This window comes from Gossypium hirsutum, chromosome D04 (genome assembly GCF_007990345.1).
Source record: "Gossypium hirsutum isolate 1008001.06 chromosome D04, Gossypium_hirsutum_v2.1, whole genome shotgun sequence".
NCBI lineage: Eukaryota > Viridiplantae > Streptophyta > Magnoliopsida > Malvales > Malvaceae > Gossypium > Gossypium hirsutum.
In genome coordinates, this window is record NC_053440.1 from 46,956,398 (window position 1) to 47,022,659 (window position 66,262).

Sequence of the window (66,262 nt, forward strand, 5' to 3'; positions counted from 1 at the left end):
AAATTTATTCTATATCTATATTTCTCAATATATTTATTCAAGATATTTCTTTTATTTCATTATTTCAATAATAATATTGCATGCAAAATCATTGTCGACCATTTTTATTATTCAGTTCCACATTTTTTCGAATTGACATAACTTATCGAGATCTCTTATTTTTATTATTTTAAAATTCAGTTTCAGGCACTTGAATATCTTCTGAAGTTTTACTTATTAGTTATGTCTTGGGTCTCTTTTGAAGCACCCGCCTAGACTATATGACCATCTAGAAGAATTTTTATTTTTGGAACCGATCAATCTATTATTTATTCTAACTGATTGTTCTACTGGGACTTTGATTCAAATTAAAATATTAGATGGTATATAACACTTGGTTATTCTTATTAAGTTTGTAAATACATCTAACAGTTAATATGAGTAAACTTTTGATTTACTTTAACATGTGTTTCAGTGGTACTAAATTGTAACAAATTAATAATTTTATTATCATTCATTTTAATTTGCTTCAAGGAATATGTCAAAATCTTCAAATGCCCAAAAATATATTAATAGCAAACTTTGAGAGTAGATCTTATTTTCAGGTGTACAATAGAAACATGACCAATGACTTTTTATACATAAGTTTTCTCTCTTGCAAGTTCTCATCAGTAATATTTTACCATGTAATTTTAATTGAAAACTTATTCTGAATATTGTAGAGTCATACTCACCATAATAAGCTTTAGATAGAATTATCATATTCTATTGCTCATAAGTAGATCTTTCACAGTCAAATATTTTATTTTCAACCCTTTAATGGGGATGATGATAAAAGAAGATCACAAAGATTATAAAATAAATATAAATTAATGACTCAATTATCTCTTTTTCATCCTTTCAAAATATACTTTCTATCTATAATGATAGAATTTATGTAGCTAATAATATTTCATATCACATTGATAAAATAAGTTATCTTTATCCTTTGAAGAGTTATCTTGAGAACTCTCATTGTTCTCTTATTTATTACTATATTCCCACTATTAGAATTTTAAGTACATCAAAACTTTATCCTGATTATGATGAACATCTACTTAATAAGATATTCATGACATTATACTATATATAAACTCATTTTATATAATCTCATTGAGATACAGGGAAAGACGTGTTCATACCCGACTGCAAGTCCAAATTACAAACGGCCCAATGTATTAAACTATAAGAGCCCAATGGAGAAAACAGAGCCGTTCTAGGAATCATACAGAGACACGCGATTATACGGAACTCGATTGATATAAGAGCGTTGAAATTTGATTCGATTTTAATTTGGTGGAAGAGCAGAAGGAACAAAGATGCTTCAAATCCGACTAACCAAGACCCCGTCCTCGGACGCCGCCGGTCCCGTGAAGCCATTGCCTGTGGAAACGGTGACGGTGGCTTGCCCCGATCACCTTGTTATCGCTGACCTTCCCGTTGCCAAGAGCATTGGCGCCGCTATCTCGTCCTCGCTCGTCAAGACCGTTGGTCGTAAGTCACGCCGCCAGCTTGGCGAGCGAGTTCACTTCTGCGTCCGCTGCGATTTCCCTATAGCCATCTACGGCCGCTTGGTACTATTTTCTTATTACCATTCTTAATTTCATTTAGCTTTAAATTACAATTGATTAGTGAACATGTTGAGTAAGTATTAAATAGAATAGATAAGTTATGCTATTCCTGATATTTGAATTTAAGATAATATTTGTAAGTTGAAGAAAAATTCAAAGTGGGATTTACTCTTAAATTGAATTATTTCGTTGTAAAATAATGGTTCCTCGCTAGGTATTCAATGTTAGGTTCGCTCTAAAGTTGAAATGTTGAAAAAATTTAGTAACTAGGTTTTGATGGATGGGTAAGGGTTCCATTTGTTCTACATTTATAGTTAGGAATTCCTTTGTGTATTGGACTTTGTTTTCTGTATCTGAAAATGTATATGTTTTCTTCTGGTTGCAGAGTCCTTGTGAGCATGCCTTCTGCCTCGATTGTGCAAGGAGTGATTCGATTTGCTATCTGTAAGTGATCGAATCTTAATTCCTTATAGCAAAATGGTGTCTAAAGAACGTAGATTTTTGTAGCTAGTTTATCCGTGTGGACTTTTGAATGGTTCACGAGTATTATCTACCAAGATCAAATAATTTATGCAGTTTTGACTAATAAAAAGTATTAGGATTGGCAATTCTCATGTCTTTTCCCTTATTTACCATGACCCTCTTGTGTTTGTTCTTGTGGTTGAATTCTGGTGTTTATAGAATCATAAGGATTTTGGCTGAATGGTGAATAGTGTCTTCATTCAGTTCAAACTCAAGTAACTTGACACTGACAAAATTATTGTTTCTTTGTTTCAGCACAGTTGTGATGAACGTATACAGAAGATTCAGACAATCAAGATAATGGAGGGATCTTCATCTGTGCAGCTCCTCACTGTCTTAAATCTTTCTTGAAGAAGACTGAATTTGAATCTCATATCCATGAGAACCATGCTGCCCTTATACAGCCTAATGCAGAGAAGGAAGATGATAAAGACTCGGAGGTTCAGAGTGCTAAACAACCTACAGGTTCTGATGCTGCTGTTCGAGGTCTTCCAAGGTCTGTCATTTCTCCTGGTTCAAACCCCCTGCTCCATGATACTGAAGACAAAGCTCGTTGGCAGCAGCCCAGAGAACAACTGCCTTCAAGGCCTATAATGCAGCCAAAGGGACCACTAGTATTTGGTCAAGTTCCGAATTATCCATTGGAGCCCCAATCAGATGATAACCAATTCCAACAAGGCTTTGACAGGCCTGGTCCTCACAACCACTTCCAACAAGGCTTTGACCTGCAGGGCACCCCGCAACCAGATTCTAGTCAGTTTTCAGACAAGCTGCAGGGACTTTTATCTGAGAATCAGTATTCTGAATACCCACCTATGCATTCCATGCAACCACCTAATTTTGCTATGCCAATGAATTCAAACCGAACTTTAACTCCATATGGTGTTCCTCCTTTTCCAACCGATGGATGTCAACCATTTTATGGTGCTCCTTATGAAATGGCTAGGCAAAGTAAAGCGTCAGATGTTGGTTCCGAGCAGGGGTCATTGTTGAGTTTCCCACCAGGTCCAGTTGGGGGTGTGAATTACCCAACGGCTTATCCGCCTTGGAATGGAGGGCAACCTGGTGTCCACTTTTAAGTCACTCCATGCAAGTTCGTCCACCACCTCCACCACTCTCACATGATATGTCACAACTTAAACCTCGCAAGTTCAACTCTGGTGATATGAGTCTTGAAGGACAAGGGCAGCAAGAACCTGAATGGCAAGGCAGGTAGCCAGGGGTAGAGATTGCTCCTCCCTTTTGTGGTCAACATGTGATATTTTCTCCATTTTCAGTGTTTGATGAAGTTTTGTTATGTTCTTTCCATTTCTTAATTTATTAAGAGCATCTTGCTTTCTTTTATAGGATTTCGATTAGTTTGCAAATTCAGAATTTGCGCTCAAGTTCTTCAATGGAAACATTCTATATAGTTTGTAAGTGTTAATAAAAGTTACGTTTCTCTACCACCATTTATTTGTTTCAGATCGGATTACTCCTCAAGTTTTGAGTGCCATTTGAATATCAGGACGAGCTAACTTGCATACTATACATTAATTAGTGTATGGTTAACGAGAAAAGGACAATCTTTTGCTCATAGCTTCAACATTAACATGAAGTTTTGAAGTTCAAGGGTTTTAGTTGTTTTTTTGGTAGGAGATAGTTACATCGGGGGTAAAGTTCTTCCTGCATAAATCAACCAGTGATTTACTAACCAAGTTAAACTTCTGAGTTTGTTTTGGAATTACATTTTACTAACATAAAAACCTTGTACAAATGTTGCTCAACTATTCATTTCAATAAAGATGATTTTCATTGAGCTGTGGCTTCAATAACATCTCTCTCCTCAATAGCCTAACTCACATGCCGGGAAACAATAATACAGATAGGGAAAGCATCAGCTTAAGACAAGGAAACTCCATTTTTTTTTTCCACATCTCCACTGCTCAAAACACCAAACTTTGTGCCTGTGTTTGTCACACTCAAATCCGAAAACCGAAAAAAGAAAAGAAACCAGAAGAAGAAACAAAAGATAAATCAACTTAACTTCTGCTTCTCCAAAATCCATTTCCGGAATCTGTTCACAAACTTAGAATCAAATTTCACATACAACTGCTGCATTTTCCTGTATCCGAGTATAGTATACGAATCGATATAGTCTTCGTATCTCTCGTAAAGTGCAGGAACTGTGAGAACAACAACAAGGCCTGCCACAAAGGAATAAACAAACAGTTGTATTACTCGAAAATAGTCTGAGAAAGGTCGATCCCATAAATGATGGTAATAAGAAGTTGGAATTAGGACTTACTGGTGTAACCCAAAGTAAGGAAATCAGTAAGGCCACCAACAAGTGAAATCAGCAACAAGTATCCAGCAACTTTGAAGAACAGCCTTGCATCTTTACCTAACGCTATATCTTTAGAAGCTGAGAGAATATCATTTACATGGGCTCGAATGAAAGCTCCCATTTCATTTACTGTTTCTTCTGATAGATACAATTCTGGAAGAGGTGGTGCAGGTCTATTTTAAGACAAGAAATTAAAGTAGAATTCAGTTTGCTAGTTCCTAATAGTCACAAACAGGGAAAATTCATATGTCATCTTATTGTGATGCTAGTGGTTATATATCAACATTATGCATCTTTCTCGGCTCATAAAGCCATAATGTGATGCCATATGCAAACAACTATATATGTCTAATATTAGACATTCCAAGGTGAAAGTAACATAGAGCCCCTTGTACTAAGAGTCGGATTGTATTTTGCCCCCTCTACTTAAAAAATGAGCAAATTAGTCTATGTATTTTAGATCAAAGAGCAAACTAATCTTTCTGTTAAAAATTCCATTCAATTCTGTATGTCAGCATGGGGTACACATGGCATGCCACATGTCACTGGTTATTCTGTGAGCCATGATAGTTTTTAACACTACAAATGGTTGGAATTTTTAACACGAAGACCAATTTGCTCTTTAATCTAATGTTTAGGGACTAATTTGCTATTTTTTTTAGTAGAGAGTGCAAAATGCAATCTGATTCCTAGTGCATGAATCTTCATAATACTTTTACCAACATTCCAAGCAGAAACTGATAATATGTTAAAAATTCTGAGTTAATGTAGCACATCTGCACGGATTACCTGTTAAGAATTGCAGCAGATTTGGCCCAAAGAAATAGAATGCCAATAAGGAGGAGGAGAACATTAGAGACAAGTGATAGCAGAGTGTAACCGGATTTCTCAAACACCACCCAAGCAGCTAGTGTCACTAACAGGATCCCCATTGTCAAGTTCCCTTGCCTCCACAACATCACATCTGCAACTGTTCAAACCAATACACAAATCATCATCTACCTCAAACTCTTAAACCAACTGATTAATACAGTCGATCAACGATTGCTAAATCCTCAGGCAAATAGGGATCAAAGAAGATCCATTCTAAAACCAATGGAAATTCTATTGGGGGGGGGTTCAATCAAGTCTAAAATTTGATCAAAATGAATTCAAATGAAAACCCAGTACTAAAAAAGTCAGATACTTTACCTAAACCTCCACCAAGGATCTCATGAACAGTTCTCTGTCTGTTGAACAGTCGATTAGATGAACCCATTCACAAGAAAAATAAAATAAAATAGACCCTTCAATAGAATGAAATATCAGATCTTTAAAACCCAATTTTTTTATGGCACCAAGACTTGAGAGGATAAAAGAAAAAAAGAAGATCAAAGTAAGAGGTTTCTTAACCTTTTAGCAGTGTGCTTTGTATTACATAAGGATGACTGTAGAAAGGCAAGGTTGGTGGCCACAGATTCCAGCCTAAAAGCGACATCCTACTCATGCCTTTTCCAACTTTTCTTCTCCTTTGTTTTTTTCTTTCAAATTCCAAATATTATTTATTAAATAAATTCCCTTCACTTACTGCTTATTTCATGTTCCTTGTTTTCTACGGTGCTCTTAACTTTTGTCCTAATATAACATAGTAAATGAACTAACAATATCTCGGTTTCGGGTTTGGATAGAAGGCCTTAGTTTTGGCAGTCAGCAACGTCATTATCGTAGCATTACGTTTAACGATCAGACAGACAATGGTAAAAAAGGACAGCATTTTGGGGGGGGGGGGGGAACCAAGTTATGGCTTTTGTCTCAACCCCAAACACCCTACGTTCATAATTCACTAGATTAAATTAATTCTTTTATTATTAAATGGATTAACTTTATCTTTGTATCATTAAAAAATTAAATAAAATAAAATTTCAATCGAATTAATATTTATGGTTTAAAAAATATCATTTTTTGCTTAATAAAGTTATATTTTGAAGTTTTTTTTAATAATTTTGTAGATGAAATATTTTGTTTTGAATTGTAAATAAAAAAAACAATTTTCAATTTTAAAATAATAAATGTTAACTCTTTATTTGATTTTCCTTTTTAATAGTACCGAAATTAAGTTGATCTAGAAAGATTAATTTAATTCAATCCCTATAATAGAGGGACTTCACACGTAATTTCACCCTTAAAAAACAGTTAAGTGAGATATTTTCTATCAGAACCATTTTGAAAATTTTTATATTTTCTGCCTCTTAGTGTTATATAACGTTTTGGCAAGGCACGGCTAGAATTGAATATGTTAAGGAATGTTAAATTCTGACTTGAAAATGTGTAAGGAATGTATATACATTACACAGCAAACAACCTCGAGCCGAATATGTTTGCTCAAACCATCTAAAACGTGGCATGAACCATTGTCACTTGCCCAATATGTCAGAAAATTTGCTGCTTTTGTAGTTTTTTCCGGGCTATCTTTGTTTTCAGATTTAGGGTTGCTAGCCTCAGTCATGGCTACGGCAGGGGAAGAATCCATCAGACTGGCAGCGATTGCAGCCTTCAAGTCCTCATCTTCCATATCCAAAAGCATTTGCATATCTGTTTCATCCAACTGATTTGGATGCTGTTGAGTATTGTTTCTTTCTGGAGGAGCCTGTATTATGTTGGATGATTTAGTTATCCTTTCAGCATCCTCAGGGGACAGCCACTGCCCATAACCGTTAAAAGCTTCAGTGGAAGAAATGTGGAACTCTTTCGGGAAGTTTCCCCTCACCAGGAAAACGCTCCAGCCAGCTCCTTTTAATGAGTCCAGATAGGCTGAGAGATAAAACTTAGGGAAGTGCTCTGGGGCTGTATAAAGACTGTTGAAATTATACCATTCTCCATTCACTTTCCTGATACAAAACCAATGGTCATGCAGATGACAAATGAAGGCATTTTCCAGCTCAGGGTCAATTTGGGCTGGCTCAGCAAGTGGGCAGTTGAGGGGATTATTTTGGTAATCCCATACTTCTAAAGCCTTTTGCAAAACCTATGAACAAGAATTTTCAGAATAGTTATCATCAGGACAAAGCTACAAAACGTCACAAGCAAGTCATCTCAAAAATAGATCACACATGACACATTCACATTCACTTGTTTGAGCAGCCAACAGAAAAAAAAGGACTCCTTTCAAAACTAAATGCCGGAAGAAGAAGAAAATAGGAAAGTGCATAACTCAATTCTATGTGTCAAATCATGGACACCCTACAAGTAAGAATATTGACTTGATAAACGTGTTTGGGGATGCATGAATGGATACTGAAATGTCATTGTTTTACGAAGGAAGGTCTATCTTTTTCTTCTTATTATCGTGCCAAGTTGCTTCTAATACCCTAAACTCAGCAGTGGCCCATGTCAACTTCTTATTATCGTGCCAAGTTGCTTCTAATACCCTAAACTCAGCAGTGGCCCATGTCAACTTCTTATTATCGTTTTTAAATTTAGGGTACATTTGTTTGCCAGTATTTCATTTCCTGGAAATTGTTTTCTTAATTTTCCAGTGTTTGTTTGTTGGAAAATATTTTCCATTTGGAAAATAAATTTCAAAACATAGGTAAAATGGTTTACATTTTGGGAAATTGTCTTACTGTTTCAATTTCTGTAAGACATTTTCCTAAAACTCTCACGCAGATCTCCTTTTTCCTTCCTTCATTCTTTCTCAGCCAAATTTCTTTCTTTCTTAGAAAATTTTCTGTTCCTCTTCGGCTAAAAGCGTCAGAGATTCTACCGCAAAAGCAAGACTGGTAATCTTCCTTTTTGTTGAATTTTATTTTTTATTTTTCATTTATTTTTCCTGTTCCTTTTTATTGAAACGAAAAACCAGTAAAGTATTGTTTGGAAATTTGCAATCCAATCGTTTCATTTCTCGCTTCCTTCGCCCCTCCAAGCACACTTCTTCCCCTATCATTGTTAACTCATCGTTTAATAATCTCTCCCATTTTGATTTTTTAGACCCCCGAAATTAGAGCTTTTTCCAATTTATTGCTTTGCATGTGTTAATCAGTTTATAAAATCTTGATGTATAGTTGTGGTGAAGAAAGTTTTAGGGTTCTATTTCTCACTTTATCTAGATAGAATTAGCTGCAATTTTATTCAAGATTGGTCACCGATAGTTTTTGAATGGTATAATTTGTTCAAAAATATGGTATTTTTTTAATGCGTAGTATTTTTCAAATTCCCGTTGTTGAAGGTTTTTCTGTCTTTATTATTTTCTCTTTCTCAACATCCTTACATGAGATATAGTTTTGTTGTACATACTTCTATGAACTTTTTCCCTTTGAATGGTTTTTGCACCTGAGCAAAGAGTAGTTTCTCTCTAAATATTTTTGCCTACGATTAGATGATGTTATGTTGCTTGAACTTTGGGAGGGGTATTAATGTGCAATTGCATAGGATATTTTAGGTTATGGAATTCCATATTAAGAACCAAGATATTTGGTGTTCTTTTGGTTTTAGTATTATAATTAAAATAGAAAATATCTGAACCAAGCCATGTAGCATATCTTTTCAAAAAAATTCAGTTCTTAGAGAATGAAATTATACTGGTTGAGGGATTAAGTTAACTAGGACTTTATTTTTCATTTTTGTGGATTCTACACGCTTCAAAATAAATGATAATGCATTCCATTTGCTACTTGTGAGTGTCTAAAAATTATCTTTATGGTTACATTATGCAGAGATTTTCATAGTTGAAGGAGACTCAACTGGTGGCAGTGCCAAGCAAGGCCGCGATAGGCGCTTTCAAGTAATACTTTTCCATTGGAAATGGGTAGAACAGATTCAATTGTCAAGCAATTTCTTGAAACATGCCAGAAATTTTTTTGGATGTTTCTGGTATCTAGGCTTCAATTATTTAAGTATTTCTTTTATAGCGTTGATGGAAAATATTTTTGCTTGCAGAAACTAGGATGTTAAAAAGTACTAACTTTTAAAAGTCGCACCTTCTGTACATATAAAGATAAGGTGTAGTGGAGTGGGAGAACTTTGCATATGAAACCTGTCATACATATCGACAATTGGCTAGTCTCATAATGCTTATAGATGCAGATTCTAACCAATTGATGCCACAATAGTTTTTGGCTGCCACAATCCCATATATCAAATGTTGTTGCTGCTTCATTTCTTTCTTTGGATTTTCTCATATTTTTGAGGTTGAAAGAACTTGTGGGTTTAGAAACAAATGATGTAATGTATTCGGAGATTCTCTAAAAGTCATATCAATTTTTAATTTAAGTTGGCCTGTCCTTCCATTAATTTAAGCATAGCAACTATCCAAATGAAAACAAAGATCAAACACCGATTTTTACATGGAATTTAATATTGGTTTTCTTCCAAGATTGAGGATTAAGTAAAGGGCATGACCTAATCCACTATTCTTTAGGCCAACCATTAAAAAAAAACAAGAAACAATTAGAAAGAGGATATAAAGACAGATATGAAAATCTAGAAAAATTAATAATTCAAACAGCACCTAAGGAAATACTTTCAAACAAAAGATAGCCTAAAATTCTTTGTTGACACCTTAATAATCAATTTTAATGAATATATGTATGTATGCACTTTAGTCATGGTAGCTTTATTCATATATGTGATATTTGTGTGGCATTATTTTGTGTAGATAGATCATAATCAAGATCAAAATGCAATTGTCGGAGTCGTGGCTTCAGTTTTAGCTTTTGGGACTCTTTAGATTAAAAAATTAAAAACTAGGAAGGAAATTACTTCTCACCCTTGTGTGAATCGAGATTATGAAAGAGAAAATTATATTAATAGTATTTTATATAGTGGTGATCAACATTGTATTAATGTGATAAGGATGAGACCAATTGCCTTTTTTAATTTGTGTGATATTCTTAGTAGGAATAATTTGTTACAATCAACTAAATGTGTGAATATTAGAGAGCAAGTAGTTATATTTTTACATATAATTGGTCATAATGTAAGGTTTCGAGTGATTGGATCTAGATATTATAGATCAACTGAGACAGTTCACCTTACTTTAGGGTTGTATTGAGAGCTATTTTGAAATTGTATAAACTAGTTATTAGATCACCTGATGAGTCGACTCCTAGTGGAATAAAAAACAATCAAAGGTTTTATCCTTATTTTAAAGATTGTATTGGAGCATTAGATGGAACTCATGTTCGTGCATCCGTTCCACTTAGCATTCAAGGAAGATTTCGTAGCCGTAAATGGGAGACGACACAAAATGTATTGGCTGCCATTACATTTGATTTGAAATTTTTCTATGTTCTAGCTGGTTGGGAAGGTAGTGCACATGATTCTCGTATTTTAAGTGATGCACTTTCACGCCCAAACGAATTAAGAATTCCGGAAGATAATAATTATCATTAAATACCAAATAGTTCTAGTAAGCTCATAATTTATTAGCATTAATTATGTTTTGTAAAATTGTAGGTAAATATTATCTTGTTGATGCTGGATATGGCATCTGAAATGGATATATTACCCCATATCGTGGTGTCCGATATCATTTAAAACAGTTTAGTGCTCAGGGGCCTGAAAATGCAAAGGAACTCTTTAATCTTCGACATTCATCATTGCGAATCACTATTGTGTAACACCCCTTACTCGTATTCCGGCTCGGAACATAGCAACCCCCTTTTCAAATTTCAAAGATATGGTGGATCACGCACATAGCACCACCAATGAATCGGGGAATCAGCACATAGCAACCCCTTTATATACAACATACTCCGGCTTATTCCGAGTGTTCAACCCATAAACCATATATTGCAACCCTTTACCACCTTTCCCGATTTAACAACATTTTTAGGATATGGCCAAACATTTATTTTAATTCCAAATAAATCTCAACATATATCAAATAATGTCAAAATAATACATTAAGTCACGTGTTTACTTACCTCGGTGCAAAATATCGTAATTTTGCACTTTACTCCACTATCTTTTCTTTTCCTCGTTTCATATACTCTTCACGTCTTTCTTGATCTATAATAGCAAATTTAACTCGTTTAAAGTCCACATTTATTAAAATAATCCACCACTCAACTTTTTGAAAAATTACAATTTTGCCCCCAAACTTTTGCATAATTACATTTTTGTCCCCAAGCTCGGAAATTAAACTTCATCACTTATTCTTAAGTTTTATAACATGCTGAACATTTTTCCCTTCTATGGCAACATCAAATTCCCACTCTAACACATACTTTTGAATATTAATTATTTTTACCGATTATGTCTATTTACCCGTTTTCGCTTAAAATTGCTTAGCAAAAGTTGTTTAACATAATCTCTAGCTTCATATTCCACCATAAAACAGCAAAATAAACACATTTCACCTATGGGTATTTTTCCAAATATGAACCCTAACACGAATTAATGGTAGAATAAGCTAAACCAAGTTACCGGGATTCCAAAAACGTAAAGAACATTAAAACGGGGCTTGGAATCACTTACTATGGAGCTTGAAAGCTTAAAAACCCTAAATATGGCTTCCCCCTTGCTGATTTCGTTCACCATGAAGAAGATGAGCATATTTTGCCATCTTTTTCCCATTTAATTCTATTTAATAACCAAATGACTAAAATGCCCCCATTTAAAAAAATCTATTTCACCCATTTCTTATGTCTATTTTTGTCCATCAACTAACTAATGGTCTAATTACCACATAAAGACCTCCAATTTAAAATTTCATAACAATTAGACACTTCTAAGATGTAGAACTCGACTTTTGCACTATTTACAATTTAGACCTTTTGACTAAATTGAGTGCCCAAACGTCGAAATTTTCGAACGAAATTTTTACGAAAATTTTCCGTGAAATTGTAGACCATAAAAATATAATAATAACCATATTTTCCCTCGTCGGATTTGTGGTCCCAAAACCACTATTCCGACTAGGCCCAAATCGGGCTGTTACATATTGAATGTGCTTTTGGGATTTTGAAGAAACGGTTTCGTGTATTAGATGTTGAACCATTTTGGAATTTTCAAACTCAAGTAGATATAGTTTTGGTTTGTTGTATCATTCATAATCATATAATGGGACTTGATCCTAATGATTTACTTAATTAAGGATTATACGAGGAGTCTGAGTCTGATTTGATAATATCAACTCTTACGAAGCGAGAAGAAAGAGAAGAAGCAAGAGAATGGTCTGCTAAGAGAGACAAAATTGCACAAACTACGTGGACTGATTATATGGCTAGAAATATTAAGTAGGTTTAGGGCTTAGGGTTATTGTTTCTATGTTATGTATGTTTTAGTATTAAAATTATTTTTTTTGTTTATGTTGGTTGGATAAGGATATTGAAATTTTAGTTTGTTGAATTTTGAAATTATTATGTCTTGAATTTGTTAGATATTGATTATGTTTTAAGCTTGTTATATATTGAATTTATTATGTTTTAAGCTTGTTGGATATTGAAATGATTGACAATGACAATTGTTAGTGTAGAATGGGTAAGGGTAACAAAGAAGGGACCTACAAGCAATTCAGGTGGACAAAATCGATGGAATATGTTTTTCTTGAAATTCTAGCAGAGGAGGCCCATAAAGGAAATAAACCTTCTAATACTTTCAAAACAGTTTCTACTAATCGAGTTGTTGAAGCTATTTCTAAAAGATTCCAAGTCCAATACGATGTGAAGCATGTGGAAAATCATTTGAGAACTGTAAAAAACCAGTGACGGATTATATACAAAATTCGAGGTGAAAGTGGTTTTGGATGGGATGAACATGAAAATGATCACATGTGATAGAACAACATATGATGCAGTAGTGATGGTAATATATGTATATATATGTTAAGTATATTTCAATTGTTTTTTGCTTGTTATTCTAATTGTTTATACTATCCAACAGGCACACAAGAAGTATGAACCATTTCTGAATAAAAGCATTGATCATTATGATGAAATGGCTTTGGTTGTTGGCAAAGATATGGCAACAGGGAGTTTTGCTAGAACATTTGCTGATATAGATTTGGATGATGGTAACCAAGATTCAGTGCCTATAGACTGCGACAATGAAGAGACTGAAGAGGTAAGAACAAAAGTATCTTCATTTGGAACATCCAAACGTAAAAGAAAAAATGTTCAAGAAAGTGTCGTTGATGAACAAATTAAATTTGTCGGTGAACAACTTGGCAAAATTGCTAATGCTTTGGAACAATTTACTGCGGATAAGACACCACATCTTTACGAAGAAATGATGTCGATGGAGGAAGAAGGATTTGATGATGACTTCCTGTGTTCTGTGTTTGATTATCTAGTGAGTCACGAATCCAAAGCCAAAGCTTTTTTAGTTAAAAGTAAGAAGAATAAAAAATTTGGCTTCAAAAATTTTCTCAAGGTTGAAGATATAGATACTTTAAATGTGGTGTAATATTAGTTATGCACTTGCACAATGTTGTTGTTATTGTGTGGTGTACTACTATTTATGTATTTGGATAATATTATTATTTGACTTTATTTGACTTTGGATGTTTTCAATTTATGACAGTTAATATTCTAGCTTAATAATTGAGTATTATTATATATTTAATTTGATTTATTTATTTATCTATCCATAAATCATTGCAATATATGTAAAAACAATTTAAAATATAAATTTAATAATATATATGTAAATTTATTAATATATGTAAAAACAACTTTTCCGAAAAATATTTTCAAGAAATCTACTAAACAACAGAAAATATTTTATTCGAATTCATCTAAACACCAAAAAAGTAAATTATTTCCAGAAAAGTAAATCATTTTCCAGAAATCATTTTCCAGAAAACATTTTACTGGCAAACAAACGGAGCCTTAACCTTCCTAATGATATCCTCCAGATATCTATGAATTGCTCCTCAAACCTCACACTTGATATATTCACATAGTAGGCAACATGTTTAAACTTAAGGTCTATGGAGGTGAAATTTTTTTACCATATCTATTGTATTCTTTTTCTTTGTCTATAGGATGTATATAATACATTATATGTAAAAACCAACCGTAGATTCCAATAACCTACTAAGATTGAAGAATACCATAAACAGAATTTACCAATTTTATCATAATTTTTTTTTATGGTGAATGTCTTATCCTACACAACTTCCTGATAAGCACCCAAATCACCACCAGATAACAACAGAATAGTAATAGGCCAGAAGTAATGTACATGTCTAGATTCTCTCTCTTTTCTTTTTTTTTTTTGGTTCAAATATATTTTGAGATTCTCATGTGTTTCACTACGATAAAAAAAAGATGCTTCTCTTTTTTCATTTTTAATTTCCTGGATGAGCATATTAAAGCATGAGATATTGAATATCCTGCCTCAGTTGACAAGCATACTTCTTTGGGAATGTACAAGTTTTTTCCATGTCAACAACAAGAACACTAAAAGAAAGTGTTTCACAGTACTAATCCGGCTTATATTGGAAAGCCAGATAAGTGAGGCTAACATTTTGACTAGAAGTAGTACCAATTGCATCCACATAATGAATGCAATCTGTAATCCAGGAATAAAAGATGCATATACATTTAAAATATGCATGTAGATTTCAAGCGTTCACACCACATGAATTGTACTCACCACATACGTGCATCTAAGGGCAAGTTGGCCAAGATGATATAATCGAAAACCACTGGATAAAACATAAAAATGCAATGGATTCAGTTCGCATGAAATGAAGATATAAATGGATTCCATGTTAAACACATAGTTGGATAGTGCCATATAAATTGCATACTGTTCCCAACTTTTTGGGATGCTTCATGCTTGTTTATCTAACAGGACACAAATAGAAACTTAATATGAAATTATCTACTTCAAAACATAAAGAAAATAAACAGGAAGTTCGAATTTTAACCTATGGAAACAATCATAATATTGAAGTCAATAGAAGTAAAACCCAATACCAAAAGCAAACTGACTGAAACATTCAAATCATCCATGTATTCATCTAACAAATTCTGTCGCTGAATAGCTAATCCTAGTTACTGAAACTTCAGAAGAACTAAACGTTCAACGCTTATGATATTATATGACCAAAAAAAAATAAAACTCTTTTTTCTTTTAATCTTAGATACAAAAAATGACCCGAAATTCCCAACTCTTTTCTTATTCGATCTTTCCACATTATGAGCAACTAATTGTTCTAATATTTTCAACAAGGAAACCATTATTTTTCATACTTAATTATAGATTTTTACCATTATCTACACCAATTTGGGCAACGGAAAAGGATAAAGAGAAAGAAGAACCTGGATACTGAAATCGCCGCCGGGGAGACATTGTGGGAATCCTCAGAGAGGAAATCGCCACGGGAGGCGGCGGAGTGCCTTGGAACATCATTTGGCGCTCCTTGGTGTCAAGATAGGAAGCCAGCGCCGCTAAATCGAACTCGGAGAAGAAAGGTCCTTGCAACACCGTGTTGACGCAGTGGACAGCGCAAAGCTTGGATTCTGTACCTCATGGTACAACAGCCCTCCATTGCCCACAAACCAGTCAATTAGATTCTCAAAGTAGTAAACATAGACCCTTAACTCGTTGGTAACTTTAATTGTCAAACCCTAAAGCCCTTTTGACTTCAATTTTATTTGGCTCGGCAGTCGGCTCGACGTCCGTTATGCGGGGTAACTCAGCACGTGCAAAGGATGCTGACACATATAACTTGCTAAAGATGACGATGATGATGTTTTCGGTTTCGCCTTTATTCATTGTTTAGCGTAATGAAGAAGATGAAAAAGAGAGAGGCATACTATCTCATGAGCATATGCTCTGCTCTCAAGTAACCAAGTATATTTCTTATTAGTTGTTGGTGTAGAAAGTAATCCCACACATTTCCCATGCATTACAGCTCACTTTTTTCTGCAGAGCATTTGACGGTCTATATCAATTGTTAAGCTCAATCAGCTTACTCCCACATCCAAAAGGACGTAAACAACTATAATGGTTAAGTGCAACGAATGGAGAAGATGTGGGAGAGACGGTTGGAGTCGAAATAGAAGAAACAAGCCGCAACTTTGCAATTCCGTGTCTCTTTCAAAATTTGTTCACTCTGTAGTTTGACAGAAACAAAATAATGTCAACTCTTGTTAATTATTAATATTTTCTAAAATGGATCAACTAATCACCCTGCATTTTACCTACTCTAACAAACACAATTGACATTCCCAACCATGGCGTCCCTTATTTCATTTTAAATTTTAATCCCTAAACTGAAGAAGTCATAATTGCTAAAAAGTGAACCCATGAACTCTTCCATGGTTTAGGCATCAAAATTGAATTCAATCAACTGGGTTGATAAGTAGACTCCAACTCATGATCCCCGCATTTTTAAAACTAAATTATTACTCATATCATTATCTTATATTTTATTTACATACATTCTATGCAGTATTAAAATTCTTCTTATTTTATAAATATATCCTCCTGGATCTTTAGCTAAAAGTTCTATTTATTAAGTGATCCAACATCTTTCCCTATTTTTTATCAAGATTTTTAGAATGTGGGCTTTTGGTTTAATTTGTTTAGTTTAACAGAATAAATAATTAAAATATAAAAAGAATTTATTTAAACGGCATTTTAATCCGGTCTAGTCAGTTCAATCAATTTGCAAGTCAACCGATTCAACATTTTATTTCAGGTCGGTGCCCTGAACAATTCTTGATCCAATCGATTTGACCAGACAATTTAGTTTGATTATGGAAACAATAATTATTATGTTCAATTGCAATATCTTTTATTAATTCAATAATAAATATTAGATTATGACACACCTTAATATGTATAGAAATTTTACTAACAAATATATTTGTTAAAAGTTAAAATAAAAATGGAATGATGTTTTAGTTGAAAGGGTAAAATTAAATATTTAAAATTAATTATCATGAATTTAAATTTTTATTAATTTCATATAAAAGTATTTCATAGTATAATTATTTTATTTATTAATAAAATTTTAATAATTTTTAATTGGATTAATGTTAGTAAAGAATTTATCAACAATTTTTGTGAGAGAGCTATTTAAAAAAAATAATGTTTAAAATGATTGATTTTATTAATAAAAAAGGAATCTAATCTTAAAGGGGTGTCCGGACTCCGGGGCGAGCCCAAGAAAAAGGGTCATCGAATCAATCGAGCCCATGGGTTGCGACACGTGCGAATAACAAGACCAAGTCACCTTTTTCCTTCAACGGCCTAACCGAAAATTGTTGGCTCTTTATATCTGCCCTCTTTGTCACATAAGAAGTATCGACAATGAGCACATGAAAGAAAAAAAATAATAAGTAAAGGTTAAAATTAAAATGAATTAGTAATTAGTAAAACAAGGCATTTTGATTGACGATCTCCACGAAGCTCTCTCTCTCTCTCTCTTTTTTCTTCTCTTTAAAAATTTAATACTCGCATTCTCTTCTTCACCCTTTTCAAACTTATTTCTTTCGCCTCTTCTTTCTTTTTTCGGATCTTCTCTCTCTCTCCAAAGATCTTCGATTCTTTCCGTCTCCTTTTCGTTCGCTCTCTGGTAATTTCATCTTCTCTTTTTGTAATTTAATTTGTTCTATGCTGATTCATCTATCGTTACTGTTACTTGTCTCGCTTTCTTTCTTTTAATTCTGTTTTTGAATGATTATCTGCTTGGTTGCTGAGAAAATGGAGGGAAAGAACGAAATGAGGTTTCAAGTTTGTGTTCTTTTCAGTTTGAAATGTGCTTATTCAGCTCAGATATGTGTTTAGTGTAAACTAAGTATTCAGAAGGATTGGTTAGGAGTTTCTTTTTTTTTTGGTAAAAATCAGAGATCAAAATGTTACTTCGTGTAATCGTTGGAAAGCTAAATTAGGAGCTTCTTTATTATTATTATTTTATGCTTTTTGCTACTTTTTCCTCGTTTATCTTACTTAGCAGTACTGTTTAAATTATTTCAAGAAAATTGACTTTTTTTATTTTTCTAATTATTAGACTGAAAATTGGACATTTGACTGTTTGGATTTTTTTTTATAGAGTTTGGAGAAATCGAAGTTTGGAGTGTGATGGCTTCGATAGCGTGTTCTTCAGCTGCATTTACTGGAACTTCAGCTTCGGATCTTCTTCGAAGCTCCAGTAACGGCGTGAGCGGCATCCCTCTTAAAACCCTAGGGAAGGCACCATTTTCCGTGAAAAAAAGGGATGCAACTGTAGCTGCAAAGCTGAAGAAAGGGAAGAAGCATGATTATCCATGGCCTGCAGATCCGGATCCAAACGTGAAAGGCGGAGTCCTAACTCATCTCTCCCATTTCAAGCCTTTGAAAGAAAAGCAAAAGCCTGTTACTTTGGATTTTGAGAAGCCCCTTGTTGAAATCGAGAAGAAGATGATTGACGTAATTCCTTACTTTCAGTGATTGCTGATTTTGTTGATAATAACATGCCAGTATTGCTGTAACTTTTGTTCTTGTTTCATATGCAGGTGAGGAGAATGGCAAATGAAACTGGTTTGGATTTCAGTGATCAGATTATATTGTTGGAGAATAAGTATCAACAGGTATAAGTATTAAGTTTGTGACATTGTGGGAATGCTTTGGTTGTTTCCATGCAGTAATAAAATTTCTAGTTATATGTTTGTATAACTGTCTGAACCAATACCTTTTCAGCCTGTTAATGAGAGTGAAGTTGAGTATGCGTGTGTTAAATTGAATTATGCGAAAACTGAATATTAGGCCAGGAAGTGCTACTCTGCATATTGGGCAATAAAAGTTTTCTGTTGCCTTTGCTACGGCATTCATTACTGGTTATGTAAAATTTTATTATTGTTCTTGATTTTGGCTTTGGATTCATTCACTTATTGCAAAGGATGATCAATCATGGAACAATTATATACTTGCTTGAAATTCTATACTGTTAAACTCCAAAATCTATGATTCTTCTTTACGTAAGCCTGATACCTTACGTAATAAAGGCGGAGCTTAATTCAATGTTTTGAAAAAGGCTCATCCACTGTTTCGTGTTGATGCCCTGTCAAAGATATTGATGTTTCGTCATGTTTGTGGTTTCCAGTTAACTCTTCTCATCCTTTCTGTTATTTATTTCAGGCTCTAAAGGACTTATACAGACATCTGACCCCTATACAACGTGTACACATTGCCCGACACCCCAACAGACCTACATTCCTTGATCATATATTTAGCATTACCGATAAGGTTTGTTGGTTACATGCCCTTTAGCTTTAAATTCTGCAAATTTCCATCAAAATTATCTTTAATGTCCAGTGTGCAGAAGGTGAAGAATTGTTTTAATAAATGTCTTGTATATTCTCCTATGTCCAGTTTGTGGAACTTCATGGAGATCGATCAGGGTATGATGATCCAGCTATTGTTACTGGTATAGGAACCATCGATGATAGGCGATACATGTTTATCGGTCAGCAAAAGGGTAGAAACACTAAAGAGAATATTCACCGCAACTTTGGAATGCCAACGCCCCATGGGTAAGTTGAATGAAACTTTCATGTTGGATTTTACGTTTGAAAGAGGGAATCTTTGTCACTCATAACTGATATTTAAGAAATGCTTACAGTTACAGGAAGGCTTTACGCATGATGTATTATGCAGATCATCATGGTTTTCCTATAGTTACTTTTATCGACACTCCTGGGGCTTATGCTGACCTTAAATCTGAGGAGCTGGGTCAAGTATGAGGACTATTGTTTTCTAAAGTGAACCGAATTGACTTTTAATGTTAGCTCAACTGGTTTTTATGCGTTACGTTCATGTAGGGTGAAGCTATTGCCCACAATTTGAGGACCATGTTTGGTCTGAAGGTCCCAATTGTTTCTATTGTTATTGGGGAAGGTGGCTCTGGTGGTGCCTTGGCCATCGGCTGTGCTAATAAATTGTTAATGCTGGAAAATGCAGTCTTTTATGTTGCCAGGTATTTGAGTTTTCCAATATTGTTTTTATTGAATGTCAATTAAATCTATACAATCTGCCCTTCCATACCCACACAATATATGAAATTGCAATTTGTTAGAACTTTTTATTTCCTCATTGTACCTGGGTAAGGTTGTATTTTATTCCTTGTATATGTTGATCATTTTTAAATACCATTTCTACATGTGCTGGTATTTCTTTTTTTTCTCTAATTTAATTTTTTTAATGGTATAGTCCAGAAGCTTGTGCTGCAATTTTGTGGAAGACTGCAAAAGCTTCGCCTAAGGTTTGAAAGCAGTTTAGGTTTATCTTTTATTACTGATTTTCCTTTTATAAAAAGAGTATTTAAGGTTTTCACCTATATGCAGGCAGCTGAGAAGCTAAGGATTACTGCCCCAGAGTTGTGCAGGCTGCAAATTTGTGATGGAATCATTCCTGTAATTAACATTGTTGCTATCATGCCTTCAATTAATTAGTTTTCTTCTTTTCCTTTTCTTTTTTGGTTTCTCCATTCCTAGTTCTAGATAAAATATATGATAATGAAACCATATATTATCTCTGTTACAGAGTTGATTACTGAAACCATTTTATTACCATCCTTAGCATATTATCTCTGATGTTTGATGAAAATGCTGTATTTGGTTTTCAAAGTATTTGCCTTTCAACAGCTTTAATGGTTGAATATTGCTCCAGATTTGTCGTTTCCTTTTGGAAGTTCATGTTAATCTCTATGGCATCTGACAATTGTTTACTTTTGACAGGAGCCACTGGGTGGTGCCCATGCAGATCCAGCTTGGACTTCACAACAAATAAAAGCCGCAATTAATGAAACAATGGATGTGAGTTCCACTAACAGTTGTTCTTCATCGAGAATCATGTTATAATATATTAATAAAATTCATTCTGCAGGAGCTCACGGCAATGGACACAGAAAAGCTACTAAAACATCGCATGCATAAATTCAGAAAACTGGGTGGCTTCGAAGAAAATGCCCAGGTAGATCCCAAGAAAAAGGTCAATATGAAAAAGGAGGACCAAATTGTTTGTACAACCCCTAATGAGGAGTTGGAAGGTGAGGTTGAAAAGCTGAAACAGCAAATCTTGAAAGCCAAGGAATCATCCAGCAAGCCTCCTGAGATGGCTCTGAAGGACATGATAGAAAAATTGAAAAAGGAGGTTGATCATGAATACTCTGAGGCCATCAAAGCCACAGGCTTGAAGGACAGGCTTGATATGCTGAGAGAAGAAGTTTCAAAAGTAAATTCAAGGGACCAACTCATGAATCCTGCTATAAGGGATAAGATTGAGAAGCTTAAAGATGAATTCAACCAGAAGCTATCGGCAGCTCCAAATCACCCAACCCTACAATATAAGCTTGACATGCTGAAGGAGTTTTCTAAAGCCAAGAGTCTCTCAGATGCTGCTACACTGAAGCAAGAAGTTAATAAGAAATTCAATGAAATCATGAGTCGGCCTGAGATAAATGAGAAGCTTGAAGCATTGAAGGCTGAGGTTCAAAATTCAGGTTCATCCAGCTTTGCTGATTTAGATCAAGGGCTTAAGGACAAAGTTCTGAATACGAGGAAAGAAGTAGAACTGGAAATGATTAGCGCTCTCAAGTCCATTGGTTTGGTTGTTGAGGGTGTAAAATCTAATGAAAAAGTCCTAAGTGAGAAAGATTCACCCTCAGTCTTCAAAAATAAGGTGGATCATTTGAATGAAGAAATTAACAAGAAAATTGAAAACGTTGTCAGTTCATCGGAATTGAAAAATATGATTGAGTTGTTGAAGCTGGAGATAGCAAGGGCAGGAAACAAACCTGATACTGAGTCAAAAAGTAAGATTGAGGCTATACAAAAGCAGATAAAGCAAAGACTTTCTGAAGCTATCATCTCTTCAGAATTAATAGAGAAGTATGAAGACTTGAAGGAAAAAAATTCTGAAGTCGAACGGTCTTCTGCTGGGGCTGATGAAAGTTTGCAAAAGGAAACCAAGTATGAGGAACCTAGACTAGAGATCAATTTGGGTGCAAACAGCAGCTTCGCTCAGTGTATGTAGCTCCTTGCATTTTACATTATCTGGTTCCTTTCTTTGCTTTTAATTTCTGATGAACAATTGAGATTCCTGACATTATTTATTTGGATGATAAAGGATATATACCATTTAGAACAAGGTTTGGAATAATTATAGCTAGTTGACACTCAAATGACGTTTAGTATTTCTTGTCTATAACAATTAGGGAAAGAAATGCGTATCTCTAAAATTTGTCTAGATACTTTGGCATTTTTGTTGTTCATTACAACTATAATCATAAATGAGCTTTTTTTTTTTATAGATTGGGTAGCGTAAAATCTTACGAACTTCACTATTTATTTGATTTGTACTATTGACTTGTATTCTTTTGTAATATATGTTGTACTACAGGATCTTGATTCTGTCGGAATGTTACTGAGGTAGATGTTATAGAAAGAGATGGTGTTTGAAGTCTGATTGAAGAACTAAAATTGCATCAGATGAATTATTCAAAAACTCAAGCCCTGCAAGAGCCACCAAGTCCACACTCTTCTGCAGGCCAGAGGACACAAGGTTTTGCATCTATTAAAACACTGATTGGTTATGACGAACAATTACTGTCCAGTCTCTTTTTCTTTTTCTTTTCTAAGCTGAATTTCTACGTTCTGAATTAGAGCTGATAAAAATTTTCCCTTTGGATGTTACTTTTTGTCCTGCTTATGGTAGAATGTGTTTGTTTCTCTTTACTCATAGACAAAGAACATTGTATAGTTGTGTGATCGCTAGGGGAAACTGAATAGCCAATGGCACACTTCCAAATGTCAGGAATAAACACCTCTTGTTTTTTCCCCTGTTTTATCTGTGTTATTACATAATATTTTTCTGCCGGGTTTATGGCAGAATCATGTTTCCTTCAGTAGTCTATGGGAATGCAAGGTGTTGTAATGTTTGGTTCCGCTTTGTCCAAAATATGTTTCATGTAGTAGTAAGTTGTTTTGTTTTGTTGAGGAGTAAGATCTATGCTTTACTATTTTTAGGTGATCCCCATTCTTAGGATGATGCTTGCCTGGGTATTCTCTAGGGGTTCAATGCTATTTGTTACAGATTTCTGAAGGTGCTTTAATTTTCATAACATGCCATGATGAGTAAAAAAGGTATTGCACTTTCAACCATTTTGTGCGAGTATGCCATCGCTTTTTCACATTCGCATTGCTAAAGAATAGAAACTCCATGAACAATTCTAGTGTAGACTTCTTTCTGATAAGGAAAAGGTGCATTCAAAAGTTAAAACACAGGTCTGAGTCTCAGCTCTAACAACAGAAAAAAAAAAAAAAACTCACACCCTCTGTTAGTTCATTACAAATGTTCATCAAATCGCAAACCAGAGGTATTCAACTGTGGCTGGAGCCGCATGCTACTACCTAGTCTTGCCAATCCATCGGCACTCCTATACCCTAAACAAAACACATGTTTAATGATCCTCTCGAAACCTTTAAGGAGCATCCTGCAGTCATTCACCAAATTCCACTTCAAGTTTCCTTGTGTCCATGCTCTTAATTCCTATAGTTTGGCAACCATGCTCAAGACCCATTCGCTTATGTGATTCCTTATGCCAGCTTTTGCACTTACTTTACCTGGATTACCGATCCATGGCATCCTATTCTTATGGTACCAAATTTGGTCCCAACCGTCACCCAGTTCTGCCATCCGGCTCCAACTGTCCCGAAGTAGATGGTTCACAATATCGTTGTCATGATCTCTACACACTGTGGCACAAATTCTGAATTTGCATTCCACGTCCAACAAGGACAAATTATGCATCCCATGCTCATGGTACTAAATTTGGTCCCAACTGTCATCCAGTTCTGCCATCCGGCTCCAACTGTCCCTAAGTAGATAGTCCACAATATCGTTGTCATGATCTCTACACACTGGCACAAATTCTGAATTTGCATTCCACGTCCAGCAAGGACATTATTTCGCCGATAGCATGTCATTAGATGATAATGGGCAATATTCTTGTACCTGTAAATTTTGCACTTAATTGCAGCCCAATGCTTAGTTTTTTTGTTTATGGTTTGAACAAAGAACAAGATATAACAGAAAAGAAATTCGATTTTTTATTAATCAAACCATTAAAAAGCTACAACTTGATCACCGAATCAATCATATGTGGATAAACACAAATATCAAATCTTCAATATATGAATGGGATCACAGCTTTTCTGTCTTTGGGATAATCGTCCTTAAACTTCTCCAAATACCAAAGCCGGGTGGCACGAGCTCTAGGCATCAGGTTGGCACAAGTGTAGAGAAAGAAGCCAAAACCCACCCAAGACCATGTCATTAACGCCCACCCAAACCACTCCATAATCTCCCCAAAATAGTTGGGGCAACTCACCAACTCAAACAGCCCTCCTCTTGGGATCTTATATCCACCATCACCTTGTTTCTTCAGTCCCACCAACACTTTATCAGCCCAAACATTCACCCACATACCAACTACAAAAATTAACAATCCACCAAGAAACCTCCACCAAAACAGCTCCTCATTTTCATAGTCGTCCTTATAGTGCGACACCCACCTGGCTTGCAAATAACCGTTCAAAAGATTAAACCCAAACGCCATAAAAGCTACACTCACCGGAAAAGCCCTGGTTTGGGTGGTGTTCCTGGAGAGGCGAAGAGGGTAAAGGACGGTGCGGTTGAAGTAGTGAAAGAGAAAGGGGGAGATAAGAAGGAATGATTTAGGGTTGTAGAAATGTTGGCCGGAGGGAAAGAGAAAGAAAGTGAGCCAGAGGGTGGGACTTTCCATGAGGAACCAAGCCAAAGGTGGAGAGATGGTAGGACCCCAACCAGGGCGGTTGTGCTTGCCGTAAGGGGCTTGGAGGAAGTAAAGGCTGATCCATGTTGGTAAGGCGATTATGTAAAGTGTGAGGAGGCAGCAGTGAAAAAGGGTCTGATCGGAGGCCATTTTCTTGTCTTCTCTTTTCTATGTTGAAGATGAGAAAGAAGGATCTGAATCCCAGGTACTGCTACTTAATAAGTGTGAGTACAACTTTTCGGTACTTCGGCTGCCTTACCTATTTGTCCCTCTACCTACACCAATTACTATCACTTAAGGCTAACTTTGCAATTTAATACTGTTTTTCGGTAATAGTATTATCATTCTTTTTCATTTAAAAATTTAAGTAAATTGATTTCTCTAACATCTAAGATTAAAGAGTAAATTAAATTTTTTTGTTGTTAAAAATTTCATTCATCTAATTTTATTGTTAAAAATCGATATGTATATATTTATATGGTAATTAGTTATTTCGTTATCCACGTTAGTTTTAACAGTAAAAATGAATAAATTTTTAATTAAAATAACTAATTTACTCTTTGATTTAATAGATAACGACTGATTTGCTCATTTTTTAGCAAAGGGACAAACTGTAATTTGATTTCTAATGCTTTTTCAAGAAAAAAATATTTTTGAAAAATGTAATTTGTAAATTCATTTTAGTATAATCACATTTGAGTCAAGGTAGTATTCAGGTAAAACTTTCAACAATAACGATTTTAAGATTCAAGCAAATTCAAATCGCGTGCCTCGGAAAGTGCACTATAATTTCTTCTAACCACTTGTTAGTAATGTAGGTTGTTAATTTTGGGGTTTCACATTGCTCTAAAAAATTATTGTGAAAAATTAAAATATTTATTTTAAACACGATATTAGAATAAAAAACAATTTAACTTATGTTATATTTAAATAATTTAATAAATTAATAGATGAAATATATAAATTATTTATAAAATTTAATTTAAACGTATAAACCATAATATTTGTAAGCTCACATATGAGTGGTAAGTTATAACTTCAAAAAACAGAAAAAGTGGTTGCTACGAAATTAAATGGAATAGAAAATGTTGTAATTACTTCCATTAAAGCCAAATAGAAAGTATTTGGGAAAGAATAAATTGAGTGCTTTCATAATTTTATATCTAAAATCCAAAAGGATATATTTTTTAAAACTTTGGTGCTAAAATATTTTTAGTTCCAAGTCTTAACCTTGATTAATATTATTGCAATATAAAAGTGGATTAATAAATTAAATATTTATTTATTTCTAATATTACTCATAATATCTCCCAACTTTTAAATAAGAGAATAATGTGTTTCGGCACACTTGAACATATGTCCTTCTGTATAACGGATAATAATATTGGATAACCTTGAATAAAATTTTTAAATTTAGTATTGCAAATGAATCAAAACCAAATAATAAAGATAAAAGACAGAAAAAAATCATATAAATTATGAATTTTAAGGAGGCCGGGCGAAGGGTATTGAATTGAGTTTAGATAATGAATTTTGTGAATCAAACCCACCTAATTGGAATTATTAAATTTAATATAAAAATATTAATATTTTAAACTATTGAAAAATCCAAAATATGGTTGATGAAGAAAAATAAAAAATTTCATGACGCTAAGTTAATCTAATCCTTGACTAATACGCGTATTACCAATAATACGCGTATTACCGGCTGTATTCCGTCGTTTGGTTTGATGTATTGGTAATACGTGTGTAATCCATTACCTTTCTAATCGGTGAAAACCACCGATTTCTATTCCCCCTCTTTTGCCCAGATTAGCTACCGATTCAGCATCACCTCCCTGATTTACCCTCCCCTGATCCCCTTTGTTTCTCTTCTGTTCCTTCATCTGATTTCCTTCCTTGTTTCTTTGCTTTTCTTTTCTGCCGATTTGCTCCATCCGTTTCTTTTCTTTTCTTTTTCTCTCTGCCACTCTTTCGATTGCCTTCTCAACCAGTCGACCTTTTTCTTTTCTTGTTCTCTCTGTCACTCTTTCGATTGCTCTCAGTTGGTGGGTCTCCAGGTTACTGCAACTGAAAGGTAAAGGTTTCGAATCACTGTAATGAGTTTCAACTCTATTTTTTATTTTCTTTTCTTTTCTAACTCTCTTTTTCTCTCTGTAATTAGTTTCAATGGCTGCCTTGTAGTGTCTTTAGCTTTTTTCTGCATGTTAGCAGATTCGAATCACTGCCTTGTTAGTGCAGTGACTTCTTCATCGATTATTGCACTGTTAACCTAATCGGTTTCCCCTTTTCCGATTACAGGTTGTTCTTCATATATCTCTGCCCTGATCAAGTCAGTACAGGTTAGTTTCCCCGATTGCATGTTTCTATTGCTGTTTATTTTCTATTGCTGTTTATTTCCCTTTGAGTCATCATATATCATTGAAGTAAAAGAGATGTTTATCTTCATCTGTTGTGCATGTATATGATTGAAATATAGATTTGTTATGTCGGTCTCTGTTATCATTGATTCCGTTTATTATGTTCTTCATCATTTAGCATAGGAAGATACAGTGCTGGGATTAATTTCATCGATTTTTGCTTATGTCTGATTAAATCTTGTAAATATGATAAATAATGGGAAAGAAATAGGCGATTAGACTTTAATGGCATTTTAGCATATATGGTTTTTGGTGTAGGGAGGGGTAGATATACATGCATTGCATGCATGGTCTCAAAAGCAGTGGACAAAATGGATCTAATCTTTGATCCCTTAGCTTAGATGTCAAAATTTGTTGGCTTCAGTTTAAAGTTTTATTTATATTGTATCATTTTGCATAAAATAGAAGCTAAATCTTAGCAGTTTTGGCCATTGCCATTTAGATATATATATCTTAGCAGTTTTGGATTTATATATTTTAATGTAACAGGCCTTGTATTGTTTTAAGATGTGTGTGACCATGGTTTTCTATTCAAAGTCAGCCTGTTTGACTGGAAATATGAGATTGCTTGCTTCATATTTGAAGAATTTATAGGCGATTTCAATTTTGTTGGTTTGTTCTGGAAATTGTTTTGATAGTCTGCTGGACAATGTTATTGATTTGTATTGATTTGTTAGTGACTAGAAGATGAAACTGGAAATTGTAGCATTTGTTTTGATATTGTTCTTGATTTGTTCTGGAAATTGTTTTGATTGTCTGCTGGAAATTGTTATGATTGTCTACTGGAAATTGTTTTGATTGTCTGCTGGAAATTGAATTTGTTTATGTTAGTCAGTAGAATATGAAAACAATTTACTTGATTTGTTCTTGATTTGTTAGTCAGTAGAATATGAAAATGGATATGCTAGTGACGAAAACGAGTTACTTGCAGGACATGTTCATTATTTGTGTTCTTAGATACATGAGATACACGTGATTAAACCGTTTGGTTGATAATTCACTATTAATAATAATTGATAGTAAATTTATATAAGTGAATTAAGATAATAATAAATTTAGATCTTAAAATAAAAATTGGATTTTTTTGATTTGCTAAAATGGAGATTAAATCAAAACATGTGATTGATGATATGTTTTCATTTACACCAATTAAAATCGGTCGAATTTCGGTGCTAAAAATTTATAAACTGATTATAAACTGCTTGTGTCGAACATCGAGGAGTTAATTTCGATTTAAACTTATTACTATTTGAATTCAACTCAAGTATATTACATTTATCTTCGAGAATGTTGAAGTTTTACTAAAAGTATTATAAAGGTCCTTTCTAATATGAAATATGAGTAAATTGGTTGTTTTGGTAAATTTCTTTGAACAGTTTTTAAAAAGTACGAAAGAAGACCTATATTTCCATATGAAAATAAAATATTTGAAGTCCATTAACATATACTAGTAAAGTTGTAATTTATTAGTACGTTAATGTCGGATATTTTGTTTAAGATTTTCAAATAATCGAAAGAATATTATAAATTTGAAATTAAATGGGATCACAATCCTGCATTTAATTCTATATAAATAAGATGTGATTGATATAATTCAACTATGAATATTGAATGCCAGTGAATGAAAATCAACAAAATAGATAGGGCCTTTTATGTTTATAATGGATTCCATATTATACAAATTTGTCTCTTTGGTTTTCCTAATGTCACATTATCTTTAATACATAAGTTTATATTTTATTAATCATAAATAATAATAATCAAAGTTATTTTGAGAGTGGAAGTTAAAATTCTAATATAATCGATAAAATGATACATTATTTATAGCTAATGGGATCTTGTAACTCGGAAAATCAAATTCGAAAAAAAAAAATTAAACATTCCTTGATAAAATATATATTTTAAAATAAGTTGTATTCTATAATATTTTTTGCTAAATTATATAAATAAGCACTCGATTATTAGTAAATTTTTAGTTGATTCATTTGATTTTAAATAATTACATCAATAATTAAAATAAGGACTTTAATATTTCATTAAAATAAGGACTAATCAATAATTAAAATAAGGACTTTAATATTTTATTAAAATAAGGACTAATCAATAATTAAATTAAGGACTTTAATATTTTATTAAAATAAGGACTAATCAATATTTAAAATAAGGACTTTAATATTTTATTAAAAATCAAGAAATTTAATATTTTAATAAAAAAAATTAAATTTAAAATGTGGTAAAAGTTTTAAAACAAGAGAAAGAAGATTATTAAAGCAAATCCTCATTCTTATAAAAATAAATAATGTTGCTTAGAAAATATTTTCACATTTGAACCTACCATGTGAAGAAAATCCAATTAAACTTGGGTCTCCAAATTCATATTTATTGAACTCTTTTTTAATAATTAAAATAAGGAAAATTATATATAAATTTGTTTTCAAAGTGGTCAATAATGTGAAATCATAAAATGGAGTCGTATGTATGATTTTTCAATTAACATTATTATTAAATAAAGTACTAAAACAAACCCAAACCTTGTTGCTTAACAAAATATTTTTCTCAATCATACCACAAAATTTGTTGCTTTACAAAATAAACAAGTTTTGATACCTTAATTACTATAGTTAATATAAGGGAGGGCAAGCAGGGATCTAGCTTCCCTTGAATAAAATAGATTTATTGCAGTATTAAACCTTCCAATTATTTAGTAATACAATTTAATCCTTTTAGGATTTTTTTTGTTAAAAAAAATTTGGCCAACCAAAATCTCTAACTTTGTTGCAACGATATCATTTAGTAGATAATTTTTTGCTTCGTGTGTTCTAAATTTTTATTGTTTATTTTTATTTGATAATGTGTAATTGCAACTTCAATTCATTGATAGTGTGTTCTAATTTTAATATGTTGCAGTAATGGCTCGTCTGCCTTTAATTGCACAAAGTGTGAGGCGTAAAAGAATTGGTCTTGCATTGACAATATGGTTGGAAATCTATAGAATTGCGATTTGGTTCTTATTTAGAATGTGTGCCAGCCTTAGCCTACAGACTTATAGACCAAGGATTAGGTCATATACCTTAGATTTTTATGCAAAACGGGATTATGTGAAGAGGCTTGTATATGCTAGTGACGAGACTTGTATTGAATAAGTTAAGATGAATAGAACTGCCTTTTTTAAACTATGTGAGATGTTAGAATCGATAGGGGGATTGAAGTCGTCAAGGTTCATGCACGTTGATGAGCAAGTAGCAATGTTTTTACATATAATCTCCCATCACCTGAAAAATTGAGTTATCAAGCATCACTTTAGAAGGTCCAGGGAAACTGTTAGCAGAGCATTTCATAGTGTTTTAAATGCTGTCATACGCTTACAAGATGTCTTATTTAAAAAGCCGGAGCCAATTACAGCCGGTTCTTCTGACACAAGGTGGAAATGGTTTAAGGTATTAGACTGAGTTTTATATATAGCTTGTACAACATTTAGTTGACTTAGATTTAAATTAGTATTCTAACTCAAGGTTTTATATCATGTGATATAGAATTGCTTAGGTGCTCTTGATGGAACCCACATTAAGATTAGGGTGCCAACAGTTGATAAACCTAGATATCGAACCCGAAAAGGTGACATAGCAACAAATATGCTAGGTGTTTGTACACCTGAGATGCAATTTGTTTATGTTCTTCCTGGTTGGGAAGGTTCAGTTGCCGATGGACGGGTGCTTCGAGATGCCATTAGTAGAAGACATGGACTAAAAGTTCCTCATGGTAAAGTGTATAGTTAGAGGAATTTGAATTATTCATTAAGATCAAACTTTGTGTGCTGAATTAATCATTTATTAAAAAATTTATTTTATAGGTTGTTATTATCTAGTTGATGCTGGATACACAAATTGTGAGGGATTTCTTGCACCATTTAGAGGACAGCGATATCATCTGAACGAGTGGCGTCAGGGTTATCAGCCAAGTTCTCCGCAAGAGTTTTTTAATATGAAACATGCCTCAGCACGTAATGTCATTGAAAGATGCTTTGACTTATTAAAACTTAGATGGGGAATACTTAGGAGTCCATCGTTTTATCTTGTAAGGGTGCACAATAGAATTATTATTGCATGTTGTTTGCTCCATAATTTTATTCGAACCCATATGAGTATTGATCCCATTGAAGCGGAGGTGGGAGAAGGATTACCTACTAATGTGGTGGATGACGATGAACCGAATATCACAAATATTCATCTATCGGATGCTTGGGCTACTTGGAGGATGGAACTAGCCAACCAAATGTTCGATGAATGGCAAGCATCTAGAAATTAGTTAGGTTTAGGGACAAATTGAGTTACAATTAATTTGTTGATGTTATTTTATGTATCTAGTTTATGAAACTTTGGTGGTGTTTGAATAAAATTCTGTATTGTACTAAACTTTGTTGAATTATAATTTAATTATCTTTTCATTCAGCATGTGTTATTTCATTAAATTTAGTATTGAGCTTTTGATTCATGATATTGAACTAACGATATAATATTATAAACTGTTCACTTTTTGATTCATGATATTAAAAACAGTAAATAATGTTAATTTGTTTTTTTTCTTAAGATAATTATGTCAGGTGTTCCACAATCACATGCTTCTTCTCAAGCTTCTCGAGGAAGCAAAAGAAAATGGATTCTAGAAGAAGATGCAGCCTTGGTTTCTTGCATGGTGGATTTGCACAATGTAGGAACATTTAATACTGATACATAGTTCAAGGCCGGTTATTTGAACGAGCTAGAAAAAATGCTAGAAAAGGCCTTACCAAGAGCAATGTTGAAGGCGAAGCCAAATATTGAATCTCGGATTATGTGCCTAAAAAGGGAATGGTCAGTCGTCTACGACATGCTTAATGGCCAAAACAATAGCGGTTTTGGTTGGGACGAGCATAGGCAGCTCGTTGTTGCTGAAGATGCAGTTTGGGAATCCTATGTAAAGGTAAAATGTATTTCAAGTATTTATTTGTTTTTTTACAAAACTTATAACTAATATGATTTCCTCATTTTTTTAGAGTCACAAAGAAGCCTCTCAGTTCAGACATCGTTCTTTCCCTTACTACAACCAGCTTACTGCCATATACGCAAGAGATCGGGCGACTGGGAAAGACGCTCAAACAGCTGCTGATGTTCTTGAAGAAATACATGCTGAGGATGAACGCACTACAGATATGAATGAAGAGAGAAACACATTCTATGACTGCGAAGCTGACATCTCTTTAGACGACATGGATGTTTCTGGTACGGATCCGCGAGGAGATAGAGACCAAGGGGGTTCCTCATCTTCAAACAAGAGAAAGAAGAAATCTGATGCTCGTGATAATGTGTATTCTTCATTTGATGAGGCTGCTACTTTGTTGGGGGAAAAAATCTAGGCCGTTGGCGATCAAATCAGTAGGAGTATTGCCTCCGAGGTGGTAGTTCAACAGAAGTTAGAAGAACATCAAAAGATGGAAGAGAAAGCTTCAAATTTATATTCAGCCTTATGGTCAATTGAAGGTTTAACCGACGATCAGCGGTATGATGCTTTGAGTAAAATTCCCGATCATCCAACTCAAATGATCGTTTTCTTTAGTTTACCTTCTGTTGCCCGATTGGAATGGGTCAGAAGATTTCTTTCTCACCATTAAATATCAATGTTCAAACTTTTTGATGTTGTAAAACTATATAACATATGGATTATTATGTACAATTTCATTTTCATCTAACCTTTTCGTAATATAAGTTAATTATGTTTATGCAGAATATAATTCTCAAGTTATATATTGATTTTAGTAAATTCATATAAGAACATTTTATTATTAAGAATTTTATGAAATTATATATCACTATTAAATTATATTTAATATTAATTATTTTAAATTGTATAAATTCATATAAGAAAATTTATTATCAAGAATTTTATGAAATTTAATATTAATTATTAAATTATATGTAATAATTATTATTTTAAATTATACAAATTCATAAAATATAATTTATTAGTTACAATTATTTTAAATTTTATTAAATCATATATTTTAATTAAAATATATTTAATATTAATTATTTCAAATTTTCATTTATAGTATCATATATTATGATTTGAGTAAATTCATATAAGAATATTAATTATTAAGAATTTTATTAAATTATATATTTTAATTATAATATATTTAATAATAATTATGTTAATTTATATTTTACAGTATCATATATTATGATTTGAGTAAATTCATATAAGAATATTAATTATTAAGAATTTTATTAAATTATATATTTTAATTATAATATATTTAATAATAATTATGTTAATTTATATTTTACAGTATCATATATTATGATTTGAGTAAATTCATATAAGAATATTAATTATTAAGAATTTTATTAAATTATATATTTTAATTATAATATATTTAATAATAATTATGTTTAAATATGATTAAATTATTTATTATTGATATTAATAATCTTATTAAAATTTAAATAACAATAACAATAATAATCTACCAAAACAAATTTCTGCTAATTATTAAGAAGTTTATTAAATTATATATTTTAATTAAAATATATTTAATAATAATTATGTTTAAATATGATTAAATTATTTATTATTGATAATAATAATCTTATTAAAATTTAAATAACAATAACAATAATCATTTACCAAAACAAATTTATGCTAAGGGTATTCTAGTCATTTTAGTTTTTTCCATTATGCTATTACACCTCTATTCCATTTAACCAAATACAAGATTACTATTACGCCTCTATTCCATTACATTCAACCAAACAGTTGATTTGCTATTACACCTCTATTCCATTACACCTCTAATCCAATACACCTCTAATCCAATACTGCGAACCAAACGTGCCCATAAAGTACCTTCAAAATTAGTATTTTTTTTCATTAATAAAAAGAAGAATACAATTCCTAAATTTTAAATTAGAAAATATGGTTTTAACTATAAATTTAGAATGATATGGAAAGTTTTGATAAACTTCAACAACCATTTATTCTATTTTCCAAGTTTTGATTGAAACTTGAAGTGGCTAACTTCGGTTTCTCTGCCTACTTGAGAAAGTTGTAATCTTGAGATGGATACCTCCAAAAGTTTTCCATGATGCAATTAAGTTGAATTTATTCTGTTGGTTGTCAAAATTCTTTTGGAAATTAATTTTTTATTTTAAAAATCGAAAATAGAGCCGCCACTAATCCTTTTTATTTAGATGTAATTGGATCACCTCAAAATTTAGTCATTTTAATAAAATGTTAGATTTATTAAAATGATGATTTTTGGTCTATAAAATCCAAGAAGTGGGTTCGGGAGTTGGTTACATATGAGGAAGGATTAGCACCCTCATAACGCCCAAAATTGGTAGCTAGTTGATTACTTAATGTCTTGATATCAAAAATTGAGAATCCGAATAGAATTTAAAATGCAATCCCTTTCGCACGATGTTATTTGATGGTATTGAAAAGTCTCTATCTAAATTGAATTTTTAATGAGGAGGTTTTCTCATTTCGGGTTGATCAAGACAAAAAATCATGTCCCGTGAGTTGGGGCACAAAATCTCAAATTCTCAAAAATAAAAATGCTCGTCGTTTAATCATTACTCAAATCTTATATTTTTTTAATTATTATTTTTTAAAAAAAAGAAGGAACGTTCAATTATTTCGATTCAAGGAGAATACCGTACCCCATAAGTTAGGGGCGCAATTTCTCAAATCCTCAAAATAAAGAATATCGCCTTGGTTCAAATTGCTAAATATACAATGTACAAAAACAAACATAACATTTAATGCAATATGCGATTAATTTATTTGAGTGTTGGTATAAAAATGAACGAATATTCAAGTGTGTTGTATAGCATGGTAGTGGCAAAAATGGAATAAAATAGTTTACGTAGGTAAAAAAAATGATAAAAAAAGTAGTAATGGGAATAATTTTTAGTCAATTAATAATACTATTTAATAATGGTAATAGTAGTAAAATAATAAGTGGAATATTAGCAATGACAAAATGTTAAACATAAAATATTAGTTAGCAATAATAATCATTTAACAATAACATCAACATTTAAAAAAATAAAAAATGAACTAAAATGAAATGATCAAGAAACTTAAGGATAAAAATGCAAGTTACACAAATTAAAGGGTAAAAATATAAATAAAAAATTAAAAATGCTAGAAATTAAATAACAGAAAGTAAAGGGGTGGGATTAAATAAACATGGGATTAAAAATAGTAAATAAAAAAGTAAATAAAGGGTCAGATTAAAAATGAAATAAAGTGAAGGGACCAAAAGGGCAAATAATCCAAACCCAGTTCACGTCATTCCCCAAAGGGTTGATAGTCTAGGGACTAAGATGAAATAATTCCAAAATTAAGTGGCATAATTTAAAAAGAAGAGAAAATCAAAATTAGGACAATATTAAATAGTGCCTAAAAGAGGAAGGACTTGGGCAGCAATTAGACGCCTTCCTTGAAAACACGTGGATCCCAAGGGATTCGGATCAGGCCAGTGGGTTGTGCAAAAAACGACGTGGTTTTGGGGCTTCTGAAGCCAGACCAAAACGATGTAGTTTCATTAAACCTATATAAGTTAAAAATCTAAAAAAAAATCATTTTAAACCTATGTAAAAAAAAAACTCTTTCAGTTTTTTTTCTCTCAAACTTTTCTCCCCCTCCGGCCACAAGGCCACCGCAACCACCGATCACAGGTGAAGGCAACCGTCGACTCTAGTGGCTGAAAAATGCCCAAAATACCCATTTTGACTCATTTCCACACTTAGGATATCGATCCAGGGTTTTTAACCCAAAAAATTTGGTCAAACTTTTGACAAAAGGGCTGGAAACCTTTCGGTTCCCCCTTTTACGACGAGCCTCGATGGAACCCTAATGGGTTTAAAGACTTCTGGACCGAAGTCGACCTCCCACGGTAGCGGGAAATGGAGCGTTGCAGGTAAAAAAAAATTAACCTTTCTTATTTTTATATTTTTCGAAATAAAAAGTAAAAAATTCGACTACCCTCTTTTTTAAGCCTTGTTTTTTTATATTTTTTATATTTTTATGAAAATAAAATAAAATAAAAATGAAAAAAATAGCAGATTGAAATAAAAAACACATTTTTAACTTGATTGTTTTTGGATTCTTTATTGAATTTCTTCGTAAAAAAGATAAGAGAAAAAATACAAATGTGTCTTTGGCTTTTTATAGCCGAAATACAATATCTTATTTTTGTCTTTTTCTTTTCTTCTTTTTTGCTTCTCTGCTTTCTTTTCTCTGTCTTCTGTAGGTGATGGTAGCAAGGATGAGGCGACAGTGCCAGGCCTCAAATGGCATGCTTGTTGACGTGGCGAAAGGAATAGCGGTGCTGAAGACTTTAGGGCGGCTAGGGTTTCTAAAATTTTTTAATGTTCTGGGCTTTAAGGCTTAGGGTTTTATTTGGACTTATAGGGGTTTTAAGGTTTTTTTTGTATTTGGGCATGTATTTTGTAAATGGACTCTTTTTTGGACTTTTATTAATTTTCTAGTTTATTATATTTTTTATTTGGTTTGAGCCGGACGAATTTGGCCTATTACAGTTGCCCCTCTTTTCTCATTGTTGTGTAGCGGGAAAAGAGCAAAAACTGTAAAAGAGAACCAATTCTGTTCGGTCCTGCTATATCTCGATTTCTTTGGTGCTTCTCTTTTTCAAGTGACCCATTCTTTTAGTTCCTTGGTTACTCTACTTTACTGTATCTGCTTCGCTACAACTTTAGGAAGGCAGGATTTAGTGTCACAGTTTCATCTTGCTCCATTGCAACTTCAAGGAGATAAGATTTGTTGTTGTAGTTTCCTTCCGACCCACTACAACTTTAGGGGTATATGATTTGTAGTTTCATCTTACTCTATTGCAACTTCAAGGAGATAAGATTTACTATGGTAGTTTCAATCCGACCCACTGCAAGTTAAGAGGTATAGGGTTTATAGCTTCATCTTGCTCCAATGCATCTTTAGGGAGATAAGATTTGATATTATAACTTTGATTTGATCCATTGCAACTTCAGGGATATAGGATTTATAGCTTCATCTTACTCCACTACATCTTCAGAGAGATAAGATTTGATATTATAATTTTGAGATTCCACTGCAACTTCAGGGACATAAGATTCGCCATTCTAGTTTCATTCCAACCCACTACAACTTCAAATGTATAGGACTTGCAGCTTCATCTTGCTCCACTATAACTTTAGGGAGATAATATTCACCATTGTAGTTTTAATCCGACCCACTGGGTATAGAATTTGTTGCTTCATCTTGCTCCACTGTAACTTCAGGAAGATAAGATTCGCCATTGTAGATTCAATCTGACCCACTACAACTTCAGGGGTATAGGATTTGTAGCTTCAATCTGCTCCATTGCAACTTCAGGGAGATAAGATTCGCAATGGTAACTTCAATTTGACCCACTGCAACTTCAGGGGTATAGGATTTGTAGCTTCAATCTACTCTACTGCAACTTCAGGGAAATAATATTTGCTATGGTAGATTTAATTTATCCCACTGTAACTTCAAGGGTATAGGATTTATGGCTTCAATCTGCTCCACTGCAACTTTAGGGAGTTAAGATTCGCTATGGTAGATTTAATTCGACCCACTGTAACTTTAGGGGTATATGATTTTTAGCTTCAATCTGCTCCACTACAACTTCAAGGAGATAAGATTCCTTATAGTAGATTCAATCCGACCTACTGCAACTTCAGGGATATAGGATTTGTAGCTTTAATCTGCTTTACTGCAACTTCAAAGAGATAAAATTCACTACGGTAGATTTAATCTGATCTACTGCAACTTAAAGGTATAGGATTTGTAGCTTAAATCTGCTCCACTATAACTTTAGGAAGATAAGATTTGCTATGGTAGATTCAATCTGACCTACTACAACTTCAGGGGTATAAGAATTATGGTTTCACTGATCTGTTGCACCGTTCTTTAGGGAACAAGGCCTGTAGAATCCATTTCATAGGCCTTTATTTTATGCCAAGTGATTAGGATGTTATGATCAGAATGAATCAAATAATCCTAACTAGATGTATATGAATGATATTTGTATGAATGCAGAATGTCATTTTCGAGAATGATCCCCTTTTTAGTGCTTAGGTTGACATTGCTTATTGTTCGTCAAGATTCTATCACTGATGTGTTACCATGCCTTCCATTCATGTATGATATTTTTTACAGGAAACCCAAAGAGGTAGTGGCATCTGGACTATTTGTTTTAGGATCTTTCCAACTTTCAAATTTGGTTGTTTCCAACTAGTGGTCCTGTTTCAGGTCCCTATACTATTTAAAAATTTCCAGAGTGACATGCAGAAATCCTTTTATACTTTGACACTATTAGTCCATTAACCATTATTTCAATGAAAAATGCTTGAATAAGATCGTAGAAAAAAAAGAATAAGACTGAAATTTATTGGGAGCAAAACCTTTAATGAAAAGACTAATCAAAGTGGCAAACATTGCCAGAACACAAAGTGAGTGAAAATGAAATTAGGTGCCCCAGATATCGCAATATGAGCTTCTCCGAGCAAACTTGTTGAGGCCCATTCCAAGAATGGTGGAGGTTCTAACAATGAGAAAGGTGTTGCCCCGGTAGAGGTTCTAATAGACGTTCGATAAATATAGAGGGCAAATGGTAGTTTCTTATGCCAATCTTTATAAGTCTTTGTCATTTTCCCTACAATGTTCTTAATATTCTTATGAGCTGCCTCCACTGCACCATTCATTTTTGAGTGATATGGTGACGAGTTGTGATGTTTGATCTTTAATTGACTACAAACCTCCGCTATCGTGCTGTTGTTCAAATTTAATACATTGTCAGATATGGTCCTTTCTGGCATTCTATATCGACATATAATTTCTTTCTTTAAGAATTTGCCAACTGTCGACTTTGTGACATTAGCATAATAAGCGGCTTCTACCCATTTGGTGAAGTAATCGATGACCACAAAGATGAATCGATGCCCATTGGAAGCTTTTCACAAGATCAACCCAATGACATCCATGCCCCACATAAAGAAAGGTCATGGAGAAGTCATAACATGAAGATGTGAAGGAGGCACATGAAATTTATCTCCATAAAATTGACACTTATGACATCTCTTGGCATAATTGATATAGTCCCCTTCCATGATGGACCAATAATATCTGAATCTCATGATTTGCCTAACCATTATAAAATCGTTAGTATGTGTTCTGCAAACACCCTCATGGACTTCTTCTAGGATTTTCTTGGCCTCAAAAACATCTACAAACCTTAGGAACACTTGGTCCTTTCTTCTTTTATATAGGCTTTCCCTATCTAGGATGTACTCATTGGCCATCCTTCTCAGCATCCTTTTATCATTCTTGGTTTCCTGCTTAGGGTATTTATGGTTCTTTACATATTGCAATATGTCATAGTACTAATGATAATCATCTCTTTCTTCTTCTTCGATGTTGTAACAATGGGTCGGGGACTCATAAATGCACATCTGGATAGTCTTTAAGTTCTCTTATTTGTTCACTTTGATCATGGAGGCTAAGGTAGCTAGGGCATCGGCCATTTGATTTTCATCTCGTAGGAGGTAGCAAAATGTGATGTCATTAAACTCTTTAATTAATTCTAGAACTAACTTTCCATAATCAATCAGCTTGGAATCTCTTGTCTCCCATTCACCCCTGAGTTGATAGATTACTAGTGCAAAGTCATCGTATACTTCCAACACTTTGATCTTACATTCTATGGCCACGAAGATACCCATGATACATGCTTCGTATTTCGCCATGTTATTTGTACAATCAAAATTAAGTTTACAGGTGAAAGGAAGATCATCTTTGTCTGAAAATACCGAGACTGCCTTAATTCTGTTACTCATGGTGTTTGAGGCGCTATCAAAATTTAGTTTCTAGAGATATCCTCTTGGAGCACCTTCTTTCGTGGTTGCAACATACATCAGATCCTCATTTGGAAAATCAAAATTTAAAGGCTCGTAATCCTCTAGAGCTCTACTAGCTAGAAAATTCACTATTGCATTTCTCTTTACTGCTTTTTGGTTTGCATAAATTATGTCAAATTTGTAGAGCAGGATATGTCATCGAGCCATTCTTCCATTCAAAATGAGTTCGAATCTATTATTAACTTTAGAGGGTTCATTTTTTAAATGAGCCAAGTCATATGATACAACATATATTATCTTAGCCTCCGGGTGGTCTAGACTAAGGTGCAACACAACTTCTAGATTGACAAATATATTGTCTCGCATTCGGTGGAATTCTTGATGAGGTAATAGATTGCTCTTTTTTTCCTCTCTAGCTCACCATGTTGGCCAAGTATGCATCCCATAAATTTTCCAAATACTGCCAAGTAGAATATTAGTGGTTTATCTGGACTACGTGGCATCAACACTGGGGCATTGGACAAATAAAGTTTAACCTTGTCAAAGGTCTTCTGGCATTCCTCATCCCATACATATGGATCATGTTTCTTAAGAAGATGGGATTTGGGTTCACATTTCTCGGTTAGTTATGAAATGAACCGGACATTATAATTTAATCTTTCTAAGAAACCCTAAACTTCTTTTTAGGTACACGGTGATGGTAATTCCTGTATGGCCTTGACTTTATCTGGGTCAATCTCAATCCCTTTTTTACTGACTACAAATCCCAATAATTTGCCCGATATGGCACTGAAAGTGCATTTTGTTGGGTTCAACTTTAACTGGAACTTCATCAACCTCAAGAACAATTTTCTCAAGACTTTCACATGCTCTTTCTCTATTTAGGATTTTGTAATCATATCATCAACATAAATCTCAATTTCTGTGTGCATCATATCATGAAACAAAGTCACCATGACTCTTTTATATGTTGCTCCTACATTTTTCAATCTGAATAACATCACTTTATAATAAAATGTTTCCCACATTATTACGAATGTAGTCTTCTCCATATCTTTCAGATGCATCCTTATGTAGTTATATCCGCAGAAACCATCCATGAAGGAAAACAAAGAATGATCTGCCATGTTGTCCACTAAAGTATCGATGTGGGGCAACAAAAAATTATCCTTCAGGCTAGCCTTGTTTAAATTCCTGTAGTCTACACATATTCGTACTTTTTCATATTTCTTATGGATGGGGACTATATTGACTACCCACTCCGAATCTTTGACCATTTGTAGAAAACCAGCGTCAAATTTTTTCTTGACCTCTTCTTTTATTTTTAACAGTACATCTAGCCTCATTCGTCGAAATTTCTGCTGAGCTGGCTTGCATTCTTTCTTTATGGGAAGTCGATGTGCCACGATGTCAGTACTTAGACCAGACATGTCATGATATGACCATGCAAAGACATCTTTGAATTCTTGGAGTAACTCAACGAGGTCTCGCCTTATTTTTACAGTGACGCAAGTCCCGATTTTCACCTTTTTTTTCTTGTTCATCCTCTAGGCTCAAAATTTCTACTGACTCTTTGTGAGGTATGATCTGTTTCTCATCTTGCTCTGTCATCCTTAACAAATTAGGAGACAAGTTACAATCTCGATTATCTTCAAAGTCCTGAGGTTTCTTTGGACACATATCCTACTTAAAAGGAGACTCCGAGTCAGCAGCAGCGTCGCTCGTATCATTAATATATGGGGACCTATTATATGAATAAAAAGAGACCCAATGAACAAATAAATTTAAGAATAATTAAATGTATGGTATGAGTATGAGAAAAAAAAAGAAAAAAAAGTAGAATATTTGCCAAGTGAGACATAAAAATGCATTATTTTAGTTGAAATAAAGACAGTGGACATGTGCCTTTTCATAATAAAGATCCCTATTACTCCTAGGCTTAGAGTAACAGGTGTGTTCTGAACATTACTCTAAAATAGTCCTAAATACTACAGTGATCTTCTTCACAATCCAGTTGTTCAAAACACTTTTGAGGATATAAGGACAAATTTTTGATAGGTTCCCTTCCTCAGTTCTCTCTTTAGAGCCACACACATATTCCCCTTCTGAATCCTCAACGTCTTCAAAGAATTCTAATTCTTTGTTGTCTATCAGCCTCTGTACTAGAGTTCTAAACTCGGCGCACTTTTGGATTTCATAAAATTTATTGCGTGTAACAAAATGTAGTGTTAATGAATGGAAAAGATACATGCAAAAAGGCGTTGTTTCTAATTCAATTCCATTAGAACAACTTTACTAAAAAATAAGTTCCTTTACATAAAGCGGATACATATACAACCTCGCTTTAACACTCAAAACCTTAACTTTCCTAAAAGGCCAAGCTAATTCTCGGCCTCGATCTGACTCTGATTCATATTTCAGGCTTTGAATGGCTAGGGTCTGCAAGTGGTTAGCCACCTCTCGTACTCAGGCCAAAGCTTCGATCACAACATGGTCCATACCTCTTACATGCCTTTCTCATAAGCTGTCACCTTTCTCTTGTTGCCTTTTCTCGGATCATATTTGCACGGCCGCATTTTTTTCTACTTTATCAATAAACCCCTTTTCCATGGCAAGCTCTTTATTTAGCAACTGAACATGAATCAACATCCTTTTTCTAAGATGAAAATGCAATGCAATCACAACTAAAACAAAATGGAACAAGTCAGTACATTTTATATAAAGCTAGAATACAAAGCAAAAAAATAATAAATAGAGCATCTATTCAGGTGAACGCTAAAGGTTTGACATGGTTCTCCCCATGCAGTTTGGTTCTAAAGTAAAGGTACCCGGACCGGCAGAATCTTCGATCCTTACCCATTATAGGCTTATATGGACCAAGTTTAGTTTAGGGGAATACATTTCCCTATGGCTTCACAGAGGTAAAGACCTCACAAAGACATAGGTACGAATGTATCCCGAAAGCGATCCACTATCCTACATAGAGGTGAGGACCTCACGAAGGAATAACTTCTCACTCCCACTTAAGAAGGGTGAAATGGAACGATTATGTCATGTAGTATGTGTAAATATACGGAGAGAAACTCTCGAACCAATAAAACAGATGTATATAACCTGAGATAATAAAGACATTATTTACCACCAAAATAAAACATGAAAGATGAAATGCAAGGAATGGGTCATCCTATTTTAAATCAAAATTCTCGATTTTCGACAAAAAGACCAAAAAGTAATCAACTTGCAGCTTGACTCTCTTATTTGTCCCCAGTGGAATAAGCCAAGTTGTCGAAACCTTTTTGGAAATCGACTTTTTATTTTAAAAAGTGAAAATAGAGTCGCCACAAATCCTTTTTGTTTAGGTGTGATTTGATCGCATCAAAAATTGGTCATTTTAATAAAATGTTAGATTTACTAAAATGATTATTTTTGGTCTACAAAATCCAGAAAGTGGGTTCGGGAGTTGGTTACGTATGAGGAAGGATTAACACCCTCATAATGCCCAGAATTGGTACCTAGTTGATTACTTAATGTCTTGATGTCAAAAATTGAGAATCTGAAGAGAATTTAAAACCTTTTCGCGCGATGTTATTTGATGGTATTGAAAAATTCGCTATCTAAATTGAGTTTTTAACGAGGAGGTTTTCTCATTTCGGGTCAATCAAGACAAAAAATCATGTCTCGTAAGTTGGGACACAAAATCTCGAATTCTCAAAAATAAGAATGCTCGCCGTTTAATCATTTCCCAAGTCTTATATTTTTTAATTATTATTATTTTTTAAAATGGACGTTCAATTGTTTCGGTTCAAGGTGAATATCGTACCCCATAAGCTAGGGGTACAATTTCTCGAATCCTCAAAATAAAGAATATCGCCTTGGTTCAAATTGCTAAATATACAATGTATAAAAACAAGCATAACATTTAATGCAATATGAGATTAATTTATTCGAGTGTTGGTATAGGAAAGAGCGAATATTCAAACATGTTGTATAGCATGGTAGTGGCAAAAATGGAATAAAATAATTTACGTAGGTAAAAAAAATGATAATAAAATAATAATAAAAAGTAGTGGTGGGAATAATTTTTAGTCAATTAATAATACTATTTAATAATGGTAATATTAGTAAAATAATAAGTGGAGTATTAGCAATGACAAAATGTTAAACATAAAATATTAGTTAGCAAAAATAATCATTTAACAATAACATCAACATTTAAAAAAATAAAAAATGAAATAAACTGAAATGATAAAAAAAACTTAAGGATAAAAATGCAAGTTACACAAATTAAAGGGTAAAAATACAAATAAGGAAATTAAAAAATGTTGGAAATTAAATAACAGAAAGTAAAGGGGTGAGACTAAAGAAACAGGAATTAAATCGAAACCATAACAAAAGTTTAGGGCATAAATAAATAAAATAGTAAATAAAGGGTCAGATTAAAAATGAAATAAAGTGAAGGGACCGAAAGGGCAAATAATCCAAACCCAATATACATCATTCCCCAAAGGGTCGATTGTTTGGGAACTAAGATGAAATAATTCCAAAATTATGTGGTATAATTTAAAAAGAAGAGCAAAATACAAATTAAGACCATATTAAATAGTGCCTAAAAGCGGAAGGACTTGGGCATCAATTAGACTCCTTCCTTAAAAACACGCGGATCTTAGGAGATCCGGATTGGATCAGCGGGTTGTGCCGAAGACGACGTCATTATGGGGCTTTTGCAGCCAGGCCAAAACGACGTAGTTTCATTAAACATATATAAGTTAAAAATCTAAAAAAAATCATTTTAAACCTATGTAAAATAAAAACTCCCTTTCAATTTTTTTTTCTCTCAAACTCTTCCCCCACTTTGGCCAAAAGGCCATAGCAACCACCGGTCATCGGCGACAGTAACTGCCGCCTCTGGTGGCTGAAAAATGCCCAAAATACCCCTTTTGACTCCTTTCCTCACCTAGGATACCGATTTGGGGTTTTTAACCCTATAAATTTGGTCAAACTTCAACAAAAGGGCTGGAAACCTTTCGGTTCCCTCTTTTTCGACGAGCCTTGAAGGAATCCTAATGGGTTTAGAGACTTCTGGACCGAAGTCGGCCTTCCACGGTTGCGAAAAATAGAGCGTTGTAGGTAAAAAAAATTCGCCTTTCTTATTTTTATATTTTTCGAAATAAAAAGTAAAAAATTCGACTACCCTCTTTTTAAGCCTTTTTTTTATTTTTTTATTTTTTTTATGAAAATAAAATAAAATAAGAATGAAAAAAATAGCAGATTGAAATAAAAAAACATCTTATTAACTTGATTGTTTTTGGATTCTTTATTGAATTTCTTCGTAAAAGAGAAGAGAGTGAAAAATACAAATGTTCCTTTGACTTTTTATAGTCGAAATACAACAGCTTATTTTTTTTCTTTTCTGCTTCCCTTTCTCTGTCTTCTACAGGTGACGGCGGCAAGGATGAGGCGGCGAAGTCAGGCCTTACATGGCACACCTACTAACATGGCGAAGGGAGCGGCGGCGCTGAAGACTTTTTGGTGGCTAGTGTTTCTAAATTTTTTCAATATTTTGGGCTTTAAGGCTTAGGGTTTTTTGGGGGCTTGTAGGGTTTTTAGGTTGTTTTTTGTATTTGGGCTTGTATTTTTAAATGGACTCTTTTTTGGAATTTTATTAATTTTCTAGTTTATTATATTTTTTTATTTGGTTTGGGCCGGACGAATTTGGCCTATTACATTGGTAATGCAAAACGTTGTTGTTATTGGGTGTATCCCATATTGCTTACTATGTGTATATCTTTTTTTATAATAGTTTCATCATTTTTCAGAAAATCGTATCTTTAACAGTTTTATTTTTTCCAATTATACCATTTCGAAAAAATTGGAACTGATATATTTTTTTGACAGTTGAGCACAAAAATAATGGGGCAGTTTCAAACTGTTCCTGCGTTTCTTTTACTCTTTTGCCCCTACCTATTTACCGTTTTGCCTTTCCGTTACTAGTATAAATAGAGGGTTGATTTTCAGTTTTGCTTTAGGATGATTTCTTGCTCTTCACTACAAAGAATGTTCATAGTCATTACTTCTCATTCATAATGATTCAAGTTTAATCAACTTCTTTTAAAATTTGATCTGATTTCTATTAAGAAGTTCAATGCATATAATTCTTTATTTGCATCTTTATGAATTTATAAAACACTTGTGTTTAATTATTGGGCTTTCTATGTGGAGGTATATGTTTTTGTTTTTTAATTGGTTTATTTTTTATATAATTGATTGGTTAAATTTTTATTTTGATTAAGATATATGATTGATGTGGAATGTGACTAAAAATATATATTTGCTATAAGTTTTGGGATATCTACCTTATGAGTATAAATATCTATTTATCATAATTATGATTAATTTCATTATTATTGAGTAATGTCATTGTATAGCAACAAATATCAATGGAGAGTTCAAATTTATACAAGCTTGAAAACTATATAACGACACTAATCATGAATTTTTTGCTAAAGCCTTACAAAGAAAGAAAGCAAGTAAAAGATTCATTAAACTTATGGATCAATTTTGAAAGAAGATTATGATATGAAAGTTTGTCTCACTAGATCTGTTTCATTCACTGAAATGAGTGTATCATTACATAATCAATTTTAAAAAGTGTAAAGTTATAATTATGGAGGATGGTCTTGGATGAACTACTACGGGCATATTGATAATTATAGTTTGAGTGATTATAATAATTCTTTTCTATCCTAAAATGTAGAATTATAAAGATTAATAAAAGAACAACTAAGGTACTCCAAATAGGCTTCCGAAGAGCTCAAAAATGTTTGTGTGATACTCATATATTATTTGACATAAGCATATTGGTAGAATATTTTTCAAAGGTTTGATTAAACTGGAAAGGGAACAATGCATAGGTACATTTGATCTATCACAATGATATTGAAGTAAATTTGCAAACAATGATACATTTATTTGCCTTATTAACATTTATATTGTGTGTTCGTTCAAGTAAATGAAACATATTATCATTATTGGAAAATAGATAAGAGGAAGATGGATAGTCCAAAATGTTGTTAAATGTTCATTCTTGTTTTTTAGAATAATGTTTAATGTTCATTCCTAAAATAAAATGATAAATAGTTTATATTAATTAATCATTCCTTGGAGTGGACGATATCTATATGATCTTATTGGTAAGGAATATGAGATATGCTTACATTATTGCCAAATTATTTTTTGCGTATCCCTTGAAGTGAATGCCTTCAATAAATATAATAAATTTTATGATCACTTTTGACCATTAAAGTCAATTTGAACAATTGAAAATTTTGACACATTTCTTTAAGCAAATATTGTGTACCATTATATGAAACATATAGTCTTTTGTTGAATTAATGTGTAACAACCTGATTTTCAATGGTGCAAAAAAAAATAGTTTTGAAACCTATTTCTATAAATCGGGTTCGTAAATATTAAATATGAATATTTATGGAGTTGGTATAAAAACATTAATGTTTGGTCCATCAATTTTGTCAATTAAATAGTTTATTTAGGTATAGGGACTAAACTATAAAAGTCCAATCGTTATATGTTTTTAATTGGCCAAAGACTTAGGGGCTTAAATTGCAACTAGCCAAAGGTCCAAAATGGTAATTAAACCATTTTGTAATATGAATTAGTGCTTGATGATGGAGGATTCCACTTATGTACTAATGAAAGATGGGTTAAGTTAATAAAGTATGATTAAATTAAGTTAATTAGGTGATTAATGATTTAATTAAAGTATATATATATCAAATATTAGTGGAGCATTTCATCATTTTCATTTTCTCCTAGTTGTCCATGCTTTGAAAACCTAAGAAAACCATTTTTGAAGCTCTTAACATTCGGTCCTTGATTGGTAAGTAATTCCAAGTCTTTTTATCGTAATTTTTATATTTTTGAGATCATAGGAACTTGATTTAGCTAGCCCATGTACCAATTTGTAAAAGTGTTAAAGTTTTTGAACGTTATCATTGTTGATTTCTTGAAGAATTTAGTGTGAAATTGATAGATTTTAAACTTAGGTTATGAAAATGACTAGATTATAATGTTTAATTGCTAATTTTGTATATAGGAATGAAAGTGAATAAAATGTAAAATTATTGTGAAATTTTGGAATAAGTATAGATTAGATGATCCATAATGAATGTAATTGAAGTCAAATTTTATAGCAAGGCTAAAAATTAAAAGTTATGGCTATTTCGAATTTAGGGACTGAATTGAATAAAATGTAAAACTTTTTAAGGGTATTGAAAAATGAGATTATACAGGTTCATTCATGTCATGGCATCTTGTGTAAATGTTTGGTATTGATGGATTGTATATAATAATTGTATGGGTAAAGAACTGGATCAAATCAGAGGTAATTGTCGCGTGTAAAATGATTGAAGGAAATGTTATGACAATAACTAAGGTAAATATGCGATGATGGGTAAATAACTGGAATTGCTATGGTAAAGGTGATAACAGAAATGTAAATATGGAAACTATTGCGTGAATAATATAAAAATGAACAAATAATCAACTAAGGATTCTAAGGCAAAGATATTTCGGTACAGAATCAAGTATAGTGTCTACAATATTTATGTGGAAGGATGAGATTACTCAAAATCAACCTTACTGTCAATAATGTCATGGAAAAATCTTGATTAACTTACTGTGCAAAAGAGCCGTAGAGTGTCCTGCCTTTTTAGGGGCAAAACCTCAAGTCACTGTCCCTGCTCATACAGGGTCTTATTACAGTAACCTATGTAATTCCTTCTTTATGACACAAGCATCATTCGAATGTTGCTCATGCCATCCAATATTAGTTAAGTAATCTAACCTTTCCCGCATTAAATCAACTTAACAGGAATAATATGCTATCGACTATTCCTAGGGATTGCACTTAACCAATTGAATGGGCAGTATCATCAAAATAACCCCAACCCGATGAGATTTATCTTATCGGTTGGAAAATAAAATTCCAAACCATCACCATTATTTACAACCAAATCAATTCACAAGAGAACATGATGGAAATAATGGAAGAACGTCAGGAGAACAACTTTCGCTGGTCCACACTTCAGCAGCACAGTGCCCTGTGTTAGCCAAGAGGATGACTTCCTTTTTCAAGCGAACCCTCTTACTCTTGCCTTAGGATCTTCCTGTCTTGTTGTTCTCAGTCCCTTTAAGTTCTCCTTCATTGGCCTTTTATAAGAAAGTGTACTAGGGTTTATCTAACAACCAAATATTATCTTCTCTCTTTTAAAATTCTTTTTGGTTTAAAATCTCTTCCTTTTGGGTATGTGGTTATCAGCTCATTATCTCATGATCTTTTTTCTCTTTCTAATTCTTTTTCTATAAGATAAAACCAACAGCCTAAGATTTATCTCCTCCTCTTTTTAGGCAGATTTATTTGGTACAAGTAGAGTTAGTTGAAACTGGTACGCGTTGACTGTTGACTTTGTCATGTTCTCAAAATCGTAAATTGCCATGACATACAAGTTGGCAAATTGTCCATCTCTTTGCCTCGGCAAACCTTCACTCTATTTCTCATTCCTTATCCTGCACCTGCAAAACCACCAAACATAACCCTTCCACATGCAATTAAAAGTAACAAATTACAATATTTAAGTACTGTCCAAGCTCCTTATGCAATATTCTAAAAACTGATAAAATAATATCCTAAAAATGCAACTAAATGTACCTAATTACATGCAATAGCTAGATCTAAAGGCATGAAATATAACTATTTTCAAGAGTTACCAGTAATCGAGGAAAAGCCAAAATTGTTGATTAGTCCCTGAATAATCATCTTGTTTAGTGTTTTGATCAGGTAAGTTCATATGATATTAATTTACTTAGTTTGTTATATATTTGTTTTGTATATATATTTGATTGTGAAATAATTGGTTGTGAATCGATATAAAAGGTTGGAATTGGACTAAATTGAAAAGTGACGTTTATATGTGTAAAAGATGCCTATGTTAATTTAGTAAAGGTTAGGATACGATATGCATGCCAATAAGGTCATTTGCGCGCTTGTGTGAGATTGATTACGGATGTTTCTGAGGTTTAGCATTTGTTGCAAATTCTCAAATATATGTGACACAGGTTTAGCTCGAACGAATAATCTGATGTGTCGTTATAAAGGTTTAGCCTGGATGGGTAACCTAACTTGTGTATATTTAGCTTGGACGAGCAATTGGTGTGGTGTAGATACATGTGTATCCGAGTTTGCTTACTAGGGTTCATCAGGAGAAATAGTTTATATAAAACGAGAAATTGAAATGTGATGAAATGAACTTGAGGTTCAAATGGAAGAATTTTGAATGAATTATGAATGTGATTGTATTACTCTTGGAATGAATGAGTTTTGAGATTGGTTATCTAAAATAACATGAATTGGCTTGTTACATAATTGTGGTATCATATGGTCAGACTATAAGTTAATGCTCACCTTGTTGATGTTTTGGTTTGTCATGTCTAGCCAAACTATGCCAAGTCAAGGTAGTTTATTATATTTAGATAAAAGATAATTTAAGTTTTTTTTTAATACCTATGAACTTACTAAGGATCTTATATGCTTACCTAGTTTGTTTTCCCATTTCCTTGTAGATCGTCACCTTATGGAACACGTCAAGTCAGGTTGTCTCAAAGCTCACCTAATTGGTAACTATACAATCATTTTGAGTCAAGGGCTGTGGCCTGTATATATGTGTGTTGGTGCAATCTTTAATCTTCAAAAGTCTTGATGATTTGAAATTGGTATTGAATTTGGTATATGAATGTTGTTCATGGCATGTGATTTGGTTAATGCATAATTTAATAATGTTTGATGCTTTGGGGAAGTTGAAATACGAAGCTATTTAAACTTGGTATATTTATGTTGATAGGATGAGATAAGTACAAGAGCTAAGTTGGTGCCTAGTTGAAAATGATATGTTTGATTGACACGCTTGAGATATGTGTTGGTGTATAGTTTAATCGGTTCGTGTTTAATGCCTATAGGCCATTAATGCATATAATGTCCATAAATGTATGAAATTAAAGTGGGATGACATATTTCAGTGTGGTATTGATTAGGTAAAAATTAGTATATGAATGGTTTGGATGATAAATTCTAGTCACATTGAAATGTTTAAGTTTAACTAATGTTTAACTAGTGAATGTCTTGATAAGAAGTTGAATATGAATGTTTGAGCTTGTTTGACATGTTTTGAATCAAGTGAATTGATGCTTGGTGAATATATTAAATGGGTTGGTTGGAAACTTTGACATAGGTAGCAAATGGTTCACTTTTGCCAAAAAAGGGTCCACGTCTTGACGACCAACCTCTCTCGTCGCAACCTCAACCGACAGTAAGTAACATCGCAACGTCGAATGGCATGAGGTCGTGAAATGGCTTACTATTTTGGTGACGTCACGACATGGAAGATATGATGTCATGATGTATACCTTGAACTTTTAAAACTTTACAATTTGGTCATGTTTCATGCCCGGGTTGGCAAAAGAATTTTCGTAAGCTCGTATAAGGCTCGAAAATGATTGTTTAAGCATAAATTGAATGTGATTTACATTGAATTGCATGTGTTAATGATTATTTTCTACATAATTAATTGTAGTTGCTTTGACAATGAATGTAGCATCTTGTAGTTCGGATTCAGTGATCAGGTCGGGCAAAGGGTGTTACATAATGACATTATAGACCTCATATTTATTTAGACATTTCCAGAACTAAACACCATAATAGTACTTATCTGTGGATACGAAGTAAAAAGAATGATAATAAATTTATTAGTTTTCATAGTTTATATTGATATTATAATTCTACTAGTTCTTGAAAAGTATAAGGCTAAAAGAGAAAGGATGATGTTAATAATTGTTATGATAAATATGAATGCATCGTGTATATATCTGTAGTATGTCTAAAGTATTAAATTTTGCAAAGTCTTATCGAAAAATAAATACTTCACAATGCATGATAATAAAACTTGAATTTGAAATTATGTCAAAAGAGGAGGTTTGAAAACGTTTATGTTCAGACCTCTATTGTTGCAAAGTTACTTTAATCTCTTTTTATGATCTAATAATATTTTGTATTTTTGTGTTATGGAATATAAAAAATTATCTAAACATATGATTGTTAAAGTAATTTTCTAGTGACTTGAAAATTTTCTTTGTTATGTTTAATATATGTAAAAAAAAGCTTTCGGTTTGCACTTAGAAAACAGTTTTGTTCCAATTGCTATTGGAACAAAAATGAGCAAAAAGGTTAAATGCAAAGTAATGTAAGGAACAAAGTAATGAGAGAATTAACACATGATATTTGATAACGCAATCTAGACACAACAGTCCTACGTCTGCAAAGCCTCGCTTAGTGAATGATTTTATTCAACAATCGTTCGGATCACCTATTGGTTTAAGCCCAACCTACTCTTGGACAAGGAAATAATTGCAGCCTTAATACTAAACCCAATTGTCAAGAATCACTCACCCAAATATCTCACAATACAATCAGTAAACTCTCCAAAGAATGCCTAAAAGAGTGTCACAAAATAACTACAAGAAAACACAACAAAGTTGTCGACAAAGATACTCCAAAAGTACACTCTAAGTAACGCTACAAGCAGCCTATTTATAGGCTAATACAAGAGTCGATCCAATAGAGTTTTGATAAGCTTTAAACTCCTATTTAAAAGCTAAAATTATTCGATTAATTATCCTGAATATTTATCAAATGAAAATTCCATAAATCAGTCTTCCAACTGCCCAAAAAATCTCTCAAGAGAAAATGATAAGGAGAAACATTATATTCACTTTAAACTTCTCAATATGACCAATTAAAGAGCTGAAGATTCCCAACCGAAAACCAATTTTTGTTTTGTCAAACATGCCACTCCTTAGTAGGCCAAAAAAAATAAAAAGGTTACACACCCATGAGGCTAAAACATCTCATGACCTAATAGAAAATTCGTTCTTATTCTAATAAAACATGGAACAAGCAGGTCAAAACCTCAAAAATATGTTTTATTTATATTTATACATGTTTTATTTTATTTTAAGGCTTAACATAAAAATTACTCCCTAAATTATACTTGTTTTTCCCACATTAGTACCTCCATCAATCAACCGCTAGTCAACTATGGTCAATGATGATGTGGTCCAATCACCAAGAGACACGTGGCAAAAAAGCCAAATAAGTAATGCCACATCATTATTTATATACAATAATTCCAAAAAATAAAATTGGAAAAAAAGTATAAAAACTGAAATAAAAATAAAATATATATAATTAAGAATTTTAAATTTGTGAAAATTTTTCTAATATATTAAATATAAAATTTTAAAAATGTATAGAATTTTTTTTCTTTCATTTCAGTTTTTCTATTTCATTTCTAATTTATTTACCCTTTCATTTGTTTCACATTCTTTTTTTTTTATCTCATTTTTCCCTCCTCCTTCCGCTTCTTTTCACTTTTTTTTCTTATCTCCTTTCTTTTTCTCCTAAAAAACCTCTATCATTGCAACCGTTGTTGGAATGAACCGCCATTCTCTAGTACAAGTAGTTGTTCTTAAACTTTCATCCAAGTTAGGAGGAATGACCAATTGTAGAAAAGTTAAAAAGGGAGACAAGTAAAAGATAGATTGTAGAACCATATAAGAAGCCTTTCTAGTATTATTTTGGAGGGCCTTCCCATTCTTCCCTTCTTGGACTGTCGATGGAGGAATAAGAGTGAGGCGGTGAACCCATGGGGCTAAGCATCGGTGTGGAATAGATGAGTGTTTAACAAAGGAATTTTTTTCTCTTTTGTTATAGATTTGCCTCTGAGTTTAACAAAACAAAAGGGTAAAGTACACCAACAGTCACTCAAATTTTTATTAAAATAATAAAACAATCACTAAACTTAATGAAAATAGCAAAACAGTCACTAACATTATCAAAAAGTGACAAATTAGTCACTACTAACATTTTTCGTTATAGGCCTAACGGGACATGTGGCGTGGCCCGTTAACTAGTTAATATGGCTCGTTAACTAGCCACATTGGACATAAACAACCAAAAGAAGAAGAAAAATAAAAAAAAAGACGAAGAAATAGAGATCACATAGTGGGTATCATAGAACTCATTCTACTAACCTATTCAAACCAGCTATGTCCGCTTCCTTCTTACCTTCTCATCCCTGTTAACTCCGCTTTTCGCTTCAACCTCTTTTAACTCCTCTTTTTCTTTCTTTTTTTCTAGAAAACTTAAAAAACTTTGGATTTGTTCTTCTCTTAACCACACCATCATCAACCTCTCTAAACACTAATCACTACCACTATCTAGTAAACAAATTGCCATACATCATCAACACTGTCAAATCAAACCCCCTCACAACCACTCCATTTACCATCGCCACCATAAACACATCCTTACCACACCCTCAAAAATCGAAAAATTCACACCAACACCAACACAAAAAATTCAAAATGAACGACAAAAAAAAACCTCCAAAGGAAAACCAATCGGAAGCCTGCAACAGAGAGAAAGGAAACAAATCAATGAAAGAAGAAACAAAATATATATAAAAAAAAGAAATAAGAGGAATGTTGAGGCCAGTTTTGAGGTCTTAGGTCAACATGTCAGAAATTTGAACAATAGGAATGTAGAAGAGGTCACAAAAAAACATACCTTGGAATCAAACTAATTCGATGGTTGGATTTCAAGATCGGGTAAGGAGAAGTTCGAACGTTCAAGCATATATTCAAGTAGTTCGGGGTAATTTTTGGATAATTCGAATCTGAATTCATGTTCAAAGGGTCAAAAAGAAACTAGCTAAGAGTTTGGAGTTTTTTGACCACCGTTGGCAAGCCATCGTGACAGTCCGACATTGATTTTTGGTTTTTTTGGCTGTTGTTTTCAAGTTGCTTCAAAATAGAAAAAATTTTGAAGGTACAAAGAAGAGAGAAGAGAATATTAAAGGGAAAAATAAAGAATTTTTAATTGTATTTGTTTAGAAAATTAATAATAATAATAATTAAAAGAAAATTAAGGAAAATTTAATGGTGGGACCATGTCCAATATGGCACCCTAACGGGCTCATGTGATTGATTTGTCACTTTTTTAAAGTTTAGTGACTGAGTTGTAACTTTTCAAAGTTCAGTGACTGAAATGTTACTTTAATCAAAGTTGAGTGACTGGTAGAACAATTCATGGACCAGGCTACTCGCCTAGGCCAGAAGGCCCACCTGAAATTTGGGAGGGTTTTGGAAAAAATATTCGGCCCAAAAAATCGACTTAGGCAAAAAAAATTAGGCCCGTTTAAAATATAGGTCGCGCTTGTACTTGAACATTCAAGTCTCTAGCGTGACAAGTTTTTAAGTTTATAATACTTTATGTTATGGTATTTTTATATATTATTTAATTTAGAACACATTAAAAAAACCTATACTATATATATAATACCATTCTAATGTAAACATTAAAATAATGTTAAAGATGACTCTATAAAAAATTGCTATAAATAAAAAATGTATAAAGTTATTAAATATTAAAATAAAATAACATAAATATTTTTTAAAAAAATTTAAAATAATATGGACTAGCCTAAATTGGACTTGGGTTAATCTTTTGCAAATATGAAAGTGTTTGGGCAAAATTTTAGACTCATATTTTGGGTCAGGCCAGGCTTGAGCAAGTATAAATATATTAATATCATGCTTAAGCTCGGGTGGACCCGACCCATTAGCACTTTTAGTGACTGGTGTACTTTTTTCGAAAAAAATTCTTATTTTGGAGTTTTGATTAGATTTTTTAAGGGTTTTGATTTTGATTTTGAGGTTTTAGGTTTGTTTGAAGTGATGATGGTGATGAAGCATATTTGTAGGATAGGGCGATAAAATAGATTTAAAAGACGATGGTGATGAGACAGAAGTTTGACATGCACTAGAAGAATATAAAATCTTTCCTTAACATTGATGCTTTTAAACAATTATTTTGTTGTTATCTGCCATGGAATGGGTAACTCCTTCCCAATTTGTCATTGAATAGTTTCAAATCATAGTACCTAGATTGAATAAATAAGAAGAAGACAATGATAACAGAAAAAAAAGGAAAGAAAAAATAAACAGAAGTACTTTATATATTTTTCTAAATTGTATATTTAACATATTATAAAAATGTTCATAAATTTATTTTTATGAACTATATAAAGTTTTATTTTAACTTCTCTAACTTTTTTCCTTTGAATTATTTTATATAAATAATGATATGATATTTATAGTATCTTTTTTTCTATCATGTGATGACTGGGTCACATCATTATTGACCATAATTATTTAGCGATTGATTGATGGAAGTACCAATGTGGGGAAAAACTTTAGTTTAGATACCACTTTTAACTAAAAAAAATTTAAGTACTAAGATGCGAAAACATGTATAATTTAGGGGACAATTTTTACATTAAACCTTATATAAATAAAGTTTTTGAGAATGTGAAATTTTTATCATTTATCGTGAAAAAAGTACAAAAATGTATATTATTGAAAATAAATTAAATATTTATTAAGGTTACATGATAAAGTGATACTTTATTATAGATTTTGAGCCAATATTGCATCAAATTGTAAAAACTCTTGAAAAACTGATATTTTTTTTTGGTGAAATCTGGAAAAACTAATATTGCACCTCTTTGTTATGAAAAATCTTGTAAGGCGTAATATTAATTTTCAAATTGAGAAAAATATATGTTGGAAGGAATTTTTAATGTGTTTTACATTAAAACCATGGATAAAATGACATAATATACTTGTGTATTTGCATTATAAATATTCCTTGAAGAAATGAATTATACTTATATGATTGACACATGAGATAATGACAAGAAGTTCATTAGTGTAAGTATGACTGGTTAGACTACCCCAAATCAATGGTGATGCAAAATAATTTGATGAGAATTTATATGAAATTTCATTGAAGAATGAGAAGTTATTTTCATTTTAAAAATTCTCATTTATACTATTTCTTTGAGCAAAATATTCATTGAGCTAAAATTAGCAAAAATTAGAAGTTGGTTGCATTTTTGGATGATACCCAAATAACATGAGCTCAAGTATCATATGTGTGCAACCTGAAGTTTGTAATTTTATTTCTTGAAATAATTTGGTTGTGCCCAATCTCTATGACATGCAATTTGTACTAACAATGCTGTTGCTTTATATCCTAAGCTAGATTTTCGTAGTTTTAGTTGGGATAATATTAAGTCATCTATGCTTATATATGTTATATTTAATGGTTAGAAAAATCGTGCCTCCATTTAGTTGCTTAACCATTAATATAATAACAACCTTACATTAAACATGTAATTTTAAATGCATCAAGCTAACATGCAAGAGATATTTCTCGCAATAGAATTGGTTTTCATTTATGAGTCAATAGATTCCATCTAAGAATATTTGGATGTCCAATATCTATTTTGTATTTCACCATAATGTACTAAGATGGATTAGAAGTATGAGGTTATGAAAATTTAGAATCTTCATTAGATATTAAAATTTGAAAAGAGGTATGTTTATAATTTTGAAAAAGTGTTGTCATGTTTATATAAGTGTACAATAAGGAAGGGGACAAGGTGGAGATAATGGTAGTGGTAAAGAGGTTGGGTTACTTAGATAGGCAGAGAGTCAGATTAAGAGGAGGTTAATGAGAGGGTAGCGGGAAAACAAGGGAGACTATATGCTAAGGATAAGTGTTTAAGGTTGCTGATGGAAGAAATGTCCCCTTATCATTGTGTGTTGGGGTATATATATGGGGAGGATCTCTCTTGTCCACTAGTGTCACGTCATCGACGAACTCAGGACATGGAGAATGTGTGGTCGGCCAAGTGGCAAGGTCGTTACACCTTGATTGTCGCCAAGCATAGTTTTGGTGTGACATTCCCTTCGCTGAGGTAGTACGAGGTTGTTATGCCTTAATGGTCCCTTGGCGGTCCCCCTTAAATAGGAGTACGTTCCTACTAAAAAATAGGTTGCTTAATGGAAGGTGGTTTGATGGAGGGTGAAGTGCGTGGGTAGCCGAGTAATGCAAAGCGGAAGACAAACAGGGCGATGTGAGGCAGAGAGCCATCTGCAGGAGTCTTTTAGGTGGCTTTTCTTGATGCCACATGTCCAAGAGGTGTAGAGGTATAACAATTTTAAATAATAGTATAGAAATCATTCTTATGTAATTTATTATTTATAAACTTATTTTAAACCGTGATTATTTTTTTACATTTATTTTTGTTCTCTTACTTTAAAATTATTGGGTAAACTACACCATTAGTCACTAAACTATGGGTTAGTTTTTGTTTTGGTCACTTAATTAAAAAAGTTACAATTTGGTCATTGAACTATTTGAAAATTTTCATTTAAGTCACTAAACTATTCAAAAGTTTTTATTAAGTCACTAGGCTGTTAAGTTTTTTATATATAAAAATTTCGCTAGTCAGCTTTAAGCAGCGATTTGACAATCAGTATGGTGGATTAGTACCCATTGATGAGTAGAAGAACATACCTTAAATCCAAGTCAATTTGATGGTCAGTGTCAGAGATCGAAGAAAAACGCTATTTGAATTTTGATTCACAGATTCGTGATATCCAAAGTTATTTCATGAAAAAAACTAAACTGTAGAAGAGAATAGGAAAGCGAGCTTTTGATTAGTGTAGGCAGTGCGAATATAGAAAGCCATATAACATTGATTTTAACTACATTGCGACTTAAATGAAAACATTTGAATAGTTTAGTTACCAAAACGAAATTGACCCATAATTTAGTGACTAATGGTGTAATTTACCTAAATTTAAGTTTTAAGGGTGTTTGGCTATTAAGACCTACGAAAATAAAACCTACTTGAAAAAGAGTAATTAGTAGAAGCAGCAAGTAGGGTCATATCCACAGATATCGACAATAACTTTATTTCTTCAAACGAAAACAGTAAAAGTAAATTAAAAGGGGTTTATGAAATAGAAAAGTAAAATTAAATTGAAAACTTAAATGAAAGAAAACAATAATTAAAAGTTTTAGAAAAATCGATGGAAAAAAGCTCTAGCCAAATGTAAATGTTTATTTGATTTATGAATTCGACCATCGATGCAAAGGTGTCTTCAACGCCTTTAGTAAATTAGTTCTAGTTGCCAACTCAGCCCTAGACAACCAATCCCTCCTTATCTATTTGGAACCATGAGGTAGCTTGTTTGAAATTACTTCCCTAATCGATAAATAATCCTATAACTCAGTGCCTTGGATTTAACTTACCAACAACATTAATAATAAGAGGGACCTAATTCTAACAAGCAAACTCACCTCAACAAGGTTCATTTAAGTCAGATCACACATCCACCCCACATAAACGTAAACTACTACATAAACGAGTTATGCAGTTCGCCATTAGTATTAGAATGAATAAAATAATTACGGATTTAACTATTCTAATTAACAAGGCAACCATTCTAAGCTATTTAATGTTGGCTAGACATTCAATAAACCTAACCAGTTGTAATTAAAACAGAAGATGCATGAATACTAAAGAACAACAAAATTAAAATGCAAATCAATCTCGCGAATTTACTAAATCAAACATATATAAAAGCCTTTGACTAAAAAAATAGAGTTCATCATGCCATACAATTGAAAGAACTCAAAAAGAAAAAAAAACCATTCGATCTCTAAATGGCTAAAAGTCCTACCTTCCTTTTAAAATAAAGTATTTACAGTATCTTTTCAACCTAAATTAGGTTACAGAAAATTGATTCGTGTCATAAAACCCACAAAACGCCTTCAGTAATTCGTCAAAATGTGAAATTCCGAGTCAAAATAGGCTAGTTGGTGCTGGGGCGCGCGAGGTACGACATAGGGGTGCCAAGCTGCACTAGGGCACTGATGAAGCTTGCTCACATCTCACACTAGAGCGCCTACTGGGGTGAGGGCGCCATTACTCACTTGTCGGGGGGTGCTAAATTGTTGTGCTAAGGCACCAAACTCCTTGTTTTTTTTTACCACACTTTGCCTTGATTCTTCATCTAATCTTTCGATGGTCTCAAAACCTAAGCCTCAAGCTTTTATGCATCTATTTCAAGTTCAAAAACACTTAATTAGAATTCAATTATTTACAAATGTAACAGCCCGTTTTCAATGAAATGGGAACAATGGTTTCGGGAGCAGAAAATTGAAGTCAGAAATTTTAGTTTAATATTATTTTATGGTCTACAGTATGATAGAAATATTGTATAAAAATTTTGTGAAGAAATTTTACCGTTTACTAATTTGATAAAAAGGACTAAATTGCATTAAGTGCAAAGTTTGTGTTCTAATAGCTAAAGGTATTAAATAGCTATAGAATTTTAAATTGAAGGCCCTTATATAGTAAATAGGCCTGCTTAGTTGATAAGTATGAATAGTCATCATTGGAAATTGAATGAAATATTAAGGTTAATTTTGGAAATAAGTGATTAAAGTTATAATAAATAAAATAAAATAAAATAATCTATTCTCATCATCATCCACCAAAAAAAGAAAGAAACCTAGCCATGGCAGCTTAAAAATTTAGGCAAGCTTATTTTGCTCAATTAGGTATGAATCTTTGTCTCTTTTTTTTTATGATTTCTATGTTTCCGATATCGAAGTAGCTTAATCTAGCTAGTTCGGGGATTAATTTGCAAAAGTGTTAAAGTATTAGGGTTTTGCCATTGATTAATATGTTTGAATTTTGAAGTTTGATGATAGAAAAAGAATGGTTGTTGTTAAATAAACAACTTTTGTAAAGAGAATTTTGATGAAATTATCAATTAGAGACTAAATTGAAAAAGATGATAAATTTATGGTAAAATTTGTAAATTTTGTGAAATATATGGGCTGCTATTAATACGTATAAAATCGGCTAGGCTTGAGTAAGAATTTCATTTTTCGAGCCTAGGGACTAATTTACAAAGGAATTAAAAGTGTAGGGTAAAATGGTAATTTTTCCAAAATTTCATGTTGGATTAAATTGAATGAGAATTATATTGAAATGAGCTAAATTCATTCGTATTGATCCTGATAAACCTAGTACAGAGTTAGATCGAGGCAAAGAGAAAATATATGTTTTGTCGCCTTTGTATCTATGTATACTTGTCGAGGTAAGTTCGTGTAATTAAATTGTACATTTATATGTTTTAAATTGAATTATTTGGTTGTGAATTGTATAAATGCCATGAATAAATACCAGTTGTATATTCGACAATTACCGAGCCCTGTTTGAACCTTAGGAAACTGTAGGATACATAAAACATGTCATTAGGGTCACCGATTTCAGCTCTTATGAGCTTCCCGATACTTAGCTCGTATGAGCTTCCCATTATTCAGCTCACATGAGCTTTCTGTTATTTAGCACGGAGGAGCTTACCGTTTACAGCTCGTATGAGCATACATGTACATAAATTGACGGATTATAGTTCAGTACACTTCGTGTGTACTACCCGTGTATCCAATGATATTCTAAATGATTCAACGGGCACAGTTCTATTACGAGATTATATGAGTTTGATATGAACTATTACTGGTATTTACATGAAATACATGAAATATGATTATTTGATGAATTCAACCATGTGTGTTGGATTTTATATGTGATTTTCATGGCTAATATGTTGGCGATCATGTCTTTAGGCTTTTGGCCAAATTGGTTAAGATATGTTTTGTTTACTTACCTATTTTATGGATATATGGTAAGTTAAATTCTGTGTTATACGAACTTACTAAGCTTAAATGCTTACTCTGTGTTATTTTCCATGTTTTATAGTAATTCAGAAGCTCGTACAGGTTGGAAGCTGGTCGGAGCTATTTCACACTATCCATTGGTCCTTTTTGGTACTTCAGTAAATTAATTCTGGTTATAATGACATTTATAGGTTATTTTAGCCAATGTTGGCATATAAATGTTTTGTTGAGATTAACCATTTATATGGCTTGTGTTTGCTATATTTTGATGTGTATATAAGTGACCTTATCATGTTTGATGTGTGATTGATATGGTAGAATGAAAGAAAGTAAAATGTGGTTTGAATATGCATAGTAAAATGTGGTTTGAATATGCATATGTGAATTTGGTCATTTAGGTAAGTTGAGATACTTGGTTGCCATGTCTTTAAGTTGTCATTTGAGGTGCCTAAAGGCATATTGGTTGTATGTGGTGATATTTCATGTTTAAGACTTGATTTTGGCTTGTTTTGAATGCCTTGTTATGGCTTGTTGATGTGTAAAAATGTTGAGTTAGGTTGGTGTCAAATTGTGAGAAATGTGGATTGGAAAATGGCCTATTTTCATCTACATGGGAAAAGACACGGGCGTGTGTCTCAGCTGTGTGTGATGCAGGGCCAGGTGACATGGCCGTGTGTCCCCTGTATCTTTTAAATTGCACAGGTCAATATGCTCACACGGCCTAGCACACGGGTGTGTGGCTTGGCCGTGTGGTCCAAGTTAGGGAGTTACATGGGCACGGACACGGGCTGGGACACGATCGTGTGTCCCTATTTCGAATGTCCACACGGTCTAAGACACGGGCGAGTCTCTTGGCCGTGTGAGTCACACTGCCTAGCCACACGGCCGTGTGACCCCTACAGCTTTCAAAAATTTCAATGATTTCTGAAAAATTCTTTGAGTATCAGATTTCGTCCTAACTTGTTTCTAACGAGTATTTTGGGCCTCGATGGCTCATATAAGGGACAAAATGTTTGATCTCGATTGGTTTCTGACACGAATATTATAACACCCCTAACCCATATCCGTCACCAGAATAGAGTTACGGAGTATTACCAGAATTTACGGATCAAATAAAGTTATTTCATAACATTTAACATCCATATCAGAAATCAATCATACTCAACCATTTTGTCCCTTACATGATCCCTCAAGGCCCAAAGTATGCATTAGAAATAAGTCGAGACTAAATCGAGTGCTCAGAGAATTTTTCGCGAAATTTCAAAATTTTCACTAGGTGCAGGGGACAAACGCCCGTGTGGCCGGGCGATGTGGTTCACACGGCCAAGAGACACACCCGTGTCTCAAGCTGTATGGACATTAGGAATAGGGCACATGGTCGTATCCCAGCCCGTGCCCTTACCCGTGTAATTCTCTAACTTGGGTCACACGGCCAAGTCACACGCTCGTGTGCTAGGCTGTTTGAACATAAAAATTTGTACTAAATAGATGTAGGGGTCACACAGCAAAGCCACAAGCCCGTGTCTTTGCTCGTGTGGACGAAATAATGCCATTTCCAAGCCATATTTCTCACCCAATTGGTCTTCCACCTACATTAAAACTTTAACATATTCACAAGCCAATCCAAGACATTTAAACCATACACATTAGCTAAATAAAGACACACACATATATACATCAAAATATATTAATCACAAGCCATTTCAAATGGCTAGTTACAACCAAACATGTATGTGCCAACATTGGCTAATTAACCTATACATGCCATTATAACCAAAAATAATTTAATATTTATATTGAATTGGGCCGATGGATAGTGTGATGTAGCTCCGACCAACTTCCAGCCTTTACGAGCTTCCAATATTATAAACAGTAGAAATAAAACAGAGTAAGCATTTAAGCTTAGTAAGTTCGTAGAACATTGAATTTAACTTACCAATTAATTCACGTTTAAGGTAAGCAAATAACATGCTCAAACCAATTTGGCCAATTGCCTAGCATATATCCTCATCAAGCATGTTAGTTATGTAATTCACATAAACACCAAGAAACATGAATGAGCTCATCAATATTCAATTTCCACATACATGTCTTTATCACTTCAAGTATCCATGAACATGTACATATCATATATTTGTATTTCAAGTATTTCTCATAGTAATTCATCTTAAATTCATATCATCTCATATCGGAACTTTACCCGTTGAATCATTTAAAATATCGATGGATACAATGGTAGTACACATGAAGTGTATGAATCTGAAATCCGTCAATTCATATTCGGGGGTGCTCATTAGAGCACATAATTAGGAAGCCCTTTCTTGAGCCATATAACATGAAACTCATATAAGCCATGTAACGGGAAGCTTATCCGAGTTGTATAACAGGAAGCTCATAAGAGCCATAATTAGGAAGCTCATGCGAGCCAATAACGGGTAGCTCCGAAGAGCTATTATTTAGGAAGCTTCGGATAGCCATATATCGGGATGTTCAAGCAAGCCATATCGGGTAGATTCGAAGAGCCATTAATCGGGAAGGTTACAAAGAGCCTTTAATTGGGAAGGTCACAAAAAGCCTTTAATCGAGAAGCTCACAAAGAGCCATATATCGGGACGCTTATAAGAGTTGTGATGTGTCTACAACACATGCAGAATCACAACCAATTAGGATGCTCCGAAGAGCTATTAACGGGAAGCTCGCACGAACCATATAATGGGAAGCTCAACAGGGTTAATAATGAGACGCTCTTTCAAGCTATGGTGTGTCCACAACATATATAGGACCACAACCAATTCGGGAACCCTGTATCCATCGAATCCCATTTATCCAAACGAGACTTATTATTTATTGAACATTGTCAAATATGTGATCAATTTCATACATATGACATTTATACAATTCACATATATAACATCCAATTCAAACATATAAATATATACAATTTAGTTACACGAACTTACCTCGACAATTGTTTGTGTACGCAAAATCTACTAATCCTACACTCTTTCTTTTCCACAATTTAACTCCGTATTTGGTCTATCTAGATCTGTACGAGTAAATTTAGCTCAATTTAATATAATTCATATTCAATTCAATCCAATTCACATCTTAGGCAAAATTACCATTTTGACCCTATACTTGTATTTAATTAAGATTTCATCATTATGCTCAGAAAATGAAGTTCATGCAATTCAATCCTTATTCCAAGCCTAATCGATTTTTACATATCACAATAGCAGCTCATGTATTTTATAAAATTCAAAAATTTTTCATGAATTTTACAACTTATCAATTTAGTCCCTAACTCATAATTTCATCAAAATTCCCTTTACAAAAGTTGTTTATCTATCAACAACCGTTCATTTTCTACCATAAAACTTCATAATTAAACTATATTCATCCATGGAAAAGCCCTAGTACTTTGGTAACGTTACAAATTAATCCCCGAGATAGCTAAATTAAGCTATTACGATCTTGAAAATATAAAAATTACTAAAAACGATACAAGAAAACATACCTAATTGAGCCAAATAAGTTTGCTCAAAACCCAAATTCCATGGCTAGGGTTTCCATGTTTTTTTTAGGAAAGATGATAATATGATGATATTTTATGTTATTTTATTTTATTATTTATCATCTTTTCATCTTTTTCTTTCCAATTTAGTCTTTTTCTTTATTTTATTTTCCATGGATGAATCATCATACTTATTTGCTAACTCCTCTTAATGGTCTATTTTTCATATAAGGACCTCCAATTTTGAATTCCATAGCTATTTGATCCTTTTAGCTACTAAAATTTAAATTTTACATTTTATGCAATTTGGTCCTTTTATCAATTAATCATGTAATCGGTAAAATTTTCTTAACGAAATTTTTATACAATATTCCTATCATATGGTAGACCATAAAATAATATTAAAATAAATTTTCTTCTAGACTCAGATTTGTGGTCTCAAAACCATTGTTTCGAATTCACTGAAAATGGGCTGTTACAAATATTATATGATATGAAATGTTTGAAATT

General features: G+C 32.9%; 5 protein-coding genes and 1 long non-coding RNA gene across 7 annotated transcripts; 2 read left to right on the top strand and 4 right to left on the bottom strand.

The window, feature by feature from the left end:
• Nucleotides 1-1,156: 1,156 nt before the first annotated feature.
• LOC107899032 (E3 ubiquitin-protein ligase HAKAI homolog) lies at nucleotides 1,157-3,559 on the top strand. The gene is given in 4 exon segments (XM_016824629.2): nucleotides 1,157-1,592; nucleotides 1,975-2,033; nucleotides 2,372-2,418; nucleotides 2,421-3,559. Coding segments are annotated over 4 exon segments (1,131 nt in total). The 5' UTR covers nucleotides 1,157-1,337; the 3' UTR covers nucleotides 3,191-3,559.
• A 237-nt stretch (nucleotides 3,560-3,796) lies between these two features.
• Nucleotides 3,797-6,009, bottom strand: LOC107899033 (reticulon-like protein B12). Of its 2 annotated transcripts, none has more exons than XM_016824630.2 (4): nucleotides 5,830-6,009; nucleotides 5,227-5,407; nucleotides 4,399-4,610; nucleotides 3,797-4,297 (listed from the first exon to the last, which is right to left on the bottom strand). In XM_016824630.2, exons 1-4 carry the CDS (start codon nucleotides 5,921-5,923, stop codon nucleotides 4,128-4,130), a joined length of 657 nt encoding a protein of 218 aa, XP_016680119.2. In that variant the 5' UTR covers nucleotides 5,924-6,009; the 3' UTR covers nucleotides 3,797-4,127. The 2 variants fall into 2 exon arrangements, with proteins under 2 accessions (XP_016680119.2, XP_016680120.2); XM_016824631.2 differs by having other exon boundaries at nucleotides 5,629-5,924.
• A 703-nt stretch (nucleotides 6,010-6,712) lies between these two features.
• On the bottom strand, nucleotides 6,713-8,359 carry LOC107898125 (ataxin-3 homolog). Its single transcript, XM_016823663.1, has 2 exons — nucleotides 8,273-8,359; nucleotides 6,713-7,441 (listed from the first exon to the last, which is right to left on the bottom strand). The coding sequence occupies exons 1-2, from the start codon at nucleotides 8,357-8,359 to the stop codon at nucleotides 6,713-6,715; spliced, it is 816 nt and encodes a 271-aa protein (XP_016679152.1).
• A 2,888-nt stretch (nucleotides 8,360-11,247) lies between these two features.
• On the bottom strand, nucleotides 11,248-16,365 carry LOC107899035 (uncharacterized). Its single transcript, XR_001684559.2, has 3 exons — nucleotides 15,687-16,365; nucleotides 15,016-15,067; nucleotides 11,248-11,424 (listed from the first exon to the last, which is right to left on the bottom strand). It is a non-coding gene; the product is annotated as an uncharacterized lncRNA (long non-coding RNA).
• Nucleotides 16,366-17,887: 1,522 nt separating this feature from the next.
• Nucleotides 17,888-23,323, top strand: LOC107899036 (acetyl-coenzyme A carboxylase carboxyl transferase subunit alpha, chloroplastic-like). The gene is made up of 12 exons (NM_001326870.2): nucleotides 17,888-17,950; nucleotides 18,428-18,783; nucleotides 18,870-18,944; nucleotides 19,492-19,599; nucleotides 19,726-19,886; nucleotides 19,976-20,090; nucleotides 20,175-20,329; nucleotides 20,563-20,614; nucleotides 20,697-20,765; nucleotides 21,090-21,167; nucleotides 21,238-22,378; nucleotides 22,753-23,323. Coding segments are annotated over exons 2-12 (2,283 nt in total). The 5' UTR covers nucleotides 17,888-17,950; nucleotides 18,428-18,456; the 3' UTR covers nucleotides 22,755-23,323.
• Nucleotides 23,324-24,438: 1,115 nt separating this feature from the next.
• Nucleotides 24,439-25,582, bottom strand: LOC107899037 (steroid 5-alpha-reductase DET2-like). Its single transcript, XM_016824633.2, has one exon. The coding sequence runs from the start codon at nucleotides 25,313-25,315 to the stop codon at nucleotides 24,539-24,541; it is 777 nt and encodes a 258-aa protein (XP_016680122.2). The 5' UTR covers nucleotides 25,316-25,582; the 3' UTR covers nucleotides 24,439-24,538.
• Between the last annotated feature and the right edge of the window lie 40,680 nt (nucleotides 25,583-66,262).

Bases quoted from the DNA above. Each gene is read 5' to 3' on its own strand.
- LOC107899033 (XM_016824630.2), bottom strand. From the start codon at position 5,923: ATGAGTAGGATGTCGCTTTTAGGCTGGAATCTGTGGCCACCAACCTTG. The intron at 5,408-5,829 runs GTTAAGAAACCT...TGGTTTGAACAG, and splicing joins ACAAAGCACACTGCTAAAAG to TTGCAGATGTGATGTTGTGG. The intron at 4,298-4,398 runs GTAAGTCCTAAT...CCTTTGTGGCAG, and splicing joins CCTTACTTTGGGTTACACCA to GCCTTGTTGTTGTTCTCACA.
- LOC107898125 (XM_016823663.1), bottom strand. From the start codon at position 8,359: ATGATAGGGGAAGAAGTGTGCTTGGAGGGGCGAAGGAAGCGAGAAATG. The intron at 7,442-8,272 runs GTTTTTCGTTTC...TCTTGTTCATAG, and splicing joins TTCCAAACAATACTTTACTG to GTTTTGCAAAAGGCTTTAGA.
- LOC107899036 (NM_001326870.2), top strand. From the start codon at position 18,457: ATGGCTTCGATAGCGTGTTCTTCAGCTGCATTTACTGGAACTTCAGCT. The intron at 18,945-19,491 runs GTATAAGTATTA...TATTTATTTCAG, and splicing joins TGGAGAATAAGTATCAACAG to GCTCTAAAGGACTTATACAG. The intron at 20,330-20,562 runs GTATTTGAGTTT...TTAATGGTATAG, and splicing joins GCAGTCTTTTATGTTGCCAG to TCCAGAAGCTTGTGCTGCAA.
- LOC107899037 (XM_016824633.2), bottom strand. From the start codon at position 25,315: ATGGCCTCCGATCAGACCCTTTTTCACTGCTGCCTCCTCACACTTTAC.